At 40.0% G+C, this 72,089-nt stretch overlaps 1 long non-coding RNA gene and 1 pseudogene across 3 annotated transcripts; both read left to right on the forward strand.

The window, feature by feature from the left end:
* Positions 1 to 30,796: 30,796 nt before the first annotated feature.
* Positions 30,797 to 58,131, forward strand: LOC138808657 (uncharacterized). Of its 3 annotated transcripts, none has more exons than XR_011366565.1 (4): positions 30,797 to 31,053; positions 52,988 to 53,104; positions 54,598 to 54,648; positions 56,593 to 56,670. It is a non-coding gene; the product is annotated as an uncharacterized lncRNA (long non-coding RNA). The 3 variants fall into 3 exon arrangements; XR_011366564.1 differs by lacking the exons at positions 30,797 to 31,053; positions 56,593 to 56,670 and adding exons at positions 41,277 to 41,411; positions 57,524 to 58,131; XR_011366563.1 differs by lacking the exon at positions 30,797 to 31,053 and adding an exon at positions 41,277 to 41,411.
* A 4,028-nt stretch (positions 58,132 to 62,159) lies between these two features.
* Positions 62,160 to 62,259, forward strand: LOC138808660 (U6 spliceosomal RNA; annotated as a pseudogene).
* Positions 62,260 to 72,089: the final 9,830 nt, after the last annotated feature.

The following is a 72,089-nucleotide window of genomic DNA, read 5'->3' on the forward strand; positions in this document are numbered from 1 at the left end:
TAAATATTATGTGTATAATAATAGTAAATACAATATATACAATAAATAAATGAATCAAGTAAAAAATAAAATAAATACAAAAATCAATAATAAAAATCATAATATATAATACACATCCACATGTAAATATATATCGTATATTACCCATATATAGGAATACTTTTTTTCCATTGCAGGGCTTTCATTCAGACCCTTGTAACTCTAGCCTGAATTTCTTTTCCTCAAGGACAGTAAGCTTTGTCTTCACCAATGGTGCAAAAGAGTTACCTCGATGGTGAGATCAAATCCCAGCAATGATGGAAATACTGGCCCAAGTTCCAAGATAGTGACAATTTTTTAATGGAAGCAGTTATGTTTATTCAGTGACATACTGAACATTTTTAAAAAAGCAGTGGAGAATTTTGTACATCTATTCAGACATCTTTCTCTTACCCCCAAAATGCTTCTTTTGAGCACTACTTTTCTTCATTTTTTGTTGTAAAAATGTTGTACAGACAGGTTACAGTTAAATGAGCATGGTAATGAGTACATTTCCTATTGAGCATTGTTGCCTCCTTCTTTGTTTTCCCCCTACCATCACTTCCCTGCCTTCTCGACAACTACTCTCCCTGCCGAGATCAGTGACTTAATTTTTATTTTTGGATTTGTATGGGGTTTGAACTCAAGTAGTGGCAACTCTGCACTTTCCCTCACATTGCTACATATTTACCAAGACCCTGAGTTCAAATCCCAGGCTAGGAAACAAAACTGGTAGAAATTCCAAACCAGGGAGCTATGTTTCTTTTTTAATTTAAATATTTTTTAATTTATTCTTTATTTTGTCGACATGCGGCTTGAGCTCAGATAGTGGCAAGTCTGCCTCAGCTTCAATTGCCCTAGGGTGGGGTGCACCCTCGGACCCATAGACAATCCAGGGATCCTAGGTCCAGAGGGCTTACAGGAAGAAAAATCAATAACATAGCATAAAAAGTGGTGAGCTGCAGAGGGCTGGGTGTTTTAAGTTTTTTTATTTGCAAGGTGACCATCCTGGGTCTGAATGACATGGCTGCAAAGTGAACCTGACCTGCCATATCTGAATGCTGGCGTGCTATCAGGGAACCCATAGGCCAACCTGTCAACATAGGCCCTGGGTTCAAATCCCGGTCCTGACACCTACCAATGGCAGGAGACCACAAAAAACTCATTCCTATTCATAGGAATACCAATTGAGAGTATTTCATGCTTTGGTCTAGTCTAAAATTGGAAGCAATAAACCTAGGATGCTGATTCATCTTAATTAATAGATTATTATTCATGAAAAGAATAATATTCCTTCAATGGTGGTATAATAAATGCCTAAGAGTTGGTAGGAACATAGTAAGTTTCCTTCAATCATAGATAGATGGCTTTGGTGCTCTTTACCAATACATATTTATTTGTATACCACCCTCTGCCTATCCATGTATCACTGTTTTGGCCAAACCTGGGACTGGTTCTCAGCACCTGGGAACCACCTGACAGCTTCATTGATTAGAGGCTGCCGTGCTCACACTCATCCATTCATGAATTGGGCTTGCTAATCCCTGAGATCATATCCACGCACTGCCAAAAATTTAATCTTGGAGTAAGAAGCCAAGTATGACACATGTTTTCCTTTTCTGGGAGAGTCCTCGGTGTCAAGCATGATGCAGAACGTATAGACAAATCTGGATGCTGTGATATATGATGTAAACACTGTAATAAATGTTAGAGGGGTCATCAGAGTCAATAAAATAAATGGTAAATAAATGAATAAAACAATAAATAAAATGAATAACCACACCCAACAAAATATGGAATATCTGTATGGAAGTATAAATCCTATCTTTAAAATGGATATAAGGAGTATGTTTTCCAGGCCTGAGGCTTGAATTCAGGCCTAGGGAACACGAATGCCTTTCTTGTCTTCAAGCATCATGAGATTCCCTTCCCTCACGGTGTTGCATATTTACCCAGACCTTGAGTTCAAATCCCAGGCGAGGCAGAAAAAATGGCATGAATTGCAAACTAGGGAGCTAAATATGTTTTTTTTAATTGCAGGCCATTGGAGAAGCCATAATCCTGCCCAGCCTACATTTCGAATGCCAGTCATGCCACTTCTGGATGGTCGGAGATCCTAAGAGGCTCGTTCCTATCCACAGGAATAAAGATGGAATGTTCTCAATGTCACAGTTGAATGAGATGCTCATGAATGATACTTGTATACAATTAGACGTCATGATTTCAGTCGGTTGATTGATTTTATTTAGTATCTTATGAAGCATTAAAAGAATATTATTTCTCACAAAGACACAATAATTTCAGGACACTGATTTACTTAATAGTTAATTAAAGATGAAAATAATAACATAAATTATCTGGAGGCATAATAAATACCCAAGTATTTGTAGGAATGTAGTCTATATAAATGAACAATGGATAGACATCTCTATCCATAAAGATATATATTTATTCGCATACTACAATCTGCATGTCAATCTGTACTTGTTTTGTCCAACCCTTGTTCTCTATCTCAGACCTTGGGAACTGCCTATCAGCTCAATTTGCCCCAGGATGGCATGCTGACACACACCCTTTCATGAATTTTTCCCTGTATGCCGTGAGTTCAGATGCCAGCATGCCCAAACAATGAATCATGGAGTAAGAAACTGATGGTGACACGTTTTCCTTTTCTGAGAAAGTCTGGAGTGTCAGGTATAAGTGGAATACATATGCAGACCTATATCCTATTTAATCAATGTAATCAATGTTCTATGTGACATATTAGTCAATTAAATAGTCAATACATGTTGGATCTTCGTCCGCCCTAAGAAAGATGGATGAGGTCCAAGCAAAAATAAGTGCACTTGCTCGCCGGTTCCCCCCACCCTTAGCCCGGGAGACATTCAGACAAAGCAGGGAGTCAAGTCACGCAAGAACTCGTTTATTACCACAAAGAAAGCATCTTTTAAAGGGAAAAACTGCGTGGCATGGAAGGGTAGGGAAAGGAACCAACCAATCACTGTAAAGGTCACACCCTATCATGCGCCTAAGCTTTATGCAATCAGATTTTAAGGTAAACAACTCGGGCTCTGACCACTCAACTTCCTCTCACCGCCATCTTTTCTGCCTATATGCACCACAAATACATGAATCAAACAAAAAATAAAATGAATAACTACACTGAATGCAATATGGAGTCAACCTATGAATGTAAATATAAATTATATATTTAAAATGTTCACAAATAGGATGTATTCTAGTGCTGGGGATCGATTTCAGACCTAAGGAACAGACATGAACTTCTTGACTTCAAGAAGGCTAGCTTCCCCTTTCTACACAGTGCAACAGAGTTACCCAGACCATGAGTTCCGATCCCTGTCCTGGCAGAAAAAATGGCACCTTTATACAATGTGACACCCAATTCTTAGGTATTTCATTATGCCTCCAGTTAATGAATGTGATTGTTTAAATGCTTCATAAAGTATTGATTAAAATCGATCAGTGTTCTCTAATATAATTGTATATAAATTTATCCTAGAATTATTTAAGAACTGTCCATTCAATCATAACATGCATCACATTCCACTGGTATTCATATAGATAGGAAATAGTTTCTAAGGATGTCCTTCCATTTGCAGGTGGCAGGACCAAGAATCCAACTGTGGGCTCCAGCTCCCACTTAATCCCAAGGATAGGGAACTCATTGGTCTGTCCAAGAACAGAAAGACCAATGATTAGGCAGGCACCAGTGGTTCTCAACAGTCCTCATTGATACTTACAAGGCTGTGATAGGAGGATCATGTTCAAAGTCACTTTAGGCAGGAAAGTCCTTGAGACCCCTGTCTAACTTCAGTGCCAACAAAGCCAGAAGTAGAGCCATGTGGCTCCAGTGGTAGAGGGCTAGTCTTGATCAAAAGCAGTTCACAGACTGCGCAGATCCTGAGTTCAAGATCTGGGACTGGCAACAAACAGACATACACAACTATCTGTGCAGCCACCCTCTTGTCCCCAGGTCACCCTCTTGTCCTCAACTGAATTGGAGAGAGTTCCCCAGGAAAAGGGCTGGGGGAGCTGCTATCATCTTGACTCCATCCATTTTGCCTGCATCACAAGATTCCGACCACACCCCCATGCTTTCATGGTTCTTTCTGAGCAAGGGGATACAACAATTGTGGCCACGCCCACTTTCCCTAATGTCCAGCACCAGGATTCCCTCTGTTGGTTGACACCACCACCAGCAGTTGAGGAAGGTAGAGGTGACTGAGTGGTGAGCAAGAGCTCAAGTCCACGTTGGAGTAGAGTCGAAATTGACGTCCTAGTCAGTGAGTGGGAGAATAGAGGATTTCCCAGAGCCTGGGAACATGGCCAGCCCATCTTTCCCATCGCAAAGCTCAGATGTCTGAAACAACAAGTATCCGTGAGAGCTGTGGGCAAGAAACTACTGCTAGAACACCGGCAGAAGAATTTTCCCATTAGACCTGCAACATTCAAGAAAACAAAGAACACAAAAAAAGGGGGGGGTCTTCAAGAAACACCAGTGGGGAAGGTGATTCACCAGAGGGTACAGACAAAGGTGGTGCTGACCGTGGGCCTCCCTTGCCTTTGGACACAGTCACAGTCACCAGGGTCCAGAGTGTCAAGGGTCCCTATACCACCTAAACATGGTGACTGCCCTCGACCACAGCAAAAGAAGAAACCAGGTACGCTGTGCTAAGATCCTACCACTGAAGCTGGAAAAGACAGACCTGCAGGATGGACAGGACAAAGAGAGGGAGAAGGTAGCCCAGATGCACGAAGCACCAAAAACAGAGCTAGACATCCACAAGCCACCCATACAGAGCTTGGTTTCAGTAGAAAGCAATTTACAATTTGCACTGGGCTAGTGAAGCAGGAGGCCAATGACAGAAAAATGGAGCAAGAAGCTCTCACCAGCTACCTGCAGGCCACAGGGTGTAACGTGTTGGAGCTGGAGATGGCAGTCGCTGCTGCACAGAAGGAGACCGAAATCTTCTTCGAACAGCTGAATGATGTGACACTTCAGCTCGAGGAAAAGACTAGAAGCTTCAATGACCTGGATTAAGTGAACACAGAGTTGCAGGAGAAGTTGCAAGCGATCTGGACAAAGAAGAGCAACAGGAAAAACAGAATCTGCAAGTTTCAACAAGTGCTGGTGGGGCATGAGGTAAAGAGACTACTGGAAAACCTAAGCTGGATGGTGACCTCAGCAATTCTGGAAAGAAACACCTTGATGGAGAGCCTGAGCATTGAGAGGTCCACGTGGAAGGAGGAGGCTCAGTGGCTGACCAAGCAGGTGAACCAACTGACAGAGGAGAAGGAGCAAAGGGCGAGGCAGGTGCTGGCCCTACAGAATGAGCTGGAGGAACTGAGAAGGATGCTGGCAGAGCCTCGGCCCTCCGCAGAGCCATCTCAGGCCGAGTGGCAGTTGCAGGCCAAGGCCTACTGCATGCAGATGGAGTTGAAAAACCTGGAGGAACAACTTCACATCCAGGTCCAGGAAAAACAGAGGCTCAGACACCAGAATATGGAGCAGCAGGAGCAACTATGGAGACTGGATGAGAAGTCCAAGTATTGGCAGTAGATCCCCGAGACCCCACGATGCGCATGTGTGTGTGACCCATAGATAGAGCTGGCCCTGCTGTGGGATGCTCTCCACAAGGTGAGCTATGAGAAGGAGGAGCTCACAGCATTCTGAAGCTCAGAGCCACCTGTGAGCAACACATTACCTCCAATGAGCAGCTGAACTCCAAGGAGGCCCTGCAGTAGCACCTTGCAGAGGCAGACCCAGCTGCTAGAGCAGCTGAAGCAAGTGCAGCGCCTACCAATTTGGGGGAGCAGGTGGTGCCCCCAAAGTGGCAGGATACTCCCAAGTGCCCAGAAGTGACCAGACCACAGGAGGAGAGCCTGCAGGCCCAGCTGAGCCTGGCTTTCACTGGGCAGGGGAAATTGTGAGCCCTGGGGAAGCAAAAGTTGAGGAGGTGACTCCTCCACAAAGTGAGCACCAAAGAGGATGGAGACATGCCCCAGACCTAGAAGGATGTGGCTCTGCAAGCACTCTCAGAGGCTGAGATCCACAGGGGGAAACTCCTGCTGCAGTAGCAGTGACCCCAGTGCAGTTGCATGGCCAACCTTGCAGCTCAGTGTCAGACAGAGCTGGAGGCACAGGCACCCCCGCCCTGAGAGCTACCACCACAGCAGGCTTGGGGATGGGAATTGAGACACGTGGGTGTCCAAGAAGAAAATCTGCTTCGTCCATGACTTGTATGATGAAGTGGACATCCATAGTCCAGCAGATGAGCTCCACAATCGATGCAGCCAGCTGTTGGCACACATCCACAAATGTCAAGGAGTCCCTTGTGGTATATAAGGAGCAAATGTTCATCCTGGATGAGCTGTGTCAAGAGAAAGCGAAGCGTGTGTGCTGGCTCACCCAGAAGAAGATGTAGAAGAAGAGAGAGCTGCAGGAGCTGCTGTTACTTCTCTCAGGGGAATGAGTGGACAGGAGGCTCCAGATGCCAGCACAGGCTGAGCCCCCCCCCCCCCACTGCTCCAGATGCCTCAAGCTCCAGGTTGGGCGAAATAAGTGAGGAGCACAAAGGTTTTGAAGAATTGCAACTTTAAGACAACTTGGACACTGCCAGAGTAGTGGTCGGGGTTCACGACCTCGTAGATGACTCCCCCACGGAGCACGTTCTACAGCAGATGACCCACACCCAGTTCAGCATAGAGCTCGTGGACTCGGGCAAGGAGCACTCCCACCCATTCTTCTGTAGACTGATGTGGATGATGACGCTGTATATGAAATACTTACTCTCAAAAGCCAGGGCAGCCACCAGAAGTGGGTGGCCAGGTGGCCTTCTCTCAGGCCTCCATCTGCTGTGAGATAGGAAGGGTAAACTTCGGGTCTGGTAGGGCAGAGGCTGCTGGGATGCAGCCCAAATTCAAGGGACATCTAATGGCCCATTGGTGGCCAGGGAAGAGACCCATGTTATGCTTATCCCAAACAATAAATTGTTTTCAAGGGGAAGAAAAGCCTACAACAAAGATTCGTTCTTCCAGTCCTGGAGCTTGAACTGAGGGCCTGGCTACTCTGCCTGAGCTCTTTTTGATCAAAGCTGGCACTCTACACATTGAGCCCCGCCTCCCCTTCCAGCTTATTCTTTATGAAATTGAACCCAGGGTGTCAGGCATGCTAGGTGACCAGTCTACCACTGAGCCACATTCTCAGCTAGGATGATTCTCCGCCATCCCAAAACCATATGGCCATTCCTCAGATAAATAGGAAGTAGAGGCTAGGATGAATATGAGGCACAAGTATGGTTCACAGAGAAATACTCCCCTGCCCCCTCTTTGACCCCCTTAGTTGAAGATTCTCTTCTACGATTTAGGGATGAGAGAGGGAGAGGGAGTCCCGAGAGAGGAGTAACAAGAAGAATAGTCCCCTGAGCCCCACAGCCTACCCCACACAAGTGGTCCTCTAGACTCCAATATTACCTGATTCAAAATGGAATCTACCCTGTCTCCCTATTACTTCAATGCTCAGGATGAAATAAAGGTCAGCTTTGTCCTTAGCCCACAAACAGGGTAGAAGCTCCTAGTCCCAGACGGACTTCCACCTCTGACTGCCCCGAGTTAGGCTGGACCCACCACTCACCACAATGGTGGCGGTGATGACCTCATGCATAGATTCTAGGAAGAAGGTCTATGGCAAAGGGCAAAAGCAGCAGCGTGAGCAGGGGGAAGGAGCTGGGGCAATTGCTCTGGGATCTTCCTCCTTGGAGACCTCCCATTAAGCCAAAGCCATGCTGACACAAAGCAGGGCCAAGGCCAGAGTGTGAGACAAGATGGAGGAGCATGGTACTAAAGGAGGTACTGCTTTGTATTGGAGCACTTGAAAATTCCAATTATATTTGGCCCATGCCAATCCCAAAGCCAACATGCAATGACTCTCCTTGTTGTTGTTGTCCCTGAGCGCTGTCCCTGAGCTTTTTTCTCAACGCTGGCACCCTATCACTTGAGCCACAGTGACACTTCTTGTTTTCTGATGATTCATAGAGGATAAAAGTCTCACACACTTTCCTGTCCAAGATGTCTTGGCACCATAATCCTGCAGATCTCAGCTTCCTGAGTATCTCAGATGACAGTTATGAGCCACCAGTGCCCAGCATGTGATGCCTTTTGAAGGCATCTTGGCAAGTCTGTAAAAGGAGCCAAAAAGGGCCTGGATAGACCATGACCCAATCAAGGAGCTGGGATGGGGAAAGACTGACATTCTAGCCATCCTGTTCCCCAAAATTAAAGATGCCAGATGGTGTTGGATGCATCAAACACCTAGGCCAACAGCCATCAGGCTTAGTGGGGAAAAGGTAGAGAATATCCAAAGATAGCAGTGTCGAAATCTCTGATTTTGCATGCATGTGGTGCGTGTGTGTGTGTGTGTGTGTGTGTGTGTGTGTGTGTGTGAACTCAGGGCCTAGGCTCTATCCCTGAGTTTTCTTGCTCAAGCTAGTGCTCTGCCACTTGAGCCACAGCCCCACTTGCTTTTTGATGGTTAATTGTAAGTAAGAGTCTCAAGGTCTTTCCTGTCCAGGGTGGCTTTGATGCATGATGGTGGCCCCAGGAAAGCAAGAGTAAACACAACTCGCAGGGACAATCCCCATGGAGGGAGACTCCTGCTCCCTTGTGGTCAGATTGGGGACATGCGGGCCCTTACCATAATCCTCTAGAGTTCAATTGTGGGAAGTGACCATGGCTAAGCTGACTCTTGCTCACCCTGAGTGCTGATGCCAGAGCAGATCTTTTCCACCCTAGGCCAAGAGCAGGCATTACCTGGTGTGACATGTTGCAGCTCTTGCCCCTCCTGGCCCAGAACCATGGTCTGAGACGTCAATTTACTATTGCTCAGATCCACATTGCACCCATGACATGCCATTTTGATGTTCTCCATGCCCCAAGACTCGACCCTTCTCTGGTACTGTGGCCTGCTCTGTAGGCAATGGCCTCCAAAGAGACTGCTCTCAAGACTTGTACAACACCTAGACATTGGGAGACCCTCAGGGGCCCACTGGAAAGTACTCTGCCTAGAGCCACAGAGTGAGGTCCAAGCAGGCCAAGGGTTGGTCATGGGGCTTGAACTCTGGACCTGGATGCTGTCCTCCAGCTCTTCAGCTTACCACTTGAGCTACAGGGCCCTTCTGGTTTTCTGGATGTTCCTTGGAGGTCAGACTCACCAAGTCTTTCCTCCCCAGGCTGGCTTGGAACCGCAATACTCACATCTCAGCCTCCTGAGGAGCTAGGAAGACAAGCATAAGTCACCAGTGCCCGGCAGATCTGGCCTTTCAACACAGTGTACTAGCTGCTCCTGAAAGCTTTTCTTTATTTTATCGTGCTAGTACTGGGGTTTGAACTCAGAGTCTGGGCTCTCGTCCCTTAACTTCTCCCTCAAAGTTTGCACTCTACCACTTGACCCACAGTTCCACTTCTGGCTTTTGGTAGTTAATCAGCAAGAAGAGTTTCACTAACTTTCCTCCCCTGAGCTGGCTTGACCCATGATCTCAGATTTCAGTTTCCTGAGTAGCTAGGATTTACAGGGGTTGAGTCACTGCTGGCATTGGGCTAGAACCTTTTCTTAAGCAAGGGTCCTTCCCTGCGTTTGCCCTTACTCCTCCATGCAAAGGAGGTCTAAGGGTCAGGAGCTGTAAAAAATAGGCTTCCAGCCACAGGAAATGGCTGGGGTCCATGGTGAAAAGTCAAGTTGATCTTCCCGCTGGGCCTAATTCTGGGACAACACCCTCTGCTTTTTTTTTTTAATTTTATATTATTTTATTTGAGAACATACTGTACAGAGGGGTTACAATTACATGGGCAGGATAATGCATACATTTCTTACCAAGCATTGCAGCCTTCTCTTTTGTTTACCCTTCACCTCCCTTCCCAGACTCCCCCCTCCCCCCCACCTAATCATACCCCCCTCCCCCCACACACACCGACATTGTAAAGCTGGTTTGGACATGACATTTTGTACTTCTCATTGTTGCAACAGGTCCACCTGAATCCTTAAACGACTTGTTTGTCCCCATCTCCTCCACATGTTATACTGACATCAAATAAAGTGAAAGCGGGGGTTACACTGTGGGGGAGGGACATACAAAGCAACAAAGAAATAATCTTATAAATGCGTTAGAAACACATGCATGAAAGAAACGAAAACATACACCCTCTGCTTTCATACTCAAGTAGAAACGTTGATCCAGCATTGAACGTCCTGCCAGACTTTTCTGTAGCCACAGAACCTTCATTCCACCCATACCACCTGCTCTACAGCATACCTCAGGACCTTTGCCCATGCTGTAACTTCTGCCTGAGGCTCTCTGTCCTGTATCCACATCTTAGAAGTCGTGTGGAATTTTGTCCCTGGTTATATCACCTCCTGGAGCAAGTCTTTCCTTCCCTTCTCCCTCTTTTAAAATACTGAGTTGCTAGAAATGGTGTGTATCATGGTGTATCATGGTGTGTGTGTGTGTGTGTGTGTGTGTGTGTGTGTGTGTGTGTGTGTGTGTGTGTGTGTGAGTGCCAGTCCTGGGGTTTGAATTCATGGCCTGGATGCTATCCTATCTCTGAGCTTTTATGCTCAAGTCTAGCCTTCTACTACTTGAACCACAGCTCTACTTTCTGGCTTCTTGGGTTTTTACTTGGAGAATAGTGTCTCATATACACTTTCCTGCTTGCAATGGGGATCCTCAGATCTCAGTCTCCTGAGTAGCTTACAGGGCTGAGCCACCAGCACCTGCCCTCTACCCTACTGCTTACCTATATCCTCAGCCCTCCTCTGAGTCCCAGAAAAATATGTCTCACCAGGCTCATTTTTTTAACAGTCTTGGGGCTTGAACTCAGGTTCTGTGCATGTTCCTGAGCTTATTTGCTCAAGGCTAGCACTCTATCAATTAAGCCACAGTGCCACTTTTGGCTTTTTCTATTTCTGTGGTACTGAGGAATCAAACCCAGGACTTAGTGCATACTAGGTAAGCACTCCACCACTAAGCCACATTCGCAGCCCAAATCCCACTTCTATGAGAGTGGGATTTATTGGCATACCTCTTTTGGCATAGAAATAGCTTACTATTTCTTATCTTTGCCAAGTTTTGGGACCAGCCTATGACTTAGCAATGAGGAATGATTAATTAGTGATAGCCACCAGGCTCCAGAGGTCTAGGCTCACATCCCATAGAGAAATAGAGAATATGGAGCCAGAACCTACGACAACTCCTACAATTTAGGAACTGTGGTCTCCTTGGAGGCAGTGACTGTCTGCTATGTGTCCTGATGGGATACTTCAGCTAGACATAAGACTTCAGTTATTAAATGGCAAAGAAGGATGCTTTGTTCAAGCTGCTGGCTCAGACTTAGTACTTTCTGAGGGCTTTTTCCTGCTTGCCCAGGTTGGGGGGCTGGGCATGGGCAAACTGCTGAATATCCATCATCCATCCATCATCATCCATACACAGAAACATGGAGTTATTGCCTCCTTTTGGGGGGAAAGGGGCAGTTCTGGGTTTTTACTATGAGCTTAGGCCCTGTACCTGAGCTCCTTTTGCTCAAATGTAGTGCTCTGCCCTTGAGCCACAGCCCCATTCATGTTTTACTTTCCTGTGATATCTTAGAAATAAGAGTGTCGTGGACTTGCCTGCCCTGGCTGAATTCAAATTGGCATTCTCTACATCTCAGCCTCCTGAGGAGCTAGGATTACAGGCAAGAGCCCCTGGCTCCTGGGTTTCGTTTCTTCTTGTTCTTTTTTGTAATTGTAACAATCTGAAATCTTCTCGGTGTCATTCCAATGGTTTGCATCTGAAGTAAACTACCCAGGTCTGGAGTTCAAATGCCAGGACTGCCACCCACAAATGGAAGGAGATTTTGACAAACTCATTCCTATTCATGTGAATGCTAATGGAATGTTATACAAGTAATAAATAAATTTTCAGTTAATTCATGATTCTGTTTTAGAATGCCACACAAAAATTATTGGATTTATATCTTCCATTCTAGCTCCATGGTATGATTCCCCTAATGGAAGGATATCGACTAATTTTTAATTAATGCATTTCTAAGTATTACATGGAGGCATAATTTAATAACTAATAATTGATATTATATATATATATATATTCAATTTAATATCCTCACATTCCCTGTTTCTCTATGCATGTATATACTATTAGGAACACCTGTGGATTGATCACAGGTACTCAGAACTTCCTGGCAGCTCAGTTTGCCGGAGGCTGGTGTGCTAAGATTGTGACCCCATTTTTAGATTGGCAATTGTAGGCCGTGAGTTGAAATCCCAGCATGGCCAAAAATTTATTCCTGGAGTCAGAAGCCAATCTTGACACATTTTTTTCCTTCTCTGTTAAAGTCCTGGGTCTCAATATGATGTATAATCCATATGCAAATATATCCTATGTGATATGATGTAATAAAAGAAACATATACATGTAATAATACTAAATATATAAGGGTAATAAACAACATATGCAGTATACCTATGTATGTAAATAGATCTTATATCAATATTACTATTTCCAGAGCTGGGGCTTCAATTCAAGCCCTGGGAACCGATCTGAATTTCTTGTATTCAAGGACGGTGATCCTTTCCCCTTCACCCACAGTTCCACAGAGTTATCCAGACCCTGAGTTCAAATACAAGGCTTCCTGAAAAATGGTGCAAATTCCAAACCAGGGCCTATTTATGATGATGATGATGATGATGATGATGATGATGATGATTAGCCAAGCACAGGGCTTGCACTCAGTTCTTGGCATCTTTGCCACAGCCGATCCTTATATCCCAGGACCCGAGTTCAAATCTTGGGCCTGGGAAAAAAATAAACAGTAGAAGCATGAAATTGAGAAGTTCAAGAAGGTGGTTTTACTTTTATTTTCCTTTGTATTTTGACCTTCCTGAGTGCAAATGACAAGGCCAAGAAAGTGAATATAACCTAGCATTGCTGATTTTTGGCAGGCTATTAAGGAAGCAATAGCCAAAACTGGCAACTTAGGTATGGAGGTCGAATCCCAGGATTGCCTCTAATGAATGGTGAGATTCTAGAAACGCATTCCCAAATAAATCCATACAAATGGAATGTTATAAATGTAACAATTAAATTAGTAGTGCAAGATTATATTATAAAATTATACACAACAATTTACTACATTGACTAATTTTCAATTAGTACTTTATTATGTATTCAATCATGATACTTTGAAAAGGAAGGAATAATTTAATTGCCAATAATGGTGAGTAATATGGTATCTGCAATTTCATAGTATACAGACATATCTCTCTTGTTTTATGCATCTACATCTATCTATCTATCTATCTATCTATCTATCTATCTATCTATCTATCTATCTATCTATCTATCTATCTATCTATCTATCTATCTATCTATCTACCTATCTACCTATCTATCTATCTATCTATCTATCTATCTATCTATCTATCTATCTATCTATCTATCTATCTATCTATCTATCTATCTATCTATCTATCTATCTATCTATCTAACTATCTATCTATCTATCTATCTATCTATCTATTTATCTATCTATCTATCTATCTGTCTGTCTGTCTGTCTGTCTGTCTATCTATCTTTCTGTCTGTCTGTCTGTCTGTCTGTCTGTCTGTCTGTCTGTCTGTCTGTTTATCTACGAATCTACACATTTATCTGTTTATACACTTGTCCCTCCTGAGGCTCAGATGTAGAGTGCTCGCCTAGTATGTACAAAGCCCTGGATTCCTCACTACCATGTGCACACAGAAATCCAGAAGTTGTGCTGTCGCTCAAGCAGCCGAGCACTAGCTTTGAGCATGAAAGCTTAGGGACTGTGTCTAGTCTCTTACTCAAGACCCAGGAATGGTACCAAAAAAAGATGGAATGTTCTGACTGCAACTATATAAGGATAGCACTGCAAATACCTCATCACAGAGCAAGCCATGAGTCTGGTGCTGACAGCTGCCATCTAACCTGATTTAGCCAGAAGTAAACTGCTGCAACCCAGCTCCACAGAACCAGATGCTGCTGGCTTGCTCAGCCCTGTCATCCAATATACTTGGAGGCTAAGATCTGACACTGGTGGGTTTAAAACCCGCCCTGGCAGGAAGTCTGCGAAACTCTGAGCTGTGGCTCAAAGTTGTAGAGCTCTAACCTTGAGCAAACTATCATAGCACAGTACCCCAACCTTTCAGTGCAATCCCCGTGTCTGACTCCACCTCCCCACCAAAAAGCCACCCCTCTAAATCATTAGATGTGAACTTTGTGTGGCTTGGGATGTGTTTCTGAAAGAATGACAATACTGATGAAAACACCCTAATTCTAATGACAGTGTGTGGGATACAGCTATGTGATGAGTCCTTCAGGAGGTGTTGTGTGCTGAGTCCTTCACAAGGTGCATTTTTTCATCTCTTTCTTATAAGAGCTCCACAAGTAAGATGATTGTGTAGATGAGAAACTTGAGGCTCAGATATGTCCCCATGTCAGGGCCAAAATTATGTATGTACCTAATTCTAGTGAGTTGTCTCCTGCAGATAATTGTTTTGTTTTATTTTTCTCAGTCATTAACCTAAAACTCAGGGCCTAGCCACTGACCATTCCCTTTTGGGCTCATGGCTAGCACCTTACCACATGGAGCCAAGAACTGCCTTGCAACAGAGTGTTACAGTCTAAGTATCTGTAGATGAGTTCTGTCATCCTTCCTACTCAGGAAGCTTAGATATGATGATCTCCGTTCCAAACTATCCCAGACACAAAAGATTCCATAAGTCTATTGTCTCCTATTCACCACTTAGAAATTTGAAGTGGAAGCTGGGCGCTGGTGACTTGCACCTGTCATCCTAGCCACTCAAGAGCCTGAGAACTGAGGATTACAGTCCAAAGCCAGGCTGGGAGGAAATTCCTTGAGAGGCTTCTCTCCAGTGAACTACCAAAATCCTGCAGGGGTGCTGTAGCTCAAGTGTTGGGTGCTTGGCTTTAACTGAAGAGCTCAAGGACAACTCCCAGGCCTAGACTTCAATTCCTCCAACTTTCAAGAAAAGAAAGAAAGAAACTTGAAGTGCAGTGCTGGGGCTGTGTCTTAGGGGTAGAGTGCTTTGCAGGTATAAATCCCTGGGTTTGATTCCTTAGTAAAACATCACTAGAAAAAAGCCTGAAATAGCTGTGTGGCTCAAGTGGTAGAGTGCTATCCTTGCACAGGAGAAACTCAGGTACAGTGTTCAGGTCCTGAGGTCAAGCTCCAAGACAAGTGTATGCACACACACACATACACACACACACACACACACACACACACACACACACACACACACACACACACACACACACACACACACACACACACAGATACCAGAATTGAAGCTGTGATACCAAATGGTAAAATTCTCATGGTCAGCACCCAGGCCCCATGTTCAACTCCAAAACCTAGTCACCCAGGGCATATTTAGGAGAGATCAAAGGTTTCAAACCCTGATGAGCTTCAACAGCCCTAAATAACAAGAAGCATTGTGATATTAGACATATGCTTGGATTTAGCAAGCTTCCAGAATTCTAGGAAGGCACTGTTGCCAATAATCAATCATTGTGTTAGGTTCAGCTCCCTTATTGTCTGCCAGAAGGACCCTTGAATTAATTGTAGTAGGTTATTTCCACACTGGAACATAGTATAACAAAGACAAGATAAGTACAAGGAAGTTGGCCTGCCATGGGAGGTGGCACAAATGAAGGCTTCCTGTCAAAACAAAGCACTGGGGAGAGTGATAGCTTGGGGTACAAAGAGGAATTTTTCTCCTAGCCTTCAGAGCCTGCCCACACTCCTCCTCACTAATTGTCCTGGATGGAGTTCTTGGTTACACAGCTGTAAAGGAGTGAAGCCTTTTGTCTGCCTGTTCCAACAATGAAGCAGATTGTCTCCAGCAGCCTGGGGTGTGGAGAAAACCTCAGGCTACTCTGGGAACAGTGAGGAGAGCCCAGGAACATACACTGTCTTGTAAACACTCTCTGTGCTATGAAATCATTCTATTTAAAGAAAATTTCCTAGCTGGGTGCCTTTCACCCTAGGGACTCTGGACATTCACAGATAGAAATTCATGCATACATACAAGGGGAGACATGGAGTTACTTTTGTTGTTTATTTTGGCAGTTCCGGGGATTGTATTATGAGCCTAAGCACTGTCTCTGAGCTCATTTTGCTCAAGGGTAGCCCTCTGCCCTTTAGCCACAACCCCATTCATGGCGATCTTTTATTCCTGTGAAACCGCAGAAGAGTGCTGTAGACTTTCCTGTACGGGCTGAATTCAAACTGGAATTCTCTACCTCTCAGAATCCTGAAGAACTAGGATTACAGGCAGGAACCTCTGACACCTTTCTTTTCTTCTTGTTCTTTTTTTTTTCATTTTGACAAAATGAAATCTTCACAGTGTCATTCTAATGGTTTGCATTTCGAAGTAAACTACCCAGGCCTGGAGTTCAAATGCTAGGACTCCCACCTACACATGGAGGGAGATCTTGAGAAAAGCTTTCTTATTCATGTGAATGCTTAACGGAATGTTATAAAAATACCAATTAAATTTGCAGTTAGTTCATGTATATTATTTAATTATATATACGCTATTACTACCAATTATTGATAAATTATCCCTTACTTTATTTAAGTATTATGGTTGAATACATAGCAAAGTATTAATTGCAAACTAGTCAATGTACTATAATTATTGAGTTTAATTTTATAATGTAATCATACACTACTAATGGAATTGTTACTTTACAACATTCCATTCATATGGATATATAAAAATGTAGTGGATTATGTCTTCCATTCTAGCACCATGGTATGATTATCCCAATTAAAGAATACTGACTACTTTTACATTAATGCTTTAATAAATATTCAAACATGATACTTCATTAAATGGAGGCATAATTTAATAATAATTCACTATATATATAATTTAATATCCTCACATTGTCTCTCTCTTATATATTTTGCAAACTACATATCTACCTATCTATTTATCTAACCATCTATATCTATACCTACATCTACATCTATATCTATATATATCAGTCACAATTATGGCTTGTTCCCAGGTTCTCAGAACTGGCTGGTAGCTCAGTTTGCCAAAGGCTTTTGTTCTACAACTGTCCCGATCATAAGTTCGGCATTGTGGGCTGTGAGTTCAAATCCCAGCATGGCCAAAATTTTATATGTCAAGTCAGAAGCCAATTTTGACACATACTTTTTCCTTCTCTGTGAAAGTCCTGGGTCTTAGTATGATGTATAATTCACATGAAAATATATCCATGTGATAATATGTAATAAATATAATAAATGGTATATATGTAATAAACTAAAAAAAAACATAAGGGTAATAAATGTCATATGGAGTAATCCCATGTATGTAAATAGATCTCATATATGAATATTATTTTTATCAGTGCTGGAGCTTGAATGTGGGCCCAGGAAACTGGGCTGAAATTCTTGTCTTCAATGACAGTGAGCTTTCTCTGCCCCACAGTGCCACAGAGTTACCTAGACCCTGAATTCAAATCCCAGGCCTGCCAGAAAAATGATGAAAATTCCAAGCAAGGGCCTTAATTTCTTTTGGCCAGGATTAGGGCTTGAACTCAGCTCATGGCAACTCTGCCTCAGCTTCAATCGTCTTAGGCTGGGGTGCAGCATCTGGACCCACAGCCCATCCTGAGATTCTAAGACCCGAGTTCAAATCTTGGGACTGCCAATAAAAAAAAAAAAAACGGAGAAGTGCTGGGAAGGTAGCTCAGGTAAAGAGTGCTTGCCTTGCATGCATAAGACCCTGGGTTCGATTCCTCAGCACCACATAAGCAGAAAAAAGCAGGAAGAAGTGTTATGGCTCAAGTGATAGAGAGATAGCCTTGAGCTGAAGAGTTGGGGGACAGCACCCAGACCCAGAGTTCTGGCCCCAAACCGAGAAAAAGAAAGAAAAAAATAGTGCCGGGAAAAAAAGGAGAAGGATAAAACTGGGAAGTTCCAGAAGGTGGTTTTACATTGTTTTTACCTTTACAACCATCCTGGGTCTAAATATCAGGGGCCATAAAGTGTACATGACCTTGCACTGTTGAACTTTGGTGGGCTATCAGGGAAGCCATAGCCAAAACCAGCAACCTAGGCCCCGCGTGCGAATCCCAGGACTGCCACCTATCAACGGCGGGAGATCCTAAGAAACTCATTCCGACATACATCCATATGAATGGAATGTTGTAAAGTAACAATTACATTAGTAGTGTATGATTACATTATAAAATTATACACAATAATTATAGTACATTGACTAATTTACAATTAATATTTTGTTATGTATTCAACCATAATAATTAAAGTAAGGGATAATTTATCAATAATTGGTAGTAATATCGTATATATAATTAAATAATATACAGACATCTCTGTCTTGTTTTATACATACATACATACATACATACATACATACATACATATATACATACACTACATATATACATATATATATACATATATATATATATGTAACAATCTACATATATATTTCTACACTTGTCATTCCTGGGGCTCAGTAGTAGAGTGCTTGCCTAGTATGTATGAAGCCCTGGGTTCGATTCCACACTACCACATGCACAGAAAAAGCCAGAAGTAGTGCTGTTACTCAACCAGTTGGGCACGGGCTTTGAGCATGAAAGCTTAGGGACTGTGTCTAGGCCCTTACTCAAGTCCTAAGACTGGCACTAGAAACAAGTTAGAATGTTCTAACTGCAAGAATAGAAGGCCAGGATTTCAAATACCTCCTCACAGATTAAGCCTGATGCTGATGGCTGCCATCTAGATTGACTTCGCCAGAGGTCAACAGCTGCAACCCAGCATCATGGAACCAGACACTGCTGGCTCACCCCTAGCTGCTCAGAGGGTGAGATCAGACACTGGTAGGTTGAAAGCTCAGCCTTGCCAAGTAATCTGCTGGGCTGGGCTCTGAGCTGGGCCTCAAAGTCATAGAGCTCTAGCCTTGAGGAAAAGGTCTTAGGACAGTACCTGCAACCTGTGAGGGAAATCTCCTAGGCTGATGGGCCTCCCCACAAAACAAAACACCCCTCTAAACTGTTAGATGTGAACTTGTGCAGTTTATGAACTGTATCTGAAAGAATGGTATTAAGCACCCTAATTCTAATGACAGTTTGTGGGATACGGCTATGTTATGAGTCCTTCCTGGGGTGGTGGGTGTTGAGTCCTTAACGGGGTACTGGGTTGTTCATGGGATATTGTGTGCTGAGTCATTCACAGGGTACTATGTGGTGAGTCCTTCACGAGTTTTATTCTTTCATCTGGTCATTATAAGATCTACACAAGTAAGATGATTGTGCAGATGAGAAAGTTGAGGCTCAGATATGTCCCCAAGGCAGGGCCAAATTTATGTATATACTGAGCTCTAGTGACTTGTCTCCTATAGACAATTGTTTTGGTTTAGTTTTCTATATCATGAACCTTGAACTCAGAGCCTAAGTATTGACTTTCTTCTTGGGTTCATGGCTAATATTCTACTTTGTGGAGTTAAGCACCCCCTTGCAGCAAAGTGTCATGATGCTCCTTTAGTCTTGATGTAATGATGCCAGAGAGATGTTTGTATCTGGAAATAGCACATCTCTATCCAAGGACTTTTAAAGTACCTTTTAAAAATACTTTTGAAAGTGATTTTAAAATATTCTAATGAAATTTTCAAAAAGTTTGTTAATTTGCTCTCGAAATTAAAGTCACTAAATTATGGAGTTAAAAAAAATTATCCCAGATCATGGACAGAAGCCAGCCTGGGCAGGAAATTCCTTGAGATGATTATATCCAATAAACCATCAGAAAGCCTAAAGGGGTGCTGAAGCTCAAGTTGCAGTGCACTAGACTTGAGCTGAAGAGCTCAGAGACAACACCGAGGTCCAGACTTGAACTCCTCCAACTTACAAGAAAAGAAAGAAACCTGAAGTGGAGAGCTGGGATTGTTTCTTAGGGGTAGACTGCTTTACATGTGTGAAGCCCTGGGTTTGATCCGCATCCTTAAAAAAAAAAGCTGAAGAGGCTGTGTTACTCAAGTGGTAGAGTGCTGTCCTTGGACAGGAGAAACTCAGGTACAGTGGTTAGGTCCTGAGTTCAAGCACACACACAAGCCCCCCCACACACACACACATACTCACACACACACACGGAGGCAGGAGTACTCTTGAATTAATGTTAGCAGTTTGGTTCAACACTGAAACACAATGTTACAATGACAGGATGAGTGCATGAACTTGGCCTGCCATTGTGGTTGCACAAATGAAGGCTTCCTGTCAAAACAGAGCACTGGGGTTGGCGCTGGTGACTCACGCTTCTAATCCTAGCTACTCAGGAGGTAAATATAAATCATGTATTTAAAATATATACGAATATTAATTTTTCGAGAGCTAGGACTTGAATTCAGGCCCTAGGAACAGGCCTGAATTTCTTGTCTTCCAGAAGGGGGATCTTCCCCATCGCCCACAGTGCTGCAGATTTACCCAGACCCTGAGTTCAATTCCCAGACCTGGCAGAAAAAATGGTATGAATTCCAAGCCAAGGAGCCTCATAATTTTTAAAATATTTTAAATGTATGTATGTATGTATGTATGTATGTATGTATGTATGTATGTATGTATGTATGTATGTATGTATGTATTTATGTATGTATTTATGTATTTTTATTTTGTCAAGCAAAGGGCTTGAACTCATGTTGTGGCAATTCTGCCTCAGCTTTGATCACTCTAGGCTGGGGTGTAGCCACTGGACCCACAGCCAAACCTGGGTTCCTGGGCCCCAAAGTCTGACAAGAAAAAAAAAATAATTAATGCGACACAGAAAAAAAAAAAAACTGGCAACTTGCAGATGGCTGCCGGTTTTACATTTGTTTTCTTTGCAAGGTGACCATCCTGTCTGAAGACACTGTTGAAAAATGTTGGTAACCTGCCATTGCTGAAGGCTGGCGGGCTACCAAGGAAGCCATAGGCCAACATGGCAACATAGGTCCTGTGTTTGAAGCCCGGTTGGGACCCCTACCAAAGCGGGAGATCCTAAGAATCCCCTTCCTATTCATAGGAATACCGACAGAAGATTATGAATGGCAAGGTTGAATAAGTTGTTTCTGAATACAACTATATAAATAGAGTGATTTTAGGAGGCTAATGGATTTTAATTAATATTTTGACATATTCAAAGAATAGTATTAATTACATGGACACAATAGTTTTGGAACAGTGGTTGATTTAATTAATAATTCATTAAGGATGAAAAAATAATATTAATTACATGGAGAGGCAACAGCCCTAAGGGTCTATAGCTGAGGTCTCTCATCCTGCTTTCTCAGGAAGCTGAGATCTGAGGACCTGGATTCCAAACTATCCCAGACACAAAAGGTCTCATGAGCCTATTATCTCCAATTCACCACTAAGAAACCTGAAGTGGAAGCTAGGTGCTTGTCACTCATGTCTGTCATCCAAGCAATTCAGGAGGATGAGATCTGAGGATCATGGGTCAAAGCCAGCATGGGCAGGAAAGTCCTTGAGACACTTAGCTCCAATGGACCACCAAAAAAGCTGAAGTGGCGTTTGGCTCAAGTGGTAGAGCACAAGACTTGAGCTGAGGAGCTCAAGGACAGCACACAGGCCCAGACATCATCTTCTACAACAATAAAAAAAGACAGAAACAAACAAACAAACCTGAAGTAGAGGGCTGGGAATGTGCCTTAGGAGTAGAGTGCTTTGCAAATATGAAACCCTGGGTTTGATTTCTCAGGACCATAACCCTAAAAAAAAGCCTGAAGTGGCTCTGTGGCTCAAGTAGGAGAGGGCTATACTTATACAAGAGAAACTAGGTACAGTGCTCAGGTCCTGAGTTCAACCTCCAAGAATCGTGTATGTGCCTATGCACCCTCTCCCACGTGTGCGTGCACACACACACACTCACACATACACAGACAAGAAGTGATGCTGTTACACAAAATGGTAAAACACCAGGCTTTTGCACTGAGCTCATGGTCAGCACCCAGGCCCTGTGTTCAACCCCAAAACCTAGCCACACAGGGCCCAACTAGGAGAGGTCAAATGTTTCAAAACCTAAAGAGATTCATCAGCCCTAGATGACAGGAAGCTTTGTGATACCAGATATGTGCTTGGATTTCCCAAGCTTCCTGAAACCTAGGAGGCGCATCATAGGCCCATCATCACAGGAAATGAAACATTTCATTAGGTTCAATGCCCTACTTGTCCTCCAGAAGGACTCTTGAATTATATTGAGCACTGTATCTGAACACTGGACTATAGTCTCACAAAACCAGGATAAGTGCACAGGACGTGGCCTGTCACAGAAGGTGGCACATATGAAGGCTTCGTGTCAAACCAGAGCACTGTGGAAATAGATAATTTGGGGTACAAAGAGACCTTTTTCTCCTTAACTTCAGAGCCCACCCACACTCATCCTCACTATCTGACCCGGACGGAGTTGTTTGCTACACAGTTGTACAGGACTGAGGCCTTTTGTCTGCCTGTCCAGACAATGAGAGAGACTTCTTCTAGCAGGCCTGGGATGCAGAGAAACCCTCAGGTTTCACTGGGAACAGTGAGAGGAGCCCCGGAACATGCACTATCATGAAAAGTCTCTGTTGTGAAATCATTTTATTGAATACACATTACCTAGTTTGGTGCCATTCATCATAGCTACTCTGGAGCTTCACCTATAGGAATACATCCATACATACCCAAAGACATGGAAGTACAGGCTTTTTTGGAGGGGGCAGGTCTTGGGGTGGAGCTATGAGCCTAGAACTTGTCCCTGAGCTCATTTTGCTCAAGGGTAGTGCATTAAGCTGGAGTCACATCCCCACTTCTGGGTTTTTCTGTGATCTCTTAGAAATAAGTGTCATGGACTTTCCTAATCTGGCTAGAATCAAATTCAGATTCTCTACATCTCATGCTCTGAGGAGCTGGGATTACAGTGAGAAGCCACTGGCACCTTTTTTCTTTTCTTCTTCATTTTTAATCTGGACAATCTGACTTCTTAGCAGGGTCATTCCAATGGTTTGAATTTATAAATTAACTACCCAATGTTCTTTAGAACTGCTTTACCTGAGAAGGATTTTCTCTCCTCATCTTCTCCTCTGGGTCACATGTTTGAAGCCAAAAGTGATAAATGAGTGTCACAGGATTTGGGAGCAAATGTCCACAGGACATGTCAATTCTGTCACTTACCATTGAGCTGCAGTAAATTTCCTGTCTCAAGATGAGAGTACCAAAAGCTGGAGCGATCCTCATACTGTCTTCATTACTCCTTTTTTCTATAAAATGATCTAGTAATTATGAGAGTTGTGTGTCTACAAGCTTAAGAATCTAGAACCCACTAGAAGCATCTTCATGTATCTCTTTTTCTCTAGTGCTTCTCGAGATTTAGACTAAGGGTTTGTGTGGAGGGACTCCTTGGTGCATCCCTGAGGAAAGCCGCTTGAATCCTGTTTGGGAGATCACGGTTCAAATTCAGCCTGAGCAAGAATTCTGTGAAACTCTTATCTCCAATAAACCACCAGAAAACCAGAAGTGGAACAGTGGTCCAGAGGGCAGAGTTCCAGCTTTGAGAGAGAAAGCCGAGAAGGAGACACAGGCCAGACTAGGCAGGAAAGCCTGGGAGGTGCTTATATCCAATTAATGACCAGATGGCTGAAAGTGGAGCTTGGCGGTGGTAAAGCCTCAGCTTTGGGAAAAACATCTGAGGAATGCATTGGGCCCTAAGGTTAAGCCCTGGGATGTCCACAAATTTTTTTCAAAAAGAGAAGGCCAATTTTATGTATCAGTACCCTACCTACTTATGTCTGTATATTACCTCCCTGAATGCAAACAGACCTTATGCAGTGCTTCTCCTTTTATTTACTGATTTACATTTTAGATATGCTCCTTTCATATACTGCATCATTCTCTTCATTTCAGGCCCATGGCTTTTCTCTTCCAGGGTTCCAGGCCTGTGTCCTTATATGATACAATGACGCTCTCAGGAGCCTTTATTTACATACTTTTTTTTAAATGAAAGCAATCATGTTTACTCAGTTCCATACTGAACATTTAAAAAAAAAGTAGTGTAGCTGGGCGCTGGTGGCTCATGCCTGTAATCCTAGCTACTCAGGAGGCTGAGATCTGAGGATCGTGGTTCAAAGCCAGCCTGGGCAGGAAAGACCTTGAGACTCCTATCTCCAATAAACCACCAGAAAACCGGAAGTGGTGCTGTAGCTCACGTGGTAGAGTGCTCGCTTTGAGCTGAAGAGCTGAAGGACAGCGCGAGGCCCAGATTTCAAGCCCCACAGCCGACCAAAAAAAAAAAAGCAATGTAGAATTTTCTACAGGTATTCAGACATACTTTCCTTACCTCTAAAGTGCTTCTCTGAGAACTATATTGTTTCTCTTTTTTGTACTTTTTTATTGCAAAAATGTTTTACAGAGGGGTTACAGTTACAGGAGCTAGGTAATGAGTACGTTTCCAATTGAGCATTGTTGACTCCTCCTTTGTTTTCCCCCTACCATCCCTTGCCTTACATCTCCACTACCTCACCCTGCCGAGGTCAGTGACTTAGTTTTTCATTTTTGGTTGGCACTGGGTTTGAACTCAAGCTGTGGCAACTCTTCCCTCACATTGTTACAAGTTTACCAAGACCCTGAGTTCAAATCCCAGGCTAGGAAAGAAAACTGGCAGAAATTCCAAACCAGGGAGCTTTATTTTTTCTTAATTTACTTAAATAATGTTTTTTTTCTTCTTCTTCTTTTTTTACAACCATGGGGCTTGAACTCCGTTGGTTTAAACTCTGCCTCAGCTTTGATCTCTCATTGCCGACCCTGAGATCCTAGGCTCAGAGTTCTTCCAGGTAGGAAAAAAAAACCTGGAAAGCACAAAAAGTGGCAAGCTGTAGAGGGCTGGGGTTTTATGATTTTTTCTTTGGACAGTAACCATCCTGAGTCTGAATGACATGGCTGCAAGGTGGAACTGACCTGCCTTTGCTGATGGCTGGTGGGCTATCGGTGAAGTCATAGGCCAATCTGTCAACATATGCCCTGGGTTCAAATCCCAGTCCGAATACCAATGGCAGGAAATCACAAGAGGCTCATTCCTATGCATAGGAATACTGATTAAAAGAGTAGTTCATGCATCAGTCTTGTCTAAAATTGGAGTCAATAATCCTAGAATGCTGATTGGTCTTAATATTATTAACCATGAAAAGGGTAATATTCCTTCAATGGTGGGATAATAAATACCTAAGAATTGGTAGGAGTGTAGTAGTTGTCATTCAATCATAGATAGACGGCTCTGGCACTCTTTAACAATATATATTTATTTGTATACCACCGTCTGCCTATCCATGTATTGCTGTTTTGGCCAAACCTGGGAGTTGATCTCAGTGCTGGGCAAACACCTGACAGCTTCATTGTCTAGAGGCTGCCATGCTGAAACTCACCCATTCATGAATTGGGCCTGTTAGACACCGAGTTCAGATCCTCACACTGCCAGACATGATGGAGAACACATCTAAAATCTAGATTTTATGCGATAGGATGTAAACAATGTAATAAATGGTATAGGTGTCATCAGAGTCAATAAAATAAATGGTAAATAAATGAATAAAACAAGAAATAAAATGAATAACCACACCAAACACAATATGGACTGAACATCTGTATGGAAGTATAAATCCCATCGTTGAAATGTATATAAGGAGTATCTTTTCCAGGCATGAGGCTTGAATTCAGCCCCCCTATGAAGAGGGAATGGCGGGAGGTCCTGAGATACTTATTTCTGGACCTAGGAAGAGTCATGGAATGCAATCGATCTCATCCTTGAATGAGTACTTCGTGCATGATGCAAGTAGAAAATGATAGGCAAGACTCATGGGGTATAGATTATTTGTAAAGGTGAGTTGATGAAGCGTGACAATAATAATAACAGTCATGAAATGGAGGCATCAGGAAAGATCCAAGAATCAGTATTCACACAGATGGGATTCCATCAGAGGTCACCATCAATCCTACGCTATACAAATATACACTTATTTGCATACTACCTTCAGCTTATGGATGGGTGACTATTGTGCTTGCCACTCTCCCCCAGGGGGGCTCAAACTTATGTACTGGGGAGGCCTAGCTCCTTCGTTGCTAACAGGCTGGTGTGCTCATATGGAATCATTCACCAATGGTGCCTGCTAGGCCTGACTTCAGATCCCAGCCCTGCCAAAAGATTCTTCTTGATGCCAGAAGCCAATCGTTGCACCTTTTTCATTTCCTGTGCAAGTACTGGGTCCCAGCTAGGATGGCGAATGCATGGGCCACCCTGTGGTCATGGGAATAAGTTGTTATCCATGTCAGCCCAGTTATACCTGTCATCATATACTCAAGAAAATACACAATACATTCATGAATAGCATACAAAATGAAGACAATAAGTACACTCAATGCATGATGCAGTCCACACACGGTTGTGAATATACATCCCATGTTTCAATGATGCATTGAGGACTATATTGGCCTCCCTAGGGCTCGATTTCAGTTCCTAGGAACAACCCAGCACCTTACTGGTTCACAGTCTGTTGTGATCACGTGGACCCACTGTGCAGTTGGGCCTCTTAAGCCCCAAGTTCGAGTCCCAGCACTGCCAAAAATTCACCCTGATGTGAGAAGATAGTTGTTGCACCTGCTTTCCTGTGCTGAACAAATTCTGGGTCTCTGCTAGATGGAGAAGGTATAGGCAACTCTATACTCATGGGAATAGGTTGTCATCCAGTTCACAACAGTTATATCTGTCAACCTATACTTAAAAACATACACATCAATGAATAAGACACAAAATAAAGAGAATGACTACACCGAACGCAAGATGCCGCCCACCCATGTTTGGAAATATAGATCCTCTGTTTAATTATGAATTCATGACTATATTGGCCCCCACCAGAGATCAATCTCAGGACCCGGGAATGGCCTAGCTCCTTAGAGGCTCACAGGCTGGCGTGCTTGCCATGACCCATTCACCAATTGGGCCTGCTAGGCCTTGAGTTCAAATTCCATCACTGCCAAAAGATTCATTCTGATGTGAAAAACCTAAGGTTGCAAATGTTTTCATGTTCTGTGCATGTCCTGGGTGTCATTGAGGATGGAGAATGCTATATAGGCAACTCTAGAGCCATGAGAATAGGTTGTCATCCATGTCAGCACAGTTATATCTATCACCATACTCAATAAAATGCCCAATACATCAATGAATAAGACACAAAATAAAAAGAATAACTACACTGAATGCAAGATGCATACCACACCTGTAGGTAAAGACAGGTCCTATGTTTAGAAAAGGTGGTCTTGCTCTTTTGTCCAGTGCTGGGCTTCAAATCAGGCCCTGGACCAGGTCTGACATTCTAGTCTTCAAGGATGATGAGCTTCCCCTTCCCCCACAGTGCAACAGAGCTACCCACACCTGAGTTCAAATCCTAGCACTGACAAAATATTCATCCTGATGTCAGAAGCCAGTTGTTGCATGCGTTTTCTTCTCCTGTGAAAGTCCTGGGTATCAACTAGGAAGGGGAATTCATAGACAACCCTATAACCATGGGCACCTTTTGTCATCCATGTCAGCACAGTTATACCTGTCACCATACTTAGTAAAATACACAATACCTCCATGATTTAGATACAAAATTAGGAGAAGTTCACTAAACACAATATGCTGTTGACACATGTATGTCAATGTAGATTGTATGTTTAAATTATGAATTTATGATATAGTGGAACACCTTGGGGATCAATGGCAGATCCTGGGACTGGCTTAGCTCCTTAGTTGCTCACAGGTTGGTGTGTTCACCTTGACTTATTGGCCAGTTGGTCCTACTAGGCCCTGAGTTCAGATCCCAGTACTACCAACAAGTGGATCGTGGAGTAAGAAGCCAAGTTTGAAACTTGTTTTCCTTTTCTCTGAATATCCTGGGTGATCCTGAGAATCCTGGCAGGGTGGAGAACATTTCTACAAATCTAGATGCTCTGTGATAGGATTTCATCAATGAAATAAACAGAATGGGTTTCATCATAGTACAATCAATGGTAAATAAATGAATAAAACAAAAAATACCACACCAAACATGTATGGACTGAATATCAACAGGTAAGTATAAATCCTACCTTTACAATGCATATAATTAGTATGTTTTCCAGGACTTGGGCTTGAATTCAGGACTAGTGAACAGGCCTGACTTTCTTATCTTCAAGTACGGTGATCTTCCCCTTCATCCACATTGCTGCCGATTTACCCACATCCTGAGATCAAATCCAAAGCCTAGAAGAGTAAATGGCATGAATTGCAAGCCAGGAAGCTTTTTTAAAAAAAATTACTTTTCTTAATATGGGGCTTGAACTCAGGTTGTAACAAGTCTGCCTCAGCTTCGATCACCCTAAGCTGGGGTGCAGCCACTAGACCTATACCTGCTCCTGGGATCCTAGAACCCCAGGCCTTGCAGGGAAAGCAATGCACAGAAAAAATGTGGCCTTTTTATGTTTTCTTCGTTTGCACGGTGACCCTCATGGGTCTGAATGACACTGTTGCAAAGGGTACTTCATCTTGCATTGTTGAAGGCTGCCAGACTATTGGGGAGGCCATAGGCCCATGTGGCAACGTACTCCCTGATTTCGAGTCCCCGTCCTGACTCCAACCAATGGCAGGAGATACTAAGAAAATTGTCCCCCATCCATAGGAATAACAATGGAATGTTTTCAATGTCATGGTTGAATGAGTTGATTGTGAATGATGTTCCTATAAAATTAGACAGCATCATTTCAGGAGGCTGATAGACTTTATTTAATATTTATGAAGCATTAAAAGAATATTATTACTTACAGAAACACAATAATTTCAGGAAACTGATTTCATTAAGGATGAAAACAATAATATTAATTACATGGATGCATAATTAAAACCCAGGAATTGGTAGGAATGTAATCTATATAACTGAATAATGTACAGATATCTCTTACACTCGATAAAGATACATATCTATTAACGTACTGCCATCTGCATATCAATATTATTTTGTTAACATCTGTGGCTTGATATCACGTCCTGTGAACAGCCTGTCAGCTCAATTTGCCCCAGGATGGAGTGTTGACACTCACCCATTCATGAATTGGGCCTTGTAGGCTTGTAGGCCATGAGTTCAGATGCCAACACTGCCAAAAAATGAATTGTGGAGTAAGAAGCTGATGGTGCCACATGTTTTCCTTTTCTGTGAAAGTCCTGGGTGTCAGGTATGAAGTGGAATACATATGCAGACATATATCCTATGTAATTAATGTAATAAATGCTTTTTTTGGGGGGGGTCTGGTCATGGGATTGGAATTCTGGGCATGGGCGCTGTCCCTCAGCTCTTCAACTCAAGGCCAGCACTCTACCACTTGAGCCAGAGGGCCACTTCTGACTTTTTTCTTTTTGCTTATGAGGAATCGAACTCAGGGCCTCATGCCTGCAAGCTAAGCATTCTACCACTGAGCTACCTTCCCAGGCCCATGTAATCAATGTTTTATGTGACATAATATTCAATAAAATAAATGTTCAATGCATGAATAAAACAAAAAATTAAATAACTGCACTGAATGAAATATAGTCAAATATGTTTATAAATATAAATCATATATGTAAACTGTACATGAATAGGATGTTTTCTAGTGGTGGGGATTTATTTCAGGCCTAAGGAACAGACTTGAATTTCTTGACTTCAAGGAAACCAGCTTTCCCTTCCCAAATAGTGCATCAGAGTTAACAAGACCATGAGTTCCAAAACCAGTCCTGGCATAAAAATGGCACCTTTATAGTATGTGCGACCCAATTCTTAGTTATTTCATTATGCCTCCATTTTATTAATGTGATTGCTTAAATTCTCAATAAAATATTAACTAACATCGATCAGTGTCCTATAATATAATTGTGTATAATTTTATACTGGAATCATTCAAGAACTGCTCATTCAATCATGACACACATCACATTCCGTGTAATCTTATGGATAGGAGTAAGTTTTTTGGATCTCCTGCCATTTGGATGTGGCAGGACCACGATACAAACTGTGGGCCACAGCTCCCACCACTTAATCCCAAGGATAGGAAACTCACCTGTTTGTCCAAGAACATCAGCAAGACCAATGATTAAGTAGGCACCAGTGGCTCTCAGCAGTTCTCCTTGATACTTACAAGGCTGTGATTGGAGGATCATGGTTGAAGTCATCCTATGCAGGAAAGTCCTTGAGACCCCTTTCCAACTTCAGTGACAACAAAGCCAGAAGCACTGTGGCTCCAGTTTGGAGGGCCAGCCTTGAGCAAAAGTAGCTCACAGACTGTGCCCAGATCCTGAGTTCAAGGTCCAGGACTGGCAACAAACAGAAATACACAATAATTTGTGCAACCATACGGTTAAAGCTGGTCACCCTCTTGTCTCCAACTGAACTGACATTCTTCCCTGAAAACGGGCTGGGGAGATGCTAACTTCTTGACTCTGCCAATGCCGCTTGCATCACTGGATTCTGGCCACACCCCCATTCTTTCATGGTTCTTTCTGACCAATGGGATACAAGAATGGTGGCCACGCCCACATTCCATGCTGCCTGGTAGGACCGGGATTCCCAATGTTAGTTTACACCACTACGAGCAGTTGAGGAAGGTGAGGTGTTTGAGTGGTGAGGAAGAGACTCAAGGCGACTTCGGAGTATAGTAGGAAATTGAGAAGCCTGCCCGTGCCCCAGCTGCTTTCCCCCTTTCCCAAGTTTTGAGATTTCAAATATCAGGCAATGTCTCACTGCCAGCCCGATTAAAGCCCCAACCTGATCCCTGGACCTGGTTCTCTACTTTGGGCCCATTTGTCCACAAAAACACTGCCATCACTGCTGGCCCCACCTGGAGCAGCCTCCAGCAGCTTCTCCCAGCAACACAGGTGAGTGGCCGCCCTCAAACCACCCCTGCTGAGGTCAGAACACCCTTGGAGGCACCATGACCCCTGCTTGTTTCCTCTCCCTGGCTCTGAGGAACCAACTTTCTGTCTTGGGCATTTCTAAAACAGAGACTCAATATATGGTCTGGCTGGGCTGGATCGAGGTTCTCCTATCTGTGACAGGTATGCTCTTCCAGGCCTGGTCCTCTGTAGTTGGGTTGGTAGACAGGTCGCAACATGCGCAGTCATCAATTTAGATGGCGCATCCCCAACTTTTAGTCCACAGCAGCCGATTCTTGACCATAGGTAAAGCTCTGGGTAGGGCCGCAACCATCAGACCTCATTTTCCTCACAGGACAGTTGTTAGGAAACAAGGGATTTATAGAGAGGGATCTCTGGAACATGGCTAGGCACAGAGGGAGCAGCCTACCGATAAGGTTCTCTGCAGTTCTGTGAGCAAATGACAAGAAGATACCTGGAAAGGGCTCAGATGAGGTCTTTTATTAATCGTGCAACAGATGTGGGATTATGAAACAAAACATGGCTCTCTTTCATCATTAACCTATCCCCATATGGAAGGGGATCCTTCATTCTGTGGAGTTTTGCAGCTGGGGAAACCGAGGCACACAGAAGCCTGGTGACCTACTTAGGACTTCAACTTCACAGGAAGCTCAGTCCCTAAGACAGTGGTTGTTATTCAGTAGACTTCTGGTGGTAGGAAGTCCACTTCTTGTCAGTCGTGGGGCTTGAACTCTGAGTCTGGGCACTGTTCCCGAGCTCCTCAGCAAAAGGCTAGCACTCTCCCACTTAATCTCACAGCACCATTTCTGGTTTTCTGGTGGTTTTTTGGATATAAGAGTCTCACAGACGTTCCTGCCGGGGCTGGCTATGAACCATGATTCTTGTATCTCAGCCTCCTGTGTAGTTAGGATTAGAGTTCTAAGCCACCAGCAACCTTTTTAATTGTAATTGTGACTTTTTTCTCTCCCTCTTTCACAAGAAATGGTTGAATGGGTGCTGGAGGAGGGGGTTCGGCATCCACATGTGGCTAGAACCCAAGGTTGCCCTCTCATTCTGGAGGTGGGCTGTAGTTCAGGTGCTGTCTTGCTCAGCCTGTTGAAACAGCTCCATGAGATAAGCCCCTCTGTGCCCTGGCTAGACCATGACAGTTCTTCATTATCCATCCAGCCTTACTGGATTTATTGTATTGTGTTGCTTTCCACATCATTTCTAGCACCTGGCCAAAATTATGATACATAGTTACTGAATAAAAATGTAATGCCATCTTAAGAAAGTCATTTAGGGCTCTGGGAATGGGGCTTCATGGTACAGTGATTGCCTATCATGCATGAAACCCTGGGTTCAATTCCTCAGTAACACATAAAAAGAAAAATTCTGGAAGTGGTGCTGTGCCTCAAGTGGTAGAGTGCTAGCTTTGAGCAAAAAAAAAAGAAGAAAAAACCTCAGGAATAATTCCCTATCCCTGAGTTTAAGCCCCTGGACTGGCAAAACAAAAACAAAAACAAAAACAAAAACATTTAGTTAGTAAATGCAAAATAAAGAACCCATACTTGTAATATATAATTGCTCCTTCCATATTGACACTTGACAATAGTCCCTAATTCATGTACTTATATTAGGAAACTGTGTTGAAAAAAAGTTTTGTTCATTAAGTCATAGCTATTAAAGCCAGGAATGTGCTTAGATGTCAGGTGAAGATTAATTCTGGAAATTCAACGATTCCAGCATTTGGTATCGTCACTGCTAATCACAAAGAGAAGGGTAGTCTAAGTGTGATTTTGAAACCTTTTGGTCAGTTATGGCACCAAAAAAGGCAGAGGGTAATTAAGTGTTGTGACAGAAGATAAAGAATAACTGCAGATGTGAGGAATAAATGATAGTAACTAAGGTATACCAGAAACTGTTCTAGAGAACCATTTTTGGTTATTGAAGAACTTGTTGTCAACTAGGCTTTTCGTCATTGTCTATAGCATTCTAAATCTCTTAGGCTAGTTCTTAATCTCTGTGTGATAAAATGTATCTCCTTCTATGCTGTTGTTTCATAGGTGATCTCCTTGGCTTTCTAAAAATCACAGTCTTTCTATATTTCTCTATGAACATTATCTGATACTAAATTGACCTATACAGATGTCAGAGGATGCTAATGTAAGGGTCCCATAGCTCATGAGTCATTAATGTAACAAAATGGAAATAGAGGACATATTTATTGCTATGTCAATTTTTCTGAAAAGCTGCAATGTCATCATTTGGTTAAAATTTCCATTCATTGTCAACATAGTTTTATTCAGTGCACATAAATGCAAATATCTGCCAGGTGCTTCTTGTTTACACCTGTAATCCTAGACACTCAGGACGTTGAAACCAGAGGATTGTGGTTCAAATAAGCCTGATCAGTAAAGTCCATGAGATACTAATCTTCAGTTTACCACCAGAAACCCAGAAGTGGTGCTGTAACTAAAGTGGTAGTGCACTCAAGTTGAAGTAAAGAGCTGAGGGACAGCGCCCAGGATCAGAGTTCAAGCCCCACAACCAATAAAAAAAGGTGAAATATGACTTTTAACTTTCCGCAAAAGGAATGAAAAGATCAATAATCTTCCCAAGCAATACAAATAATTCCAAAATTATTCAGTGCACCTAATTTTGCTGAGTAATGTTATGGATTATTTGCTGGACATATTCTCTAAAAACAAATCGTTTAACTAGGGATACAGGTGGACCCATTGAAACAATGAGACGTACAAGTTCTAACGTCGAAAAAAGAACTTTACAACTTTGGTGGGGGGGAGGGAGGACCAGGAGGGGGGAGAGGTAGTATGGGAAGGGATGGGATGGGGAAAAAAAGAGGAGGAAACAATGCTTGATTAGAGATGTACTTGTTATCTTGCCAATGTAATTGTAACTCCTCTGAACGGTATGCTCACAATAAAAAAAGAAAAAAATTGTCAAATATTAGCTTTAAAATAAACTTCATCTAATATTTCACGTTGGAAAGAGAAGTCTATACAGTTGATGTCACTTGGCTTTCTTATTATCTTATTTCAAAGCCAACCCAGGCAAGAGAGTCTGTCAAACTCTTATCTGTAATTACACAGCAAAAAGCCAGAAGTGGAGTTTTGGTTCAAGCAGTAGAATACTAGATTTGGGGGCTGGTGGGCAGGAAAGAAAACTGTTCAGGGACAGGGTCCAGCCTCTGGGTTCAAGCCAGAGAACCAACACACACTTAGCAAACAAGCAAATAAAAAAAAACCCATATTTCATTGGAACCCTCCTTAAAGAAGTACTGATCTGAGAAGAGGCTCTTTTTCCCGATTATACTCACTGGATGCTTCTTTGAAATCCTTCTTGCTCTGGAGAACTCAGAACTTAATTAAAGGAATTGATAAATGACCCCTGCAAGAAGAGAATCATCTCAGGGGTGAAATATACATCGATAAGACTTTGAAACCTCCATGTCTTTGTTTCTTTGCAGTAGAACATTTTTTGGGGGGGGGGGTTTCAGTCATGGGCCTGAATTCTGGGACTTGGCACTGTCCCTCAGCTCTTCAACTCAAGGCTAGCCCTCTAACAATTGAGCCACAGCACCACTTCTGGCTTATGTTTGCTTACGTGGTGCTGAGGAATCGAACCCGGGCCTCGTGCATGCAAGGCAAGCGCTCGACCACTGAGCCACCTTGCCAGTCCCTGGAGTAGAACATGTTTAAAACAACGTTATTTCCTTTTGTTCTATGCTGGCCTTCAAATGGCACATTATTTCTTTTTTTTAATTTATTTTTTGTGGTGAAAATATTGTACAGAGGGGTTAAAATTACTTGGGCAAGATAATGACTACATTTCTTATCAAGCATTGTAGCCTCCTCCTTTGTTCCCCTTCCCATCACTTCCCAGTCTCCCCCCAACCCCCATCTAATCCTCCCCGCTCCCGAATCAAAGTTGTAAAGTTCGTTTTCGACATGACAAATTGTATTTCTCATTCTTGAAATGGGTCCACCTGTATCCTTATTTAAACGACTTTTTTCCCTTTCACCTCCACAAATTATACCGACATCAAATACAGTGAAAGCAGGATTTATACTGTGGGGGAGGGACATACAAAGCAACAAAGAAATAATCTTATAAATGCGTTAGAAACAAATGCATGAAAGAAAAAAAAACATTTAAATACATATCTGATGTTTCATTTTCCTAACTTCACATTATCTGACCTTTTCTGCTTGACTCATACATATACTAGATATTGCAAATAAGGGAATCCATGGGACTTATGTTTCTTTGGGGTTGGCTTACTTCACTTAACATAATTGTTTTCAAGACTTTCCATTTCCTACCAAATGGGGCAATGTCATTCTTTCTGATAGAGGCATAGAATTCCATTTTGTATATATTCAACATGTTCTTGATCCTTTCATCTACTTAAGGGCAACTGGGTTGGTTCCATATCTTAGCTATAGTAAATAAAGCTGCAATAAACAAAGTTGTGCTGGTAGCTTTAGTGTGGTCTTGTTTGTAAATATTTGGGTAAATGCCCAAAAGTGGGATTGCTGGGTCATAGGGGAGCTTTATGTGGAGTTTATTAAGGAACCTCCATACTGCTTTCCAAAGTGGTTGAACAAGTTTTCACTCCCAGCAAAAATAAAGTAAGGTTCCCATCTGTCCACATCCCCTCCAGCATCTCTTGTTATTAGAGTTCTTGATTATAGCCATTCTAACAGGGGTGAGGTGGTATCTCAATGTTGTTTTGATTTGCATTTCTTTTATGGCTAGGGAGGTTGAGCATTTCTTCATGAGGTTACTGGTCATCTTTTTTCTTCTTCAGAAAAGTTTCTCTTTAAGACTTTCGCCTACTTATTCATATGGCAGATGTTTCTTTGAGGATTGGTTGTTGGCAGATTTAATTTTTTGAGTTGCAAGTATATTTTAGATATGAGATCCTTGGCCGTTTTATGGCTAGTGAAGATCTTCTCCCAATACGTGGGCTTTCTATTGATATTGCTAGCTATGTCCTTTGCCATGCAGAAGCTCTGAAACTTCATGCAATCCCACTTGTCCAACCTTTCTCTGGTTTCTTGTGATTCTTAGTCTCTATTAAGAAAATTTCTGCCTGGACCAAGGAGACCTAGGTTTTCTCCTATTCAATCATGTAATATTTTCAGCGTGTCTGCTTTGACTCCGAGGTCTTTAATCCATTGGAAGTTGATTCTGGTGCAGGGTGATATATAAGGTTCTAGCTTTAGTTTTCTACAAGTAGTTAACCAATATTGCCAGCACCATTTACTGAAGAGGCTGTCTTTCTTCCATTCTATTTTTTTAGCTCCCTTATCAAAGATTAGATGGCTATAAGTCTGTAGGTTCATTTCTGGGTTTTCAGTTCTATTCCATTAGTGCTGAGGTCTGTTCTTATGCCAGTACCAAGCTGTTTTGATTACTATGGCTTTATAGTAGAGTTTGAAATTTGGTATTGATATTCCTCCAGCAGCGTTCTTACCGTTGAGTGGCGTTTTTGCTATTCGGGGTCTTTTATTGTTCCATATGAATTTTTGAATTGCCTCTTCTATTTCCTTGAAGAATGAGGGTGGAATTTTGAGAGGTATCTCATTAAATTTGTAGAGAGCCTTGGGAAGTTTTGCCATTTTCATGATGTTAAGCTTTCCAATACAAGGGCATGAAAGTTTATGCCATTTTCTAGGTTCTGTTTGATTTCCGTTTTCAAGTTTTTAAAGTTTTCATCACAGCGGTCCTTCACTACTTTGGTTATGTTAATTCATAGGTATTTTATTTTTTGTGGAGCTATTACAAATGGAGTTGCTTTCTTAATTTCGGCCACACTTTTCTCATTGTTGGCATACAGGAAAGCCATTGATTTTGGGGGGTTAATTTTTTACCTTGCTACTTTGCCAAAGTTTTGAATCAGCTTGAGTAATTTGGGAGTGGAGTCTATGGGATTCTTTAAATACAAGATCATGCAATCTGCAAAGAGGGAGAGTTTTATTTCTTCTTTCCCTATTTAGATTCCCTTTATGTCTCTATCTTGTCTTATTGCTGTATCTAGGCATTCTAATATACTAGATTGAAGAGAAGTGGAGAGAGTGGACATCCTTGTCTTGTTCCTGAGTTAAGAGGAAATGGCTTCAGTTTTTCACCATGAAGTATAATGCTGGCTGTAGGTTTGTCATATACAGCCTTTATTGTATTGAGGAATGTTCCATGATTCCTAATTTTTCCAAATCTTCATTATAAAGGGGTGTTGGATCTTCTCGAATGCTTTTTCTGCATCTATTGAGATAACCATGTGGTTCTTATCCTTCCTCCTGTTGATGTGATGAATAATATTAATTGATTTGCGTATATTGAACCACTTTTGCATCCCTGAAATAAATCCTGCTTGAAGGAGGTATATAATTTTTTGGATGTATTCTTGAAGTCGATTGACCAAAATTTGTTGAGAAGTTTTGCATCAATGTTCATCAAAGAAATGGGTCTTTAGTACTCTTTCTTTGATGAGTCCCTGCCTGGTTTTGGGATGAGGGTTATGATGGCTTCATAGAATGTGTTTAGTAGTGAACTTTCTCTTTCAATTTCATTGAAGTTTGGAGGAGTATTAGTGTGAGCTCTGCTTTGATGGCCTTGTATAATTCTGCTCTAAAACCCTCTGGTCCTGGACTTTCCTTAGCTTGGAGGTCTCTTATTGCTGTTTCAATTTCAATGCTTGATATGGGCCTGTTAGGATGGTTTGATTCATCTTGATTTAGATTTGGCATGTCAATAATTGCTAGGAAAAGAGCCATTTCTGCCAAGTTCTCAAACTTATTAGCATAAAATTTTGAGAAGTATTCCCTTATAATATTCTAAATCTTGGTGGTTTCTGTGGTGATGTTTCCATTCTAATCTCTGAGTTTATTTATTTGGGTGTGTTCTCTTCTTTTTCTGATAAGATTTGCTAAGGGTCTCTCAATTTTGTTAATTTTTTCTAAGAACCAACTCTTTGTTTTGTTGATTTATTCTATAGTTTTTTTGGATTCTAATGCATTTAATTTTGATTTAATTTTAATTAATTCTTTCTGTCTGTTGGATTGGCATTTATCTGGCTGCTCTTTTTCAAGGACGTACAGATGTCTCATTGAATTGTTAGTTTCAGATCTCTTCAATTTGTTTATGTAGGAACTCAGAGCTATAAACTTGCCTCTGAGTTCTGCCTTTGCTCTGTCCTAGAGGAGCTGGTAATTTGTGTGCTCATTTTTTTTGAATAGCATGAACATTTGAATTTCCTTCCTTATCTCTTCTATGACCCACTCGTGATTCAGCAGAGTGTTGTTGAGCAGCCATTTGTTACAGGAATTTCTTTGGTGGCTTTTGGTGTTGAGTTCTAATTTTATTCCCTTGTGGTCAGAGAGAATGCAAGGAATAACTTCAATGTTTCTGAGTTTGGACCAGTTTTCTTTGTGGCCTAAAATGTGGTCTATTTTAGAAAATGTTCAATGTGTTGCTGAGAAAACCGTGTATTCTGATGCTTCGGTAGATGTCTGTTAAATCTAGTTGATCTATGCAGCTGTTTAGATCTGCGGTTTCTTTGTTGAGTTTTTACCGAGTTGATTCATCTAGTGGGGAATGTGGTGTTTTAAAATCCCCAACAATTAATGTCTTTGGATCTCTGTGGGATTTTAGGGAAAGTAATGTTTCTTTGGATAAATTTGTGTGATGCTTTGTTTGGCGAATAAATATTTAGAATTATAATATCCACCTGAAGGAGAGATCCCTTAATTAGTATGTAGCCACCTTCTTTATCTCTTCTCAGTAATTTTAATTTGAAGTCTATTTTATCTGCTCTAAGGTTTGCAACTCCGCCTGTTTATGGGGTCTGTTTGCTTGGTAGATTTTGTTCCATCCTTTAACATTAAAAATGTGTTTGTTTTTATGGCAAGATATGACTCCTGCAGGCAGCAGATAGAAGGATCTTATTTTTAAATCCAATTTTACAGTCTATATCGCTTAATTGGAGAGTGAAGTCCGTTAATGTTGAGAGATAGGACTGAGAGTTACTTGGAAGTTCCTGCCATGTTATCCACCTTCTTGGGTTCTGCGAAAACTGGGTTCTTTCTATGGTTCTTGGATTCTCATTTTGGGTGCAGTTTCTTGGCCTTAACTGTGGTCTTGTTGGTTTTCTATGTGTAGGACATCTTTAAGAATTTTTTGTAGGGCTGGTTCGGTGGAAAGTTATTCTTTCAATTTTTCTTTGCTATGGAAGGTTTTTATTTGGCCTTCAGTTATGAAAGAGAGTTTAGCTGGGTACAGTATTCTTGGTTGATAGTTGTTTGTTTTTAGGTCTTGGCATATGTCATTCCAGGCTCTTCTTGCTTTGATTGTCTCCGCTGAGAAATCTGAGATGATTCTAATTGCTTTCCCTTTATAGGTGATTAATCATTTCTCCTTGACAGCTTTAAGAATCTTTTCCTTGGTCTGAGTTGATCCTGTGTGGATTATAATGTGACAGTGGGATGTCCTATTCTGGTCTGGTCTATTTGGGGTTCTAAAAGCTTCTTATAACTGAAGAGCCCTATATTTTTCCATGTTTGGGAAGTGCTCTGCTAGGATCCTGTTAAACAAATTTCCTAGACCATTAATTTCTCTTTCTAGGTGCTCCTCTACACCCATTATCCTTAGATTATGCCTTCTGATGGTGTCTTCAAAGTGTTGGATAGATCTACCATATTTCTTGGACGTGTCTTGGATGGTTGTATGCTCTTTCTCTGTAATATCTAGGCTGTCTTCAATCCCGAGATTCGATCTTCTGCATGGTCTAAACTGCTGTAAAGAATTTCTACTTCGTTTTGTATTTCTTTTCCTTCTAATTGGTCAGATTTGATGGCTTCAAATTCTTTGTTGAAACTTTTTTTTAGATCTTGTATGAACTTCTTCCTTAGTTTGGTGTTCTGTGTTTATTTTCAAATCACTTAGTTGACTGATTATTGGTTCCTAGGACTCCCATTCATTCTGTTGGATTCCATTCAGCATTCCCTTTGTGGTCTTCCTGACTTCCTTCAGCTCTTTGTTAATGGATCCCGTGAACGCTTTCAATGATCTTTGTGTATTTTCATCCTGCCCTCTCAATTCCTGTATTACTCTTGGCTTGGTTTCCTCACGTTCTTGCCATTCCTGTAGTTTTCTTTGAGTGTTCTCATCCTGTTCACGCCATTCCTGCCTTTTTCTTCGAGTATGCTCAAGCTGCTCACGCAAATTTTGTATCAGTTTTTGTGTAGCTTCCTCATGCTCATGATTTTCCTGTATAAACCTTTGGATTGCCTCCTCTCTCTCCCTATCACGCTTATACAGAGTCTTTTGTGTGTTTTCAATCTTTTCTTGCATTGACCTTTTGTTTGTCTCCATTTATCTTTTGTTTGCCTCCTGTCTCTCCCTATCACATTCATACAGAGTCCTTTGTAGGTTTTCAATATTTTCATTAATTATGTTTGCCAGCAGTGTTTGTAGAGCTATTTGGTAACTCTCCTCTGGATTATTCATTATCTCTTCTGTCCCTGGTTATCATGAGTGGGAGTGGAGATACCCGGACTTGCCATTTTTCTTGTGGTTTTCTGCCTACTCTGCCCATTTGGGATGAAAATAACACCAGTTTTGTGCTGGAACACTAACTTAAGACAAGCATCACCCGAAGTCTCTATTTGCACAGTCAATAGTCTGCAGATACAATCTAGTTCAACAGATACATCTATTCAACATCAAACAACTATATATTAATGGGCTACAAACCGCAAAAAGAATTTGGTAAGCTAGAAATTATTAGGTTTAGGGAGAGATGTGGGTAAAAAATAGGAATAGAGTGATGTGGGAAGGCACAGGGTGAGTTAACTTAAGTCCTAATCTCAAAGCAGGAAATAGGCTGGATAGGATGAAAGTACAGAGAGAGAAAAAGAAGAAAGAGAAAGGAAAAAAAGAGAACAGAAAAAATAGAACAGTAAAAATTAAATATATTATGCAGAAACAGAAACAATCTATTAAGAGAAAAACATGAATATGAGAGAAGGGGAGGGAAATAAAGGAGATGTGAAAAATTTAAATATAAACTTACTTAAAATATTATATAGTTATAAAGAAGTAGTATTGCTATTAAGGAACTTAAGTCTAAGAGGTTTTGAATTGAGTAATAAATTTGTGGATTAAGTGTGTACACAATGGGTGATAAGGCCTAATAATCGACTACAGGTTTGTCTGAGGATGTGCAGAACAACAATTAAGTAACATAAAGAAGAACCAAAGAGAAGAAAATGTGAAAAGGATAAGAAAGAAAGAAAAAAGATCAGAAGTTCAGTAGAGCTAAACAAAAACAAAAGGTAATTTAAAAAAATAGAAAGAAAGAAAGAAAGAAAAACGTGCGCGCACACATACATACAGCTAAAATAAAAATTATAAGAGAAAAAAATTTATTAGAAAACTTTTTTTTGAAAAAAGGTAAAAATTAAAAATTTAAAAAAGATTTAGAAAAAATTGGGGCCGGGAACATACTGTACAGAGGGGTTACAATTACATGGGCAAGACAATGAGTACATTTCTTATCAACCATTGCACTCTCTTCTTTTCTTTACCCTTCACATCCCTTCCCAGCCTCCCCTCGCCCCCTTCATCCAATCCTCCCCACGCAAACAAAATAGTAAAGTTCGTTTTCGATATGACAGCTTGTACTTCTCATTGTTAAAATGAGACCACCTGTATCCTTAAACAACATGTTTTTCACTTTCTCCTCCACAAACTATACCGACATCAAATATAGTGAAAGTTGGGGTTATACTGAGGGGCAAGGACATACAAATCAACGGTTAATAATCTTATAAATGCCTTAGAAACGAATGCATTAAAGGAAAAAAAACATTTAAATACATATCCAAGGGTTCATTTTCCTAACATCAATTATCTGACCTTTTCTGCTTGACTCATACATATACTTGATATTGCAAATAAGGGAAACCATGAGATCTATGTTAATTTGGGCTTGGCTTACTTCACTTAATATAAATTTTTCCAAGACTTTTCATTTCCTAACAAATGGGGCAATGTCATTCTTTCTGAAGGAGGCATAGAATTCCATTGTGTATATATACCACATTTTCTTGATCCATTCATCTACTGAGCGGCATCTGGGTTGGTTCCATATCTTGGCTATGATAAATAATGCTGCAATAAACAAAGTTGTGTGGTAGCTTTAGTGTGGTCATGTTTGTAAATATTTGGGTAAATGCCCAAAAGTAGGATTGATGGGTCATAGGGGAGCTCTATGTGAATTCTTTTGAGAAACATCCATATTGCTTTCCAAAATGGTTGAGCAAGTTTACACTCCCACCAAAAATGAAGTAAGGTTCCCTTCTGTCCACATCCCCTGAGCATCTGTTGTTTTTACAGTTCTTGATTTTTGCCATTCTAACTGGGTTTAGATGGTATCTCAATGTTGTTTTGATTTGCATTTCTTTTATGGCTAGAGAGGTTGAGCATTTCTTCATGTGTCTATTGGACATCCTTCTTTCTTCTTCAGAGAAGTTTCTCTTTAAACCTTTGGCCCACTTATTTATAGGGCATTTGCCTCTTTGAGGATTTGTTGTTGGGGGATTTAATTTTTTGAGTTCCAAGTATATTTTAGAATAACATCCTTGTCCGTTTTATGGGTAGTGAAGATCTCCGAATACATGGGCTTTCTATTGATATTGCTAGCTATGTCCTTTGTCATGCAGAAGCTGTGCAACTTCATGCAATCCCATTTGTCCAACCTTTCTTTGATTTCTTGTTTTTCCATGTTTTTATTAAGAAAATTTCGGCCTGCGCCAAGGAGACCTAGGGTTTCTCCTATTCCATCCTGTAATATTTTAAGAGAGTCTGCTTTGACTTCGAGGTCTCTGATCCATTTGGACTTGATTCTGGTGCAAGGTGTTTTATAAGGATCTAGGTTTAGTTTTCTACAAGTAGTTAACTAATTTTGCCAGCAACATTTACTGAAGAGGCTGTCTTTGTTCCATTCTATTGTTTTAGCTCCCTTATCAAAGATTAGATGGCTATAGGTCTGTAGGTTCATTTCTGGGTTTTCAGTTCTATTCCATTAGTGCTGAGGTCTGTTCTTGTGCCAGTAGCAAGCTGTTTTGATTACTATGGCTTTATAGTAGAGTTTGAAATTTGGTATTGATATTCCTCCAGCAGCATTCTTACCATTGAGGAGCGTTTTTGCTATTCAGGGACTTTTATTTTTCCATATGAATTTTTCGATTGCCTCTTCTATATCCTTGAAGAATGACGTTGGAATTTTGATAGGTATGGCATTGAATTTGTAAATAGCCTTGGGAAGTATTGCCATTTTCACGATGTTAATCTTTCCATGCAGGAGTATGGGAGGTTTTCCATTTTCTAAGTTCTGTTTTGATTTCCTTTTTCAAGATTTTAAAGTTTTCATCATAGTGGTTCTTCACTTCTTTGGTTATGTTAATTCCTAGGTATTTCATTTTTGGGGGGAGCTGTTACAAATGGAGTTGCTTTCCTAATTTCAGCCACACATTTCTAATTGTTGGCATACAGAAAAGCCATTGATTTTGGGGCATGAATTTTATACCTTGCTACTTTGCCAAAGTTTTGAATCAGCTTGAGTAATTTGGGAGTGGAGTCTATGGGATTCTTTAAATACATGATCATGTCATCTGCAAAGAGGGAGAGTTTTCCTTCTTCTTTCCCCATTTGGATCCCCTTTATGTTTGCATCTTGTCTTATTGCTGTATCTAGGCATTCTAATATACTAGATTGAAGAGAAGTGGAGAGAGTTGACATCCTTGTCTTGTTCCTGAGTTAAGAGGAAATGGCTTCAGTTTTTCACCATGAAGTATAATGCTGGCTCTAGGTTTGTCATATTCAGCCTGTATTGTATTGAGGAATGTTCCATGGATTCCTCATTTTTCCAAAATCTTCAACATAATTGGTGTTGCATCTTCTCGAATGCTTTTTCTGCATCTATTGAGATAACCATGTGGTTCTTATCCTTGCTCCTGTTGTAATGAATAATATTAATTGATTTGCGTGTATTGAACCAGCTTTGAATCCCTGAAATGAATCTTGTTTGATCGTGGTGTATGATTTTTTGGATGAATTGTTGAAATTGATTGGCCAAAATTTTGTTGAGAAGTTTTGCATCAATGTTCATCAAAGAAATGGGTCTTTAGTACTCTTTCTTTGTTGAGTCCCTGTCTGGTTTTGGGATGAATGTTATGATGGCTTCATAAAATGTGTTTGGTGGTGAACTTTCTCTTTCAATTTCATTGAAGAGTTGGAGAAGAATTGGTGTGAGCTCTGCTATGAAGGAGGAAAAAAATTTTTTATAAAAGGTGCAAAAAAATTGAATTTTTTTTATTTTTTTTGGGAGGGGTGGGGAAAATCCTGTATCTCCCTTGTGTCCGTAGCTAACCTCTTTTTGCATTCTTTGGTCTGCTTGTGGTGTTTGAATTTCCTGTGGCTTGGTTGGTTTCTTAAGTCAGTTTTTTTAACAGGCAGAAAAATGCTCTGCTTAACCCAGGATTTTGTGATCTTCTTCCCATTCTTGTTCAATGGGAGGGAGATCTGCTTGAGTGTCACAAAAGAGGGAGATGGCTTTTTCCTCAAGTTTGGAGATGCTGTGATGAGGCTAGGTTCTGGGTAGGGTTGAGGCCTTTCAGCAAACAGTAGCTTTTTCCAGGGGTTAGTTTGTGAGAAACTACCAGCCGGTAGCCACTCTCAGGGTTTATGTTTACTAAATTTCAATTGATTGTCAAGGCTGCTAAAGGGAGGGGCAGCCTCTGGCTCCGATTATCCAGTGAAGAAAGCCATTCCTTGGGCTGGCACCTGCGCTGGGTGACTTTTCTCTGGTTGGAGTTGAGTCTGGCAGGTCACTTTAGGTTCTTGTGACCTGCTAAAAGTCTCTAGTTTTCTTCCAATGCCTGAGTTGAAGCTAGCAGCTCCACCGAGCTTTGTCAGTATCCAAGATGGATATCTCCAGTACTGGGGAGGGTGGCCTTCCCTCCTCTTCTCGCTGAGAAGGAGTGAGGACATTAGGCCTCTACTCATGCAGTGTCTTGGTCCCTGGGTCATCTCTGGTCTGCGAACTACAGGATGACGATGTCTGCTCTTTGTCAGTTCTTGCTGGTGTTGAGTAGAATCTGCTTGCCCACCGCGTCTGGCTCCTTCGTCCCAGCCTCTCTCTGTTTCAGGTATGGTGGGTACGGTTGCCGCTGCCACAGCTTCTGCAGCAGTGGCATCTCCTGGCAAGTGCTCTGATCTGTCTTTTTGCCTGGATTTTCCCTCTCTGGCCTAACTCTTTGTCCTGTGATGGCAAACTTGGTGTGATTCTCTGGCTTAGGACTGTTCACTGGAACTCTAAATCTGCTTTCTATGTGAGAGCTTGTTTAGCCTTCAGCTTCTCCTCCACCATCTTCCAGGAACTTCCCGGTAAATTATTTCTTTCTGTAATACTCTCAACTAGAAGTTTACAGAAAAGTTATTTATGAGTCAAACACACTAGAAAAAGTCAGGGAAAGAGTTTCCTTCAAGCCTTTGGATTCATTTCTTTTTTTATTTTTTATTGTAAAGATACTATACAGAGGTTACAGTTAGATGAGCAAGGTAATGAGTACACTTCATATTGAGTATTGTTACCCTTTACATTGTTTTCCCCCTACCATCCCTTCACTCCCTAGGTTCCCTGAAGTTCTTTTTTTTTAAATTGTGGTTCAGTGATTACATAATTTCACCATATAGTGGACTATTGATGCTCATTTAAAATCACAATTTCATTTTAACTTTCCTGGAGCGAATTGTCTATCACAGTCTATAATATATAACACTGTACACTATACACCATACATATGATCAGCAGCATCGGGACTTTTAGTAGTGGTTCGACCAGATGAGTGGGAGTTCTTTGTTTCTTAAGTCCTGTTAATTTTGTTGTACCAACTAACATTTTGAATTTAGCATCAACTTATCAGGGAGACCATATACCGTTTGTCTCTATGCTCTTGGCTTACCTCGCTCAACATGATTCCTTCTAGCTCCATCCATTTCCCTGCAAATGTCATTATTTTTCATTTTCTAATGGCTGCATAATATTGCTTTGTTTATAGATACCACAATTTTTGGATCCATTCATCTGTGATGGGTCATCTGGGTGGTTTCCATATCCTAGCTATTGAGATCAGTGCTGCAATGAACATGGAGGTGCACGTGTCCTTGTATATTGGTTCCTGTTGTTCAGGGTAGATGCCTAGAAGTGGTATGACTGCGTCGTAAGGGAGGTTCAATTTTAGTTTTCTAATGACCTTCCAGACTGCTTTCCAAAGTGGTTGTCTAAGTGTACATTCCCACCAGCAGTGTATAGGGTTCCTCTTCCTCCACATCCCCTCCAGCATTTGTTGTTGGCTGATTTGTGGATGTGAGACATTCTGACTGGGGTAAGGTGGTATCTCAGCATTGTCTTTATTTGCATTTCCTTCAGCACCAGGGATGATGAACATTTCCTCATGTGCTTCTTTGCCATTTTTATTTCTTCATCTGAGAAGTCTCTCTGTAGTTCCCTTGCCCATTTAGTAATTGGTTTGTTAGGCTTGGGAGGGATTAGTTTCCCTGTATATAATGGATGTTAGCCCCTTGACTGATATATTGCTGGTAAATATTTTTCCCAATTAGTTGGTTGTCTTTCTAGCTTGGTTGCGATAGATTTAGCTGTGCAGAAGCTTTTTATTTTAAGGTAGTCCCATTTGTCGAGTCTCTCTCCAATTTGTTGTGTCCCTGGGACTCTGTTCAGGAAAGTCCTTCCTGTGCCTATTAGTTAAAGTGTCTCTGCAGTGTCCTGCAGTGGTTTTAGAGATTCAGGATTAATGTTAAGGTCTTTAATCTATTTTGAGTTGATGTTGGTGCATGTTGATAGGCTGGGGTCCACTTTTAGTTTTCTGCATGTGGCCACCCAGTTTTCCCAGCTCCAATGGTTCAAAAGGCTGTGTTTCTTCCATTGTATGTCTTTGGTTCCTTTGTCAAATGTCAACTGACTATAGGCATGTGGATTTATTTCTGGATCTTCTTATTCTATTGATCTTCGGGTCTGTTTTTGTGCCAGTACTATGCTGTCTTTGTTATTATGGCTCTATAGTAGAGTTTGAAGTAAAGCATGGACATCCCTCCCTTGTTGTCTTTATTCCCTAGAATTGTTTTGGCTATTCTAGGTATTTTGTGGTTCCATATGAATTTTTGGACTGTTTACTGTATTTCAGAGATGTACATCATTGGGATTTTAATAGGAATTGCATTGAATTTGTATATTAATTTGAGCAGTATTGCCATTTTCACTATATTGTCTGCCTTTCCAAGAGCATGGGAGGTCTTTCTATTTCCTAGTGTCTTCTGCAATTTTGTTCTTTAACTTTTTATAGTTTTCATTAAATAGTTCTTTTACATCTTTGGTTAGATTAATTCCTAAATATTTTATTTTTGGGGCAGTTATTGTGAATGGGATTGCTCCCTTTATTTCCCTCTCTTCTTGTACATTGTCAGTGTACAGGAAGGCAACTGATTTTTGTGGGTTTGATTTTTATCCTGCTACTTTGCAGAAGTAATTTATGTTTTCTAAGATTTTGGGGATGGAGTTTTTGGGATCCTGAAGGTATAGTATCATGTCGTCTGCAAAAAGGGATAGTTTAACTTCTTTCCCTATGCTGAACCCTTTAATGTATTTTTCTTGCCTTATTGCCCTGGCTAAGGGTTCCAGGACTATATTGAATAGGAGTGGAGACAGTGGGCATCCTTGTCTTGTTCCTGATTTTAGGAGAATTGGTTGTAGCTTTTCCACATTAAGTATAATATTGGGTATTGGTCCGTCATAAATGGCTTTTATTGTTTTAAGAAAAGTTTCTCCTATTCCTATTTTCTCCCGAGCTTTTAGCATGAATGAATGTTGAATTTTACGAAAGGCATTTTCTGCATCTGTGGCGATAATCATGTGATTCTTGACCTTGGCTCTGTTGATGTGTTGGATTACATTTATTGACTTACATATGTTAAACCATCCATGCATGTCTGGGATGAAGCCTACCTGGTCATAGTGTATGTTTTTTTTTATGTGTTTCTGGATTCTGTTATCTAGAATCTTAAGGGTCTTTGCATCTGTGTTCATCAAGGAAATTGGCCTGTAGTTCTCCTTTTTGTTTGGGTCTTTGCCTGGTTTGGGGATGAGTTTGGGACAGCTCCCTCCTTCTCTGTTTCTCTGAAGAGCTTGAGGAGTATGGGTATTAGTTCTTCTTTAAAGGTCTTATAGAATTCTGCTGTGAATCCATCTGGCCCTGGGCTTCTTTTGTTGGAAGACTTTTGATAGCTTCCTGTATTTGTTGTAGGATATTGGCTTATTTAACTGGTTTATTTCTTCTTTGCTCAGTTTGGGCAACTTGTATTTCTCTAAAAATGCTTCCGTTTATGCCAGGTTTTCTTCCTTTAGGGATTATAACTTTTGAAAGTAGTCTGTTAGGATTGTTTGGATATCTTGGTTACGTATTGTGATTTTTCCCGTGGAATCCTTAATCCTGTTAATATGGGTTTGCTCTCTTCTTGTTTTAATTAATCTTGCCAACGGTCCATCAATTTTGTTTATTTTTCAAAGAACCAGCTTTTTGTTTGGTTAATTTTGGCTATAATTTTCTGATTTTGTAATTGGTTAACCTCTGCTCTTAATTTGGTTATCTGGCTTCATCTATTAACTTTAGGTTCTATTTTTTCTTGTATTTCTAGCTGTTTTAATTGCAACATGAGATTATTTACTTGGTCTGTGTCCATTCTCTTGATGTGGGCACTGAGGGCAATAAATTTGCCCCTCAGGGCTGCTTTTGCTCTGTCCCACAAGTTTCTTTGTGAAGTGTTTTCATTGAGTTGTAGGAAATGTTTTATTTCTTCTCTGATCTCTTCCATTACCCAGGCATTGCTAAGGAGTGTACTGTTCAATTTCCATGTATTAGAGAAATTTCTGCAGTATGCTTTGTTATTGAGAACTAGCTTGATTTCAATGTGGTCTGATAGGATACAGGGGATTATGTTGATCCCGTTGTATTTGCTTAAGTTCCTTGCATGAACTATGATATGGTCTATTTTGGAGAAAGTTCCATGAGCTGCTGAGAAGAATGTGTACTGTGTTGTTTTAGGGTGAAATACTCGGTAGATGTCAGTTAATTCTGCTTGAAGTACGGCCTCAATTAATTCGGTAGCTTCTTTGCAAATCCTCTGGTTGGTAGACCTGTCCTTTGGTGAGATTGGTGTGTTAAAGTCTCCTAGTATTATCGTATTGGGATCTATTTTATTCTGTAAGTTTGAGAGTATTTGTTTAACATATCTGTGTGCACCAATATTTGGGGCATATAAGTTGATGATGGTAATACCTCCTCTTGGATTGTTCCTGGTATTAATATGGAGTGTCCGTCCTTATCTTTCTGAACTGATTTTAAGGAAAAGTCTATTTTGTCATATATCAGGATAGCTACACCTGCTTTCTTCCTGGGGGCATTTGATAGGTAGATCCTTTTCCAACCATTTACTCTGAATTTGCTTGTATGTTTGGCTGAGAAGTGGGTCTCCTGAAGGCAACAGATCGATGGGTCATGTTTTCTGATCCAGTCTGCAGTTCTTTTTCTTTTGAGTGGTGAATTAAGCCCATTAATATTAAGAGAAAGTATAAAGAGATGCATTGTTGTCCCTGTCATTCCCTGTTTTCCTGAGTTTTTCTTCTTTCCTTTCCTCCTGTGCTTGCTCAGTTAGACTGATTAATGCCTGTCTGGGTGCAGGTCCCAGTTCCTGGTTTCTTTCTTCAGGTTGTGTCTCCACTCTTAGTATTCTTTGTAATCCTGGCTTAATGTTTATGTATTCATTTAGTTTTTCTTTGCTATTAAAAATTTTCAGTTCTCCAGCGAATGTGAATGCTAGCTTTGCCAGGTATATCAGTATGGGTTGGCAGTTATTGGCATTCAGGGCTCGTATGGTACTTTCCCAGGCCTTTCTTGCATTCAGTGTTTGTGTGGAGAGATCTGCAATGATTCTAATTTTTTCCCCATTGTTGTATAGCTCCTTCTTCATTTTTGCTGCATGAAAGATTGTTTCCTTATTATTCAGATCTATCATTTTTACTATAATGTGTCTAGAAATGTTTCTCCTGGGATCTTGCTTGTTGGGTGTTCTATATGCTTCTGTTATGTAGGTAAGATGTTCTTTTTTGAGGGGAGGACATTTTTCACCAATTATCTTGTTGAATAGGTGTTGCATTCCCTTGCTCTGAAATTCCTCACCTTCGTCCACTCCAATTATATGAAGGTTAAATTTCTTGGCATTATTTTCTTTCTCTAGAATTTCCCTTTTGTTTAATTTGAGTGATTTTTCCATATCTGTCACTTTTTGTTCCAGTTGGTGTATTCTGTCTTCTGTATCTGACACTCTACATTCCATTTCATTCACTCTGCTGATCGTGGCTTCTATTGTGGTTTGTATGGAGGAAATGGATTCCTTTATGGATTCGATGTTGGTTCTCAAACTATTGATCTCACCTCTTAATGAGGTATGTACTACCTCTAATTTGGCATTTATCTCACTTCTTACTGAGGTTTGTGCAGCGTCTATTTTTGCATGCAACTCCTGTTTGATATCTTGTATCTCTTTTGATAGCTCATCCTTGTGCTCTTTCAATTACTGGTCTATTTCTCGCTTTATTTCTTGAGTCATAGCCTCCAGCATCCCTTGGATGTAGTTTTTTTCTTACATTCCTGTTTTGCTCCCACTGGGGCTCTCCCCTACGTGGCTGCTGGCTATTGAGGATAGCTTGCTATCCTGGGTAGTGATAAACCTTGTAATTTTTCTCGGTGATTTTCTCATGGGGTTCAAGCATTATTGGAGACTAATCTGCAATTTTGTTTTGGTGTGTCTGTCTTTGCTTGGTTGCTGATTCTGCATTGGTAGATAGAGTCTGTACCTGGTCTGGGTTCTGTTGGGGGCGTACCTTTAGATCGCTGGCAATTCCCACCTTTGGAAGGGATGAGCACCCTAGACTGCTCCTGTTTGTTCCTACGTGTGCTCTTGGCAAGATCGGATGCTCTGGATGCACTCTCCCAGATGCTGGATTCGGCTATGGGCTCCTGATGTTTTTGTTTGTTTGTTTGGTTGGTTTTTTGGGGGGCTGGTTGTGGGCTTGAACTATAGGTTTGGTTGCTGTCCTTCAGCACTTCATCTCAAGGCTGGCACCCTACCATTTGTACCACAGCACCACTTCTGACCTTTTCTGCTCATGTGATGCTGAGGAATCAGATCCAGGGTCTCATGCACCCAAGACTATCACTCTAATGCTGAGCCACCTTACCAGCCTGAGCTCCTGCCTACTATCAGGTGCTGGTGGCCTGTGTTGACCAATCCCAGCCTAGAGTATATGAGTTGGGTTTTGGTGGGGTTTTGGCTTCTCTTGTGCTGAGTCTCCAGGTCTTTTGTTGTCACAGGTGTGCTTCCCAAGGGGTGCAGTTCCCTGTTTTTCATCCCTCTGCTGAGGCATATGCTCAGTTGGGAGGTATTGGTTGTGTTGTTCAGGTACCGGATTGCCAGGCCTGGTTCTGGCCCCCCACCTGGTGCATGCTGGTTAGGCCTGTGCTGCTGTGTATACCACCTAGTTTATGCAGCCTGGGGTACACAGTTTACATTTCTTCTACAGTTGATTGTCTTGACCCAGGGTCGCTGTTCCTGGCTTGGGTGTTTAAGCTCCCTTCCTGGGGTGCTCTTGCTCTAGCCTGGCCAGCAGAATGTGCTCCAAGGGCCAGTGGAGCTCTCGAACAGTTCCCAATTTTATTGGGTCCTGTGGTCAGGGTGTTGGGGTAGGGAGTCTGGGTCAGGGCCTGGGGATTCCCTTCAGCTCTGGTCTCCTTGAGGGATACACTGTCCCCTTTGGGGTATTCACCCTGGAGCTAGTTGTTTCAGTGTGGTGTAGGTTGTCAGTCGTTGTTGCAATCTGAGTTCAGTTGGGGTAGTTGAGGGCTAGGCTGGGCGGTGGTGGCTCTGTGTGATTCTCTTTTGTCTCTGCTTCTTTCGAAGCTGTCGGATCCACAGTGTCCACACTCAGGCGGCTTCTGCTCCAGTTATGTGCATGCAGCTCCCTGTGTCTCTGGGACCCTGGCAGCCCCTGCCAGGTTTTCCCAATCGGCGGGTCTGACATCGGTACCTCAGGCATCTTCTGCATGAGTGATCTGCAGGCAACCCTCTGTGTCTCTGGGACCCCGGTGGCCTCCACTGGGTCATCGCAATCAGCGGGTCTGACACCAGTACCTCAGGTGGCTTATGTGCTATCTGCAGACAGCTCCCTTTGTTGCGCTGCTGGTGCCAGGCAGCTTTGGTGGGATGGAGCTTCTTTGCTTGGATGGAGAGTGAGGGGTGGGGGTGGGATCATCGTGGAGACTCCCAGCTGGTAGGTTTCTCTATTTGTGGTTATCAGAGGGTCTGTGAACTGGTACCTCAGGAAGCTTCTGCACGGGTGATCTGCAGGCAGCCCCCTGTGTCTCTGTGACTCCAGCAGCCCCCTCCGGGCCGGCTGGCCATGGCTTGGCAAGCTGCCTTGTGGCCAGTGAATGTTGGGGGAGGGGTCTTCGCTTTTCTCTGTTCTGAAATTCTTCTTTTCCTCTCTGTCTTTTTATTATTTTCCACCTCCTGTTTTTCTCTGAGTGTTTGTCTTTTTGTTGTTGTCGGTCTCTTAGGGAGATTAAGCATTGGAACTCGAACTTTCTTTTTGGTTGGGGAGAGCTTTGGTATTTCCCTACTGCCTTGTCGCCATCTTTGTGCTTTTCTCATACAGTAAAAAGGAAATCACAAGTTAACTTGAACTTTGTCAATCCTCTGTATTCCATTCTCCTCCTAGGATCAGTTTCCACATCCAGTAACAGTTACTTCCAGGAACAATCGATGGTGATGCTTGAGGTATAATGAATGTTTTCTAGCTTCACCGAAATAACACAAGGACACCTTTGGACCTGAGGTAACACGTGTTTCAGAGACAACTTAGTAAAGAGAAAATAACATTTATATTGCTTATAAATACGTTATCCATGAGTATATTGAGTTCAAACTTTGTAAGTCCTCTGTAAATTAAGGCGAATTTTAAATGGGGAGAAGGTTCTCAGATCATTTTTTTTATGAGTGTATGTGCTGCACATTATTTCCCAAATGTACATGAGTTAACAGTAGGGGAATCAATAGCAATAATAGGAGAAAGAGAAGTTCTGTGTTTAAGTTTAAGGGTTCATTACGCTATAGAAGACTGTACAAATAAGACAATATTGAAACAATAAAGCCAAGTCTAGTATGTAGATTTATGAGAGTGATATAGGGAAATCATTACTCCTACGTGGAACACGAAGTATGAGGCCACTCTCTTTCTAAATCACGCTTGTTAATCACGCAAATTTGTAGAAAGTAGAATGGAAGAATAATTCTGTTTACAATGCAAGTCAGATATAAGAGCATGGACTTAACTGGAAAAAAAGTCCATCTTGAGAGAGCAGGGATTATACGAGCCATGAACTGGTGGATAAGATCACATTTTTTTTCTTTCCTTTACTTATATATTTTTTGTTGGTGGTGGTCTTGGCACTTGAACTCTGGTCCTGGGCTCTGTCCCTCTGCTATTCAGCTCAGGTTAGCATCCAGCCTGGGCAGAACAGTCTTTGAGATACTATTTATAATTAATGAGCCAAAAGCTGTATTAGAAGAATGGCTCAAGTGATGGAATACCAGTCATGAGCAAGATGGCTGAATAAGAGCTTGAGGCTTTTGCATACATACGTACAAACATACACATAAACACAGAGGCACTTATATGTGCACACACAAATATAAAAATGAAGCAATTCTCAGAATATGTAGAAAAGTTAGGAAACAATAGATAATATGTCCTCAGTAAGACTAGAATCAAGTGATAATTTTTAATGTTAGAAAGTCCTCAAGTGAATTTTCTTCAAAAAAGTTTAAGAATATTACATAGATAGGGACCGGAGACAGTAAGAGAGTCGTTTAATCATTATGAAAGGGATCGGATCCATGGAGGAATGAGTCAGAGACCCCACAGGTGTATCTGAAAATGATCATATCCTCTGTGAAATGTTAGAACACCTTTTAAAATAGTACATGAACAGTCTGAGCAGTCTAGTGGATGATATCACTGGAGAAGTTCAGAATTGCTAGTCTGTATCTAGATTAAATAAACCAAGAAACTATGGCGGGTCAATGTGATACAAGCCTAGAATTCTAGCACTCAGACTGACAGGACATTAGAAACTGGAATTACATAGTGATACCTTCCCTGGACCAGGCAGTATAATTTTGTCTCAATAAAAGAAAGGAAACAAGAAAGAAATACGCAATTGGTAGTTTGGGCTAATTTTGTTATTATGTGTTGAGAAGTCGTTTCCTATTGAAATGCAACTCATATATAATCCTCAGTTGTGCTTTTAAATGCTCTCTTCATTACAGAACACTCCTAGATGCAAAATGGCTCATGATTCCCATCCAAAATTTGAAAAAGTAAGTAATCTTCATTCTGTTAGATTCCAAGGAAAGGATGAAGGATTACAAAAGCTTAAGCCTAGCGATAAAGCAAACTTCGTCTAATGTAGGACTTTATAGATCTTGCTAAATTAAAGTTTAGATTTAAAATATATATTTTGGTTTTGTTTGTAATTTCATATTCTATAGGATACTACAAAATTCTTTTTAAGTAGAGGGTTTAATTGACAAATTTACAAATGTTTCCTGCATTCTATTTGCCTAGAATATACTTTCAAGGGAGCTATATTTAGAACTCTGTTAATAGATATTTCAAACATTTTATTTATAAAATGCTGTGAATAATGTAGACAGAGTTGCCAACAATGGATGATATTAATTTATAAATTTAGAAAAAGAGCAATTTTTTGAGGCTTTGGTATAACATTGTATGAAGAGAATAATTATGTGACTTCTTTCTTCTACCTGTATGTAATACAGGAAGCAATTTCCTTAATTACATGTCTCTGTATACAATGAGAAAAAAGCTAGGTTTGGGGTTTGTTTTTGTTTTTGTTTTATTGGTTTGTCCTAGGGGTTGAAATCTGGGCCTGGACACGGTCTCCGAGGCTGTTTATGCTCAAGGCTTGTGCGCTACCACTTCAACATCACTACCACTTGTGTCTGGCTTTTGCTGAGAAGTTTATTGGAGATAAGAATCTAGGGAACCTTCCTGCCTAGGTGGGCTTTGAAATGTAATCTTCTGATATTAGAATCCTGTTTATCTATGATAGTTATAAAAGTATAAATATAAATAATATTTGCAAGAATACCAGTGGAGGAAAAATGATGCAACCCAGTTTTTTGTGGTGCTTTTTCCAGAACACGTAGGGCATCACATTAGCAGAGGTGTAGTATTTTTTCACAATGGAGATAAGCTATTCATGACCTGAATTAAGGGGATTTCGAGGTGCACCCTACAAGTTGGAAACCGTTGGTCTAGGATGACTTTATTGCATAAACCTTGGGATTGATGGTCATAGAAGTAATAGCTTAATTCTTATAAACAATTGCTTACTCTTGAAGAATTAATTATAACTGATGTTTCAAAGTTTTATACTATACCAGAATGTGGCAATTTTTCTGTTGATTTCTCTATCTGTAACACCCCATTGGAAAATGTACCTATAGCAGAATTTCATAACATGCAAAAAAATACTATTTTGAATCTCTCAGGTATGGAATGTTCATTATTTCAAAATGAGTAGTTATTAGTCAGAGGAATGTTGAAGACCACATATATTCTGTCCTCTTAACAACTTATTTACTTTTAAAACTTCTGGGTTTCTGTAAAATTAACGTGTTTTCTGTTTTAGTATGAGAAAGTACTAAATTTATTTTTTTTCAAAATATTGGCAAGTATATTGTGAAAATATTGTCTAGTTGGACAACATTCAAGTGGATGGCCCTGTGATTAAAAATGGGTAATTAATTCAAATTAGATGTCAAATAGTACTGATTTTTAAAAAGTTACTACATAAATAATAATATTTACTATACCAATACAGTGAAATTTTATTTCATGCAGCTTATTTTTTAAATTTAATTTTAATGTCAAAGTGATGTTCAGTGGGGTTACAGCAATTGTGAGCTAGTGAATGCACAACTTTTCAAACTTGTTACCCCCTCTCTCATTTTTCTCTCAGTTTTACTTCACCCCAATACGCCTCACAAGTTGTAATGTACATTTCCAACTTATTGTCTTGTGAGTATTGCTATTGCATTGGTTTGCCCTTTGTCCTCTGTCTCGCCATTTTGTTGTTCCTGTTCCCTTCCCTAATTAAGGTAAATGTATGCACAATTGACAGGGTACCAAAATCAAATACAGCAAGGGATAAACCATAGAGGAAAATCCCAAAGAAAATAGAAATCACATTGTACATTAGAAACAACAACTGCTAATAAATAACTCTGTTTCCATAGCTTGGAGTTCATTTTGCTCAGCATCCGCTCATATGATCATATACATGCATAACAAAGCCACTGGAAAATAATAGATTCATGGACAGCATATCAGGAAAAAACATATTAACTGTTTTTATGGTAAATTTGGAATTAGGATTGGTGAATTCGCGATTCTGATAAAGGAATTTCAAAAAAGTTTAAAAATTTATGACAGGTAAATTTTAATTGTTCAAACTTTTTTCACAACTAAGCCTATTAAGAAAATTTAAAATTACCTGGAAAAATAGTGTTTCATGTAAAGAAATCCATAGAGACTTAGCTGAGAAGGAGCAATGTGAGTGAAGATGGCTCTTCACAAACCTCACAAACCTTGCTGTAAATCATGTAGGTTCCCTTGAGCATTGTCCTTAACCAGGAAAAATACTCTTACTGTGTAAAAACAAGGTTGTAGTGGTATTTAAACTCAAAGTTTTTTAAAAAAATAAGAAATTAAAATTTGTGAATTGACTTCAATTACCAAACAGTAATTTCCCGAAAAAGATAATTTGGTTCAAATTATTTAGGGAGAGAATGTCCTCCACAATGATAGAAGGTATTGGGTTTACACTTTTCTGTTTGTAATACTTTCCACAATGTCTTTCCTCGTGAAGCAGTGGAACACAGAAAAAAATCTGATTGGATACTTCAAACCAATTATTTCTCATTTCTAAGTAGCTCAAAATATAATATCCTTATTAACATGAGATAGTGAAGACTTATCTAATTACATAAGCCAAAAACTTTTGAGATCAGAAAAGAATTGGGAAAATTGAAAAGGTAAGCAAACGCGTTCTTAGAAGCCCTAGCTAAGCATATTGGCTTCTGCAGTGGTGGGAGGCCAAAACTTTTTGATATAGATTGTCTTAATGTTGTTGCTACCTAAAGTGATTTTAGAGTTTATTTGGTTCAGTGTATTGCAGAACAAATTGAAGACATGAAAATAAATTCCACATCCAAATAAAAGAGTTTTGAAAGAGAAACCATGAAGATATAGCAGTGCGGGAGGCCTTATAGTCCTTCAGCTTTACCAGACCTGAAGCCAAGAAGCTATGATTAATTGGAAATCACTCAAGAGCTAAGAGGGGAACTGAAAAGTAGGACATAAAAGTATTGACTTTGTAACAAACACTGTAATCCAAGGAATGTGTGATTTAACTCTATTCTTCTTCATACATCTTGTTGAGCAAATGCAAGACCATGAGAAAAATAATCTATTGAAATAATTCTGCAAAGAATAACTTCACTGTTCTCGATATGGTATCTAAAGAGAGTCTTAAGGGAGAAGATAGAAGTGGAGTATTCTTCAGTTTCTTCTAAGCATCTTGTTAGAAAATATATATATCTTTGAGGTTAGAAGTGATTGAAGCAAAAAGTGGTGGAGTATTTATTTTTGTTTTATTTTTAATATTTAATGCCCTAAACTTATTCTAATCTACTGCCGTGCAAGAACTGGGTTACATTATCAAGTAAAGCTAAACAAACAAATGAAGAGTTCTCTGGTGTTCCTCAACCCCAGATGATTCACCTTTGAAACTGGAGGTCTCCTTTCTTAGGTCTGTTCCCTGTCTAGACACACCTAAGTGGGTGCCAATGCTCTCAAGTTAGAGTATTTATTTTTGAGGGCACCTTAGACACGAGAAGATTTTCAAGGTAAAAGAAAAAAGAAAAAAAATTATAGCTAAACATTTGTGATTACAGGTTCTTGGACTGGTTTTTTGGACACAAAGTTTTGCATTACAGTTTATCCTCATTAACATAGATGTTGAGTTTTCTTGGCAACCAAATGCAAAAGGGAAGTTTAATGGACTCACTTGGACAAGTAAACAGTATGATAGAAAATAATGTGAAATAAAATTTAGTGAAATATTTTGAACAATTACTTTGCCAGAACAAAGAAGGAAATATATAATTCAAAATCAATTGAGTTTATTAAAAGTATGAAAAAAGAGTAATGAAGACAGATGAGAGAAAACATAGAGAAATGTTTTCTCTCCAGTGGAGTAATGCGTTCTTGATCTTGTTTCTTCCATTCTATCTTCACAAGCTATTAAGTGTGCCTCATGACTGGAGTGTCCAGTTTAAACAAAGAGCACTCGCAGATGAAAATATTTGCAGTAGATGTAGGTCATTTATAACCTTTGACAACCTACTTAATCTGTTCTAAATTCTCCCCTACCCCAAACTGCCCTCTTTGAACAGCTTTGTTTGCTTTTCCCAAGTCTGCCCTTCATTAACTGCTTAAAATTTTGATAGGTCATATTCATACTCTCTAGAGATTGATGTTTGGTTGTGATTTTTGTTTGTTTTGTTTTTTAACTGAATTTCAAAAGGTTGTGCAAATATGTTACAATTAAATATGTCCAACTAATTGTCAAGTGCTCCAGGATCAGAGTCACTCCTTATATCATTCTCAACCAATCCCTTCTCCAAGATTTATTTCAGATTTACCACTTCATTTATTACATGTGTATATTGAGTATTCTAGATATACTTGCCCGTTGTTCCATTTTTCATTCATTCTATGTCTTTACTATTATTCCTCTCAGGTTTCAATTTCCTGATAGTCATTCTGTTAAACTTTCTGTTAATATTTTGAAAGGTTTGTATATATTCCATGCAGTTTCAATCCCGCATATACATGAACTGATGTAAGCTTATATTTCTATAATTCATTTGCAAGACTGGAGATGTGAAGCACCTAGACATGATTTTATTCTCAACCATTTGGAAGATTAATCTTTAGTCAACAAGATAGTTTAAAAATGGCTTAGAATTTATTCCTACCAGTTTTTATAAATGGCTTTGTAAAATGGTGTGATTATTTTATTTTACATGGGATAATATTTTCTACTACGTATAAGTTTTGAAAAAAGAAGAAAACTAAGATTTACTACTATAGAGGAATATGATAGAAATAGAAGGCAGATTTTATGTTTGTCACATCTCTGATGAGTACCCATATTCAAGACTTAAAGTTGTATTTCTTACTATGTTAGACAAGGAAAACATAAAACAACACATGATAAGGCAACTATTAGTGACATTTTAAAATGTACCTTCTTATGTGATGAAGTTTACTTTATTAGCTAATATTTGGGTTTGAAATATGGGATGCTGTTCTGTCTAACACATTTCGGGAAAGCACCTACTGAACAACGCCAATGGTGTGGAGAGGTAACATTTCTACACCTTAATGAATTGTTGAACTTGTTTGGGATTAGTGCTGGGTAAATAAATCAATTCTACTGTAACTTGCCCCCTACATTGAAAAACTTGTAATGTCACTATCATCTACTTGTCAGTGTTATTTTGGCGAATGCGATTTTTAAAAGTTTATTTGAAAAGGAATATACTTCAGAAGATTAAATGTAGGTTATCATTGGTTTGAGAATAACAATATTTTTATACGACAGAACCAAGTTTTACTGAAGTAACAGGTTTTTGAAGCACTAAGGATCTTCTCAATTAAAGTTTTTCTAAATTATATTTGACCTCTAAGTCAAGATTTCCTAGCTTTGTTAGACCAATTATGGATCTACCATTCCAGGAAGTATTTTTTGGCCTACTTTTGCTGGGCTGAAATCTTTCATTAATCATTAGGAGAGGGGTATTAAAAATAATCTTGTGACATTTGTGATTTTGTTCACTCAAATGGGCTTGTCATCTGTAATTTGAAAGTTTGAATTACAGTACATTCTCTCATATTTTATGATCTCATCTTTCATTTTAAGTTGACTTACATTTCACAATAGCTTAATGCTAAATCCTCCAAGGAATTAAGGAACTGAAATATTATAGGAAATGAGAAATTGAGACGGGTCTTCAATTACTTTCTGTTGGCATGTTGCATGGGCCTAGGTGAGAAGTTTTGCTCTTGTTATCTGATGATGCAGATACCTTGGATCTGGTATCCTAGGACCCGTGGGTCCTGCAGAAGAATAATAGCTTTTAGACATCATATCAGCAAAATTTTGGTATAATCAGTAAGAATGCTTCAGAAATATGGAGAAAAACATTTTGGGACCAGCGAGTTAAAACAATAAACAGAGCAGCAGAGTAAAATCCTTTATAGATTAGAGGAAAACAATACTGTGTTTTTACCATGTGAATTCAGAAGACCAAGAACACTTAGAAGGTATCAGAAGTTTATACCAAAGACATTGCATTGATACTTTTTATATTCTAATGTTCTAAACTTAATTATTTATATTCCAATCTATTTATGGGATGAATATCAATTTAGTTGTCAAATTATCATCTAATTCTAGTAAGTTTCACTGTGTGAAATTTAAGATCAGCACACATAAATAAAAATATATAAGTATATATAATATAAGAAATTATTTTTCATTGTTCTGTTGTGGTTAGGGTATCAAAGGCAACTCCATTTTAAAGTATTGTTCCATTATCTCTCCCTCAGTTTTTGGTAGAGTTAGATCTAAAGCTTTACCATTTTGAGATTTACAGCTTAGAGGCAATAAGAAACACTGTGATTAAAACATTACCAATTTAAGGCCTAATATCGAGGAGAAACATATGGACTTGTCCAGGAGCTATGGAAATATTTGTTGATAGAAAGTCAGTTGTGTATGTTCCTGCCTGGTTGGATTGTAGACAGGCTAGGACATTAGGTAATCATGCATATGATTATTTTTACCTTCTTGGCTTTAGCTACTTTTGAAGTGTTTGGTTTAATAAATATAATATTTTATTTATATAATATTTATATAATAAATATAATATTTTATAATATATTATATATTATAATATATTATAATATTATTAATATATATATTATATATAATATATGTAATAAATATAATATTTTATTTACATAATATTTATATAATAAATATAATAAATATAATATTTTCATAAAATACTTCGCATATCTGCCTTTAGCTACCAACTCATGGACAAGGTCTAAGTGTCCACTGTAGGCTTCCCCATGAAGAGGTATATACTCATCCTCACACCTATTTTTATAAAATACCTTCTATTCTGAACAATTCGTTCTCAACTGTTCGTCTTTCTATGATCCCTTGTAACTAAGATGAGTTTTGTTCCAGTAAGACAATCTATGCAGCCATGGTAAGATATTCTGGTTGGTCTCTTCCTACATGGAAGAAGGGTAAAGGGTCAGGTAGACATTTGTACCTTTGAGACCTCATTTGGGAAATTTTAAGCTGCAGATGTTTAGAAGTAACTTTTAAGAAGGCTTACTTTGAGTCCATTAGATCCACAAAGCTAACTCAGTTGATAAGTAAGTACTTGAAAAGCCATCACCTTTGGACTTAGCTATAAAGGCTTCAAAATATGATCAAATTTAAAATGAAAAAGACAAAATAGTCATTGACAGAAAAATTGCAAATGTGAGCAATCCACCAAACAATATAAGTTTTTTTCCACTATACACAGAAATTTAGAGAAATATGATCAATAACATTTTTAGGAACAATAAGGGTTCATTGTTACAAATAGGCAACCAAGGATATATGCCTGTATAAAGACTGCATCATTAACTACTTAAACTTAGAGGATACTACATGCTTTAGCAGCAGGTCTACCCAAATGACAACAATACAGAGATTCACATGGCTCTTGCACAAGGATCATATAAAAATTTGTGAAGCATTCCTTAGTTTTCATTTTTCAGATGCAAGAAATAAAAAACAGTTATTAAAAAGTTGATTACAAAAATTCAAGGGTAACAACATATATAATTCATAGAATTAAAGGTTAGTTTGACATCAGTGTTTACATCTTCACCTTAGAAAGGCCTTTACATAGCATAACCTTTACAAACTTGAAATTAGATAACATTGTCATCTTATCCCAAAGAAATAAAATACTATAAGGACCTAGGAAAAAAAGGAATCTTAATTTTTTTCTATATGGAATGCAATTTAAATGGACACATTTAGTAATTAACCTATATATTATAAAACATGTAGAATTCAAAATATTATATCTAGGAGAGAAGGAAATAGATTATGGACATTATACAAACATAGATATACTTTTTTCAGAAAAGCACCAGGAATACCTTTAGTTTCTATAGTATTCATTTCCACAGATAAGTTAAAATTATTCCTGATTTTAAAAAATCACAAACTCTGCAGAAAACATTATAGATGTATATGAACAACTCTTGAATATATTTTGATATCAGTGTCAGGCAATTCACTTGGAAGAATAACATGGAATCCATGACTTTTTAAAGTAAGATATTGTTGTTACTTTGCATTGTGTAAATATTTTTAGGGACATGAAGGATGAACTGGCATTTTTGAAATTTAAGAAACTTAACCAGAATTCCGGGAAGATAGCGGAGGGGAAGCTGGAGTCTAAATAAGCTCTCGCATAGAAAGAAGTTTTAGTGTTTCTATTAACAGTCCTAAGCCAGAGAATCACACCAAGTGTGCCATCACAGGACAGAGTCAGGCCAGAGGGGAAAATCCAGGCAAGGAGACACATCTGTGCTCTTGCCAGCAGCCGCCCCGGCAACGGCAGCAGTGGTGGCGGCGATCGCAGGCATCATACCTAAGCCACAGAGAATCCAGCACGAAGGAGCCAGATGAAGCGGGTGAGCGGATTCTACTCAACATCAGCAAGAACCGATAAGGAACGGAAATCTTTATCCTGCAGTTTGCAGACCAGAGACGACCCAGGAACCAAGACTCAGTGTGAGTAGAAGCCCAATGTCCTCACTCCTTCTCAGGGAGCAGAGGAGAGAAGGCCCCCCTCCCCACCCAGTACCAGAGATCTCCATCTTGGATACCGACAAAGACCGGGGGAGCTGCCAGCTCCAACTCAGTCCTTTGAAAAAACCAGTCATTTAGCAGGTCACAAGAACTTAACGGCGGCGTGACCTGTCAGACTCAGCTCCACCCAAGGAAAAGTCACCCAGCTCAGGCGCCAGCCCTAAGAGTGGCTTTCTTCACTGGGTAATCAGAGCCAGAGGCTGCCCCTCCCTCTAGCCGCCTTGACAATCAATTGAAATTCAGTAAACAGAAATCCTGAGAATGGCTCCAGGCTGGGCTCTGTGAGTTTTTCACAAACTAGCACCCAGGAAAAGCTACTGTTTGTTGAAAGGCCTCAACTCTACCCAGAACCTAGCCTCATTACTGCATCCCCCTCTTTTGTGATTCTCAAAGCAGATCTGCCTCTTATTGAACTAGCCTGGGAGGAGGATCGCAAAATCATGAGTAAAGCAGAGCATTTTTCTGCCTGTTCGAACAAACTGACATAAGAAACCAACCAAGCCACAGGACCACAAGCAGACCAGAGACTCCAACAATAGGCTGGTTACGGACACAAGGGAGATACAGGATTTTCCCCACCCCCTCCCCAAAAATCAAAGAACTTTTCTTCTTCTTCTTCTTCTTCTTCTTCTTCTTCTTCTTCTTCTTCTTCTTCTTCTCTTCTTCTTCTTCTTCTTCTTCTTCTTCTTCTTCTTCTTCTTCTTCTTCTTCTTTTCTTCTTTTTCTCCTTCTTCTCCTCTTTCTCCTCCTTCTCCTCTTCTCCTCCTTCTCTCCTTCTCCTCCTTCTCTCCTCTCTTCTCCTTTCTCTCTCTTCTCCTCCTTCTCTCCTCTTCTCCTCCTTCTCCTCTTCTCCTTCTCCTCCTTCTCCCTCCTTCTCTCTTCTCCTCCTTCTCCTCCTTCTCCTCCTTCTCCTTCTCCTTCTTCTCTTCTTCCTTCTTCTCCTTCTTCTCCTTCTCTCCTCTTCTCCTTCTTCCTCCTTCTTCCTCCTTCTTCTCCTTCTTCTCCTTCTTCTCTTCTTCTCTTCTTCTTCTTCTCTTCTTCTTCTTCTTCTTCTTCTTCTTCTTCTTCTTCTTCTCTTCTTCTTCTTCTTCTTCTTCTCTTCTCCTTCTCTTCTTCTCTTCTTCTTCTTCTTTCTTCTTCTTCTTCTTCTTCTTCTTCTTCTTCTTCTTCTTCTCTTCTTCTTCTTCTTCTTGCTTCTTCTTCTTCTCTTCTTCTTCTTCTTCTTCTTCTTCTTCTTCTCCTTCTTCTCCTTCTTCTCCTTCTCCTTCTTCTCCTTCTCCTTCTCCTTCTCCTCCATCTCCTTCTCCTTCTTCCTTCTTCTCCTTCTTCTCCTTCTTCTCCTCCTTCTTCTCCTTCTCCTTCTTCTTCTTCTTCTTCTTCTTCTTCTTCTTCTTCTTCTTCTTCTTCTTCTTCTTCTTCTTCTTCTTCTTCTTCTTCTTCTTCTTCTTCTTCTCCTCCTCCTCCTCCTCCTCCTCCTCCTCCTCCTCCTCCTCCTCCTCCTCCTCCTCCTCCTTCTCTTCTTCTTCTTCTTCTTCTTCTTCTTCTTCTTCTTCTTCTTCTTCTTCTTCTTCTTCTTCTTCTTCTTCTTCTTCTTCTTCTTCTTCTTCTTTTCTTCTTCTTCTTCTTTTGGTACTTTATATAAAATTTTTTGCTTTTCTAAAACTTATTTTAATCTTTAATTTTTGGCTTTTTTGAAGAAAAATTGTTTTCAAGTAACTTTTCTTTCCTCTTATAATTTTTATTTTAGGGATACATGAGTGTGCGTTTTTCTTTATTTGTTTTCTTTTTCTTTTTGTCTTTTTAATTATCTTTTTGGTTTTTGTTTAGCTCTACTGAACTTCTGATCTTTTTTTCTTCCTTTCTTATCCTTTTCACCTTTTCCTCTCTTTCTTTCCTCTTTATGTGACTTTACTCTTGTCCTGCACATCCTCAGATAAACCCGTAGTTGACAATTAGACCATATCCCGCATTGTGTACACACTTACTCTACAAATTTATTACACAATTCAAAACATCTGAGACTTAAACTCCTTAATAGAAGTACTACCTCTTTATACCTATATAATATTTTAAGCATTTTTATTTTTAAGTTTTTCACATCTCCTTTATATCCCTTCCATTCTCTCACTATATTCACGTTCTTCTCTAAATAGATTGTTTTCGTATCTTCATAATATTTTTAATTCTTACTTTTCTATTTTTTCGGGTCTCTTTTCTCTTTTCTTTTCCCTTTCCCTTTCTTCTTTTTTTCTCTCTGTACTTTCATCCTACCCAACCAATTTCCTGCATTGAGATTAGGACTTATTTAACTCTCCCTGTGCCTCCCCATATCAATCTATTCCTATTTTTTACCTACATCTCTCCCTAATCCTAATAATTTCTGGTTTTCCAAATTCTTTGTGGTTAGTAGCCAATTAACATATAGTCGTTTGATGTCGAATAGATGTATCTGTTGAACTAGATTGTATCTGTAGACTATAAACTGTGCAAATTCAGACTTTGGTTGATGCTTGCCTTAAGAGACTGTTCTAGCACAAAACTGGTGCTATTTTCATCTCAAATGGTCAGAGTAAGCCGGAAAAACACAAGAAAAATGGCAAATCTGGGTATCTCAATTCCCAATCTTGATAATCAGGGGACAGAACAGATAATGAATAATCCAGAGGAGAGTTCCTAAATAGCTCTACAAACACTGCTGGCAAACATAATAAATGAAAAGACTGAAAACATACAAAGAACTCTGTATGAGCGTGATAGAGAGAGAAAGAGGGCAATCCAAAAGTTTATACAGGAATATCATGAGCGTGAGGAAGCCACCCTAAAACTGATACAGGATTTGCTTGAACAGCTTGAGAATACTCAAAGAGAAAGGCAGGAATAGCATGAGCAGGCTGAGAACACTCAAAGAGAACTACAGTAATCCCACAAATGGGAGGAAGCTAATCAAAGAGTAATACAGGAATTGAGAGAGCAGGAAGAGAATACACAAAGATCACTAAAAGCATTCATGGAATCCATTAACAAAGAGCTGAAGGAAGTCAGAAAAACCACAAAGGGAATGCTGAATGAAACCCAACAGAAGGAATGGGAGTCCAATCAACTAAGTAATTTGAGAATAAACACTGAACACCAAATTAAGGAAGTAAAGAAGTTCATATAAGATCTAAAAAAAAGCTTCAACAAAGAATTTGAAGACATCAAAGCTGACCAATTTGAAGGAAAAGAGATAAAAAACAAAGTAGAAAGTCTTGACAGCAGGTTAGACCTTGCAGAAGATCGAATCTCAAGGATTGAAAAGAACATAGATATTATAAAGAGCATACAACCATCCAAGACAGGAACAAGAAATATGATAGATCTATCTAACACTTGGAAGACACCATAAGAAGGCCTAATCTAAGGATAAGGTGTATAGAGGAGCACCTAAAAACAGAAGTTAATGGTCTAGGAAATTTGTTTAACAGGATCCTAGCAGAAAACTTCCCAAACATACAAAAAGATAGGCCTATTCAGATACAAGAAGCTTTTAGATCCCCAAATAGACCAGACCAGAAGAGGACATTCCACTGTCACATTATAATCGACACAGGATCAATTCAGACCAAGGAAAAGATCCTTAAAGTTGTAAAGGAGAAAAGAGTAATCTCCTATAAAGGGAAACCAATTAGAATCACCTCAGATTTCTCAGCAGACACAGTCAAAGCTAGTAGAGCATGGAATGATGTATGCCATGCCCTAAAAACAAACAACTATCAACCAAGGATACTTTACCCAGCTAAACTGTCCTTCATAACTGAAGGCCAAAGAAAAACCTTCCATAGCAAAGAAAAATTGAAACAATACATCTCCACCAAACCAGCCGTACAAAAGATTCTGAAAGATGTCCTACACATAGAAAACCAACAAGAGCACAATAAAGGCCAAGAAACTGCATCCAAACTGAGAATCCTAGAACCACAGGAAGAACCCAGTTTTCGCAGCCACCAAGAAGTTGGATAACATGGCAGGAACTCCCAAATACCTCTCAGTCCTTTCTCTTAACGTTAAAGGACTTAACTGTCCAATTAAGGCCATAGACTGGCTAGTTGGATTAAAAAACAAGACCCTTCTAGCTGCTGCTTTCAGGAGTCACATCTTGCCCATAAAAACAAACACATTTTCAAGTTTAAAAGCTGAAACAAAATTTACCAATCAAATGGCCCCCATAAAGTCAGAATAGATAAAGAAGTTCGCTACATACTAATTAAGGTATCTATACTTTTGGAGGATATTACTATTTTAAATTTCTATTCGCCAAACAATGGAGCACCCAAATTTATCCAAGAAACACTACTTTCCCTCAAAACCCACATAGATCCAAAACTATAAATTGTTGGGGATTTTAACACACGACTCTCCCCACTAGATAGATCAACTAGGCAACAACTCAACAGAAAACCGCAGATCTAAACAGCTGTATAGATCAACTAGAATGAACAGACCTCTACCGAACATTTCACCCCGCAGCATCAGAATACATGTTTTTCACAGCAGCACAAGGAAAATTTTCTAAAATAGACCACATTTTAGGCCACAAAGCAAACTTGTCTAAATTCAAAAACATTGAAGTTATACCTTGTATTCTCTCTGACCACCAGGGAATAAAATTAGAACTCAACCCCAAAAGCCACCAAAGAATGTCCGGTATCACATGGAGGCTGAACAACACACTGCTGAATCACGAGCGTGTCATGGAAGAGATTAGAAAGGATATTCAAATATTCATGCTATTCAACAAAAATCAACACACAAATTACCAGTTCTTCTGGGACACAGCTAAGGCAAGTTTATAGCTCTGAGCTCCTACATCAATAAATTGGAGAGATCTGAAACCAACAAATTAATGACACATCTAAACCTCCTTGAAAAAGAGCAGAAACATAAACCCCAATCCTGTAGATGGAAAGAAATAATTGAAATTAAATCAGAATTAAATGAATTAGAATCCAAAAAAAAAACTATAGACAGAATCAACAAAAAAAGAGTTGGTTCTTCAAAAAATTACACAAAATTGACAGACCCTTAGCAAATCTTATCAGAAAAAGAAGAGAACACACATAACAAATAAACTCATAGATGAGAATGGAAACATCAACACGGAAAAAACCAAGAATCAGAACATTATAAGGGTATACTTCTCAAAACTTTATGCTAATAAGTTTGAGGACTTCACAGAAATGGACCTTTTCCTAGCAAATATTGACATGCCAAAACTAAACCAAGATGAGTTAAACCAGCTTAACAGGCCCATATCAAACATTGAAATAGAAACTGCAATAAGAGACCTTTCAGCTAAGAAAATTCCCGGACCAGATGTTTTTACAGGGGAATTTTACAAGGGCTTCAAAGCAGAGCTCACACCAATACTCCTCCAACTCTTCATTGAAATTGAAAGAGAAAGTTCACTACGGAACACATTCTATGAAGTCATCATAACCCTCATCCCAAAACCAGGCAGGGACTCATCAAAGAAAGAGAACTATAGACCCATTTCTTTGATGAACCTTAATGCAAAACTTCTCAACAAAATTTTGGCCAATCAATTTCAACAATTCATCCAAAAAATCATACACCACGATCAAACAGTATTCATTTCAGGGAGGCAAAGCAGGTTCAATATATGCAAATCAATCAATATTATTCTTCACTTCAACAGGAGCAATGATAAGAACCCCATGTTTATCTCAATAGATGCAGAAAAAGCATTCGACAAGATCCAACACCCCTTTATGATGAAGGTTTTGGAAAAATGAGGAATTCATGGAACATTCCTCCATACAACAAAGGCTGTATATGAAAACCTAAACCCAGCATTATACTTCATGTTGAAAAATTGAAGCCATTTCCTCTTAACTCAGGAACAAGACAAGGATGTCCATTCTCTCCACTTCTCTTCAATCTAGTATTAGAATGCCTAGCTACAGCAATAAGACAAGATGCAGACATAAATGGGATTCAAATAGGGAAAGAAGAAATAAAATTCTCCCTCTTTTCAGTTGTCATTATCTTGTATTTAAAGAATCCCATAGACTCCACTCCCACATTACTCAAGGTGATTCAAAACTTTGGCAAAATAGCCGGGTATAAAATTAACTCTAAAAAATCAATGGCTTTTCTGTATGCCAACAATGAGAAAAGTGGGGCTGATTTTAGGAAAGCAACTCCATTTGTAATAGCCCCCAAAAAATAAAATACCTAGGAATTAACTTATCCATAGAAGTGAAGGGCCTCTATGATTAAAACTTTAAAAAACTTGAAAAAGGAAATCAAATCAGAGCTTAGAAAATAGAAAAAACTCCCATGCTCATGGGTTGGAAAAATTAACATCATGAAAATGGCAATACTTCCCAAGGCTATCTACAAATTCAATGAGATACTTATCAAAATGCCAACCTCAATCTTCAAGTAAATAGAAGAGAAAATCCAAAAATTCATATGGAACAATAAGAGACCTCGAATAGCAAACACGATCCTCAACGGAAAGAACACTGCTGGAGGAATATCAATACCAAATTTTAAACTCTATTATAAAGCCATAGTAATCAAAACAGCTTGGTACTGGGAAAAGAACAGACCTCAGGACCAATGGATTAGAATTGAAAACCCAGAAATGAACCTACAGACCTATAGCCACGTAATCTTTGATAAGGGAGCTAAAACAATAGAATGGAACAAAGACAGCCTCTTCAGTAAATGGTGCTGGCAAATTTGGTTAACTACTTGTAGAAAACTAAAATTAGATCCTTATATTTCACCCTGCACCAGAATCAACTCCAAATGGATCAAAGACCTCGGAGTCAAAGCAGATTCTATGAAAACATTACAGAATGGAATAAGAGAAACCCTAGGTCTCCTTGGCGCAGGCTGAAACTTTCTTAATTGAGACCGGGAAACACAACAATGAAAGAAAGCTTGGAAAAATGGGATTGCATTAAATTGCAAAGCTTCTGCAAGGCAAAGGACATAGCTAGCAAGATCAATAGAAAGCCCTCGGATTGGGAGAATATCTTCACTAGCCATACAACGGGCAAGGGTCTCATATCTAAAATATACTTGGAACTAAAAAAATTAAATCCCCCAACAACGAATCCTCAAAGAAACAACTGCCCAATAAATAAGTGGGCTAATGACTTAAAGAGAAACTTCCCTGAAGAAGAAAGCAAGATGGCCAATAGACACATGAAGATATGCTCAACCTCCCTAGCCATAAAAGAAATGCAAATCAAATCAACATTGGGATACCACCTCACTCCAGTTAGCATGGCAAAAATCAAGAACTCTAATTACAACCGATGCTGGAGGGGAAGTGGACAGAAGGGAACCTTACTGCATTTTTGATGGGAATATAAATTTGTTCAACCACTTTGGAAATCAGTAAAGAGGTTCCTCAAAAGAATTTACATAGAATTCCCCTTTGACCTAGCAATCCCACTTTTGGGCATTTAACCAAATGCTTACAAACAAGACCACACTTAAGCTACCATCACAACTGTGTTTATTGCAGCATTGTTTATTTACCCTAGCTAAGAAATGGAACCAACCCAGATGCCCCTCAGTAGATGAATGGATCAAAAAAATGTAGTATAAATACACAGTGGAATTATATGCCTCCATCAGAAAGAATGACATTGTCCCATTTGTTAGGAAATGGAAAGACTTGGAAAAAATTATATTAAGTGAAGTAATTGATGCCCAAAGTATCATAGGTCTCATGATTTCTCTTAATTGCAATATCTAGTATATGTATGAGTCAAGCAGAAAAGTTCAGATAAGGTGATCTTAGGAAAATGAACCCTAAGATATATATTTTAAATGTTATTTTTTTTCTTTTATGCATTTGTTTCTAACGCAATTATAAGATTATTTCTTTGTTGCTTTGTATGTCACTCCCCCATAATCCCTGCTTTTACTGTATTTGATGTCGGTATAATTTGTGGAGGGGATGGGGAAAAACAAATCGTTTAAATAAAGAGACAGTTGGACGTATTGCAACAATGAGAAGTACAAGTTTTCATGTCGAAAACGAACATTACATCTTGCGGGGGGAGGGTTGGGTGAGGGAGAGGGAGGATGGGTAGGGATGGGAAGTGTAAACAAAGGAGGAGGCTACAATGATTGATAAGAAATGTACTCACTATCTTGCCTATGTAATTGTAACCCCTCTGTACAGTATTTTCACAACAAAAATTAAAAAAAAAGAACAAGAGGAGAGATTCAATATCAAGAAATACAATCACATAAACAGGTAGCGACAGTAGAATTCCTAATGTTATTCCTGTATACTCCTGTGTACTCAGTTTTTTGGGTAGTATTTTTTTTGTTTTTCTGTGATTTTTTTGGTTGGTCGTGGGGCTTTAACTCTGGGCCCAGGCTCTGATCCTCAGCTTTTCAGCTTAAAGGGAGCGCTCTACCACTTTATCTACAGTGCCACTTCAGGTTTTCTGGTGGTTTATTGGAGGTTGGATTGTCACGATCTTTCCTGCCCAGCCTGGCTTTGAACATTGATCCTCAGATCTCAGCCTCCTGAGTAGCTAGGATTATACATGTGTGAAGAGCTTAAGTAACTCCGTTTTAATATGAAGCCCCTTGAGTTGTGCTGCCCTCAGAGTAACCCCCAAAGAGAGCTGTGCTGCCAAAGAGAAAAATAGTTCTCAGAAAAACCGCAGGTTACCA

The sequence above is a fragment of the Dipodomys merriami genome, unplaced genomic scaffold (assembly GCF_024711535.1).
Source record: "Dipodomys merriami isolate MVZ:Mamm:240054 unplaced genomic scaffold, mDipMer1.0.p SCAF_465, whole genome shotgun sequence".
NCBI classification, from domain to species: Eukaryota; Metazoa; Chordata; class Mammalia; order Rodentia; family Heteromyidae; genus Dipodomys; species Dipodomys merriami.